Raw genomic sequence first — 62,159 nt, 5'->3', positions numbered from 1 at the left:
TAATTGCCTCGGTGTGTTCTACATCTATATCCTCATTAGGATGCCTTAAACTAGGCCTAATAATACCTAGGATGAGATGAGGATGCAAAGATGCACTTTAAAAGCATTTTCAAAAGTTTCAGAAAACAGTGGTCACGCTCAAGCATATGTTAATCCGCTCGAGCGGACATGCAGACAAAGGTTTCCACTCGAGCGTAGACTTACCCGCTCGAGCATTCTGCAAAACAGTCAAAAGTGCTGGATAGGCGAAAATCACGCTCAATTGGGCACTCGACACCCGCTCGAGCATGAGACACAATGTCCCGCTCGAGTGTCAATTATTCCGCTTGAGCGGACTTCAAAACAGAACAAAATGCTGGGAGCACGATTTCCACGCTTGAGCGCCAGTCACCCCGCTCGAGCGTGAGTCCAAATTCTGGAAATTTCAGATTTGAACCTCAAGCTCAAAACCAAGTTTTAAACCATAAATTTCGATCCTCTTGGGCCAATTTTCCAGAAAACACATCAAAACTCATACTTTAACATGATTCTAAAGCTCAATTGTAAAATCAAAGCCCAAGGGTGTTTCAACTAAATCCAATTCAAACCAATTTCATGAATATGGAGAACATGCAAATATGCATGGATTAAAACCACTTCAAAGCTTCAATTTCATGCTCTAATGAGCCAATTCTTTCAAAGACAAGGTGAAAGCATGGTCTTAACGTAGCCATGAGCATGCATGAGACAATTCTCCATGGAATCAACTCAAATTCAACAATTCAAACATGCATGGATGGAATGAGTTCCAATTCAACATTAATGAACCAATTCATGCCTTAAATCACTAAAGACTCAAGAATTATGCAAGAATAAGTCCAAATACATAATAAAAAAGGTCAATGATCTACCTTAGGTCTTGGATTATGGGTCAATGTTGCTATCAACCTTCAATTCTACCAAGATTCAAGCCAATTCACAATGAAACAAGTTGAAATCAACTCTTCTAGCTTCTCTCTCTCTCTAAAGTCGGTTGTGTGCAAGAAATGGAAGAAAAATTTTTTGTTTGAGTGTATGAGAAGATCAAAAAGGTTCAAGTAGTGGGCCACTTAAGCGGCAAAATGGTAAATAAGGCCAACTATGCAATTTAACTCATTTTAATCTAATTTAATCATACCTAACCAGTTTTCAGATAATTATACCATAAAATCACGTAAATTACGATGATCATAAAACACTAATCGGTTTCCGGTTCGGCCGCCGATAAGGCCTTCAATTTGCAATTTAAACATAAACATAAAAGCACGAACAGATAATCAAATAATCAAACAGATAGAAGTACAATTAAACAGGTATACTCAGTCAATTCAGTTTCAATTTCAGTCGGTCAATTCAGTAGTTTATTCAGTTCACTTATCAGTCATAATCAGTTCAGTTTAACGGTAATCAGTGGTTAATCAGTAAACAGTGACGAGGGTTGTTACAAACAATCTCCAGACATTTCAATTCGATGAGAAATTAAGGAGAACGAAGCGTAGAAGGAAAGAAGAAAAGGGGAAAAGGAGGCCGGTCATTACATTTTTTTAATTCTTTGAAAATAAATGTATCTATAGAGTCACCTTTAAAATGAAGGTTGTGATTGTGGATCGGTGGTTTGAGTAAAGTTTATTCAAACTTTGTTGGGCATTTGATTTACAGAAATGATTGAGGTCACTAAAAAATACACCACTAATAGCTCTAATGAGCTGGAAAATGTATAAAAAAAAAAAAAAGACAACCATCACATCAAGGGGGAGCCACTTCATTAGTGCTCCCTTTTTAGTGCTCCCAAGCATTAATCTTTGATTTAAGGTCATCATGTCCCGCGATTAGTCATGTCAAGGGTATATATATATTCCTGATATGAGTGTTCGTTGGCTAGTTAAGGTCATGCTTCTCATTTAAATATTATATTATCATAAACATTATTTTGTATTGATATTTTTACAGTTACATATAAGTGTCAGTTGTAAGAATTGATTAACTAATTTAAGAATAATGGAATGAGGTTATTTATTTTTAATTTTATATTTTCAAGATGACATAATTGTCATGTTAAAATTCTTCGTCATAAAAAAAAGATAAAAATAAGATTATGTATATAAACATTAGCTAGTGAATATATGTTTTAATAGGAGAGTTGCTATTAACACCTATCTCTTTACTTTGGTCTCCCATTTCTTTGAATCCTTACCTAGCAAAATGAATCCCTTCGTTTTTCTCCTTGACCCTACACATTAATTCCAACTATACCCCTAACCCCAAACCCTAGCCCCTACTTCCAACCACCACCTTCAACACCTTTGCCGCTGCCTTCGTCAACTAATCTGCAGCCTACTCACCAGTGACCTCCTTTTCTTCAAGTTCGACCGACATGAACATTCTTCTTCTTCTTTTTCTTCTTCCACCATTGACCCATTTCATTCTTTTTCTTCTTTTTTCCTCTTCATTCCTCCACCACTTTGCTACCATCACCACCCACCATTACCACCGTCACCCACATTTTCTTCTTCCTCCTAATCTTCTCTTCTTTGTAACTCTTTGCCAAACCCTAGTTGTGACGCCCCAAATTTAAGGACATCATAATAAGATTTAGAAACTTAAAATCAATATTGTCACCAAGATTACTAACATCCATTAATTAACAACCCATAATTTAAAGTTCTTACATCACAACTTAGTCTTAGTACATAACCGAAATGACACAAATATAAAAAGAAAACTAGAGAAAAACTATAATTTTTTGGAAATGGTTCATGGAACTTGGGCACTCTTCAAGCTAACCAAGGCTGAGTGTCGCCTTGCAAGGCCTCGATGTCTCCTTCGATTTCTTCGACACCTGGCATAAAACGCCAGGGCAACGGGAATGCCAGTAAGCGACAAGCTCAATAAGATACTACAACCCGAAAGTGCCCACCCCGATAATAATACTCACAATTCATGAATAATGTGTAATAACAGAATAACCAGTAACATTTAGTAAGCATAAAATAAATGTTATCAGTTGAAATAATAACAATAAATAATAATAAATCAAATAAAAATATAACAAACGGAAACAGTATTTCATCATGAGGAATATGTCCACATTTTTTTTAAAATTTTTTTCGTAGATTTAGTTTATCAGATAAATTTAGTAACTCCCTACGGAGCACTATTTCCATTCAACCACTAAGCAATGGTCACAGGCAATTCTGACTCCCCCTTGGTCAAATATTTAAATGTTACTTACTGTAACTACCAATGATGCCCACGTACCAGAGTTACGTACCCGAGTCGTGACATCACGATCTGCCCAAAGGGAACGATCTATGTTGTGACACCCGCACCACCAACCTTATATCGCCTACATCGATAAGAGTCAAAATACCTTCCCGTGCCATGTTAGGGTTCACAACTCACTTGCGCAAGATTCTAAATTGGGCTCACCCCATCACTTTTACATTTTAATGTATCGTTGGTTAAATTTCTTGTTTCTTTACTTATTGAGATATTCACAAAAATTCAAAATTTAATTACCAATAATGTTATACCAACTCATTAGAATCCCAACATAAAATATTACATATGTCACACAATAATAAACAATTGTACAAAATTTAAATAAACAATTTATTTAAACTATGGTATGAAATAATAATGTAGATACAAAAAAAAAAAGAGAAATAAATCATAATCACACACATGCATGGACTTTTAATCTATAAGATTAAACTAGCACAATATTAAATAAACCATAATACACCCATACATGGATTACTAATTTACAATATTTGATGAATTAGACCAACACAATAACTGATTTTTATCCAAATAAATAATTGAAATGATGATCTTAAATCTGTCCAGAAATTTTCAGGTTGTACCTTAGGTAATAAAAATTGTAAATAAATTATTTATACAGTTCTAAAATTCGTGAAAATGTACAGAATATTCAATAAATATGTTTAGGTCATTTTTCAGAAAGAATTTCCTAAAAATAAGTTATAAATAAACAATTGAAGAGATAGTTTTTGATTCCTTCTTAATCTGTCAAAATTTTCAGAATGTATATATTGCAAATACAATTATAAATAAATTACTTATACAACTCTAAAATTCATATAAATCTACAGAATACTCAATAAACATGTTATTGTCATTTTTCAAAAAGCATTTTCCAAAAATAAATTATAAATAATTCTTAAAAGGGAAAATTAGTATAGGGTCCCTCTCCCATTTTTCATAATGGAAGAGATCCACAAAATTATTTTCTGATGTCTAAGGTCCCTAAACATATATCAGAGAAATTTGTCTCTCCTCTCTCTCTCTTCTCTGCTCCTCCACCCTTCTCTCCACCATCCTCTAAGACATCTTCCTCAACACCTTCTCCTCTGACTCCTCCCTCCGCTCTACCACCGTCAGCCGGTTGAATCCGATGAGGAAGAAGAGACTTTCTTCAATTTGGAATTTGCTGTGCCAGGTTCTGACGAGAAGGAAGACAAGGACGATGGTTCGGACACTGATGAAGATTCGTACAACGATTTGGCTATAAAAAGGATGGCGTGATCGAGTCCGATTTCGTTGAATCTCCTAACGATGTGTTTTTTAAAGGAACCGAAGTTTCGTGTGTTTATGCTATTTAAGAAGCTGAAATTGAAGAAAATCGAGTCCGCCAATGCGTCGCCGGCGACTCACCAGCAGAGCAAGCATTTCGCTAAGAAATGTAAGGTTGAGGAAGTTTCGATTTTCTCACTGCTTACGAGAGTGAACAGTTCGAGAAGCAATTCACGGAAGTAGATCTCTGAGAACGGTTCGTCGAAACGTTTCGCCAAGGATGTGGTCCAGAAGTATCTGAAGCTTTTAAGGCTCCATCCTCACATGAAGAGCCAAAGGAATGACAGGTTTACAGTGGCAGTGAAAAGCTGATTTAGATGATCCATTATCAGAAATAAATGGTAAATCACGATCACCTGAACTGAATTTTCTCTGGGTTGAAACTAGAGAAATTTTCTAGTTTGAACTGAAATTTCTCTAGGTTGGTTCGGAGAAATTTTCTGGCTTAAAGTGAATTTTCTCTGGATTGGTCCAGAGAAATTCTATGATTTGAACTGAATTTTCTCTGGGTTGATCCAGAGAAATTCTCTGGTTTGGCAGAGAATTTAGTTTCTTCGACAGCTATGATTTCTGGGTATGCCCGAAGTGGATGAAAATCGGAAGCTGTTGAACTCTTGCGTGGTATGGCGAAGAAGAATTTGTTTTCTTGAACGACTTTGATATCTGGGTTGGTACAGAGTGGACAATGAATTGATGGGTTTAATCTCTTCATTGAAATGAGGAGAGCAGGGGTTGATATTGTAGACCCTTTTATTCTTTCAAGCATTGTTGGAGCCTCAACTAATTTAGCAGCATTGGAGCTTGGAAAACAGATTCATTGCTTAGTTTTATCTCTTGGTTATGAATCTAGTTTATTTGTTAGTAATGCACTTGTTGATATGTATGCTAAATGTAGTGACATACTAGCAGCAAAGACCATTTTTGATACTATGTGCCGAAGAGATATAGTTTCTTGGACTTCAATTATAGTTGGGATGGCCCAGCATGGACGAGCAAACGAATCATTGTCTCTGCATGATGAGGTGATTTCAGCTGAATTTTCTTTGGTTTTTTAACTGAATTTTCTTTAGGTTGAAATCAGAGAAATTCTTTGATTTTTAAACTAAATTTTCTCTGGGTTGGTTTAGAGAAATTCTTTGGTTTTACTGAAGTTTCTCAGGGTTGATCCAGAGAAATTCTTTGGTTTTTAAACTGAATTTTCCCAATTCAAGAATTTCAGTATTATGGAGATCCAGGTAGATTTAGGCAAATCATCACAAATCTCATGGGTAATTCAATCAAGGTAAGTATGCATCAGCTTCTCAAATTTCAGTCCAACAACCTAAAGAAAATTCAGACCAACCAAACCAGAGAAATTCTCTGGACCAACCCAGAGAAAGTCTAGAGCAAATTCAGTTCAGACCAAAAAAAATTTAGTTTAAACCAAAGAATTTCTCTGGACCATGTAAACAAACCCATGGTGGTAACGCTGCAAATTCAAACAGGTGAAGAAATTATGAAAATATTGAGGAATTTTCTCTGGACCAATTTTCTCTGAACAAATTTTCTCTGGATCAATTTTCTCTGAACAAATTTTCTCTGGATCAATTTTCTCTGGACCAAATTTCTCTGGATCAAATTTCTCTAGATCAATTTTCTTTGGACCAATTTTCTCTAGATCAACTTGAGGGACCTTAGACATTATGAAAATATTCAGTGTCCTTTATGCTGTAAAGTCTTAATACCAGGGACCTAAAAAAAAAATTCCCCTTCTTAAAAATTCCAAGAGTGTTTATGACACAAATTTATCACACTTTCTTAAATTAATTTCATACTTAAATTTATAAATCAATTCCATGATCTAAAAATTTATTATGAAACTAGACTTCTCAAATTTCATTTTTTTGCTTAGAAATTATCAGATTTGGGTTAATATAAATTTTTTAATGATTTTTCAAACGCATAATAAAATCTGCCTATAGCTCCAGATTTGGTTAAAAATATTTATAAATTTGTACAAAACTCAATAATTGTTGAAAAATTTTATGGATGAACTAGACATCATTATCAACAACTTTGTAGAAGAAATCATCTTCAAAATTTGAGTATAAAATTGTCTAAAATTTCGTACAACTTTCTGGCAGATTTAAAAGGGCAAATAACATCTTCAATAATCTTTATAATGGCATAAACTACACATGCAAGTCCAAATTCCACAATATTATCATGATTTTTAGACTACCAATTTTTAATATACCATCATAAAATTTTTATACAATTATAAATAAAATCCTATCCACAAGTTTAGACAATTTATCACATGTATATAATCTGAAAATTTCAAATATCAAACAAAATGAGAGGATTGAAAGGGTTTACTTACTTAGTAATAGGGTGACAAAATTGTTGAGAATTTTGGCTTCCTTAATCTCCTATTCTTCTTACTCTCCTATTACTAAGCTTGGTTGCTTCAGGGATTTCTCTCTTTTTTTTTTCTTTTTTTTTCACTGAATGCTTGCATGCACACCTATATATAATGAAGGCTTGCATGCATATATACATATATATATATATACAATATTTGTTGAGCACATATCTCTCTCTCTTTCTTTCTTTCTCTTCATTCTAAGTTCTCTTTCGCTCGATTCCAAGAGCATAATCAGCTCTCCTTCTCTAAACAAGCATGCAAACCAACATGTGTAAAGTCTCCACCAAATTTCTGTAAAGGTTTGATTCCTTTTTTTTTTTTTATAATATTTTAAAATATAATAAAATTAAAATAGAAATATAAAAATTAAAAATTAAACCTTAAATTATATAATATGAATTTTAAGTGCTGAATTAAATTTAAAATAAAAAAATAAAAACTGAATGAACTGGGTTTATAAGTACCTTGAGCTTCGAGGATATTTGACCCTAGTTGCTTTGCTTCATCAATATGGAAGAAGAAGAGCTAGTATGGAATAGAGAGACAGTACCTAGGGTTTTCAAGATTGTAAGCACAAAACTCCATCAGAGAGACCTCATCTCTCTCTTAATCGTCAGCCCTTGGCTTCACCGCTCTCTCATCTCCTACCCTTCCCTCTGGCTGGTACCCATTTTTTCCTTCTTCAATTGATTCATCAGAAACTTGGGTTGTTTTTGTTTATGAATTTTTGGAATTGGGTTTTCATTTCTCAGGTTCTTGATTTCCGTGAGCTGAACAATGCTGGGGATCGACTTGTTTCCGCTCTCTCACTGGTCAGTTTTTAGGGGGGAAATAAAAACGGGTTCTTCAGTGCATATAATTTGTCATTTGCATTACTACGCTGTTTAGTTTCTGAAAAATTTAGGGCCAGAAAGCAAATTTCTGTTTGGTTTTTATGTGTTTCATAGTCTAGAAAGAGAGAAACAAAAGAATTTTGGACCTGGCCCTAATTCTTTTATCTGCGTAGTGAATTGTTGGAAACAACAATAGTAAATGCAAAGACAAATTGATTATGATATGATAGTTGTGATATGCTTTTGAGTTCTTCAGTGCATTTAATTTGTGATTTGCATTACTACCCTGTTTGTGTTTTATAGTCTAGAAAAAAAAGAGAAGCAAAAGAATATCAGAACTGGTCTATCTGGGTAGTGAATTATTGGACACAACAATAACAAATGTGAAGACAAATTTGTAATGGGAGGGAACAGTTAGTGTTGATGATCTGATAGTTCTGATATTCTCTTTGTGTTTGACAGTCGAGATATAACCACGTGAAGCAGATCAACCTTGAATTTGCACAAGATATTGAAGACAAACATCTTGATATCCTTGGAAGCAAAGTAACATTTCTGGCTGTATTATGTAGTTGCATTGGTGCCTTCAATTGAAGAAATTGAAATGTGCTGACACTCTGATTGATAAAAGAAGAAGAATTTAATTGTGTTAGTTTTCATAATTATCAGATGCAACACACATTTCATTAGAGGTTCAGAATTACTATGTCCCAACTTATCTATGCTTTACTGTAATTGTTTTTGGGTTCTATTGAGGTTTCTTGTTTCTTACTCTTACATATGTTTAGAGCAAATTACCAAGTTTGGTACATGGTGATGGGTATTTTAATGGCATAACAAGTGAAGCAACAGGGGACACTGAAAGTCTGAATTCATAAGACATAGGCTTCAACTCTCAATGTGTCTACTCTTATATGTAGAGGTAATTAGTCACTGAATATTAAACCAATGGATCATAAACAAAAATGAGTTTAACTCAGATGAGAATTCTTGGACAGATGTGTGGTAAGACCAGGATAGATAAAAGTAGAAATAAATATATTTGTGAAAAGTGGCAAGATAGAATATTTTGTGTGATGTAAATAATATCTTGTAAAGGGAAAAAGAGCAAAATGACACAACTCTGATAGGGGAGGTCAGTGCAAGTTTGAAACCACAAGGGACATCCCTCTAGTTGTCAGTAACCTTAAAGGAGGTTAGTATAATTATCCCTTGAATTTTTTTTGATGCAATTTCAACTTTTGACATCTTGATTCTTAACTCTAGTGCAATGCAAGAGTTGTTTTTTTGTCATGTTTTAATGCATACATGTATATATCCTTAGTTATAACAACACAAGATTATCTATGCTGAAATTTCGAGCCCTTGTGTTTTCATGTTTTAAATATTGCATACAAAAATGAGACATATACCTCCGAACAATGCAATACTTTTGTATCTTCTTCTTCTTGTTGTTGGTGTTTGTTTTTTCTTTTTTCTTTTTTTGGATTTCTCAAGGCCTGTTAATGAAACTGCTAATATGATTTCAGTGTTCAGATTCCCTTCAAAATTTGGAGTCCTTAAACCTGAATGGCTGCCAAAAAATCTCTGATAAGGGAATTGAAGCTATTACAACAGTTTGTTTTAACCTGAAGGTCTTCTCCATTTATTGGAATGTGAGGTACTTTATGGTCACCTATCTTTATATCTACATAACTACATTATAACTATCAATTTAATCCAAAACAAATTATTCCATAGTTACTGATGAACTAACAAATGCAAATTGAGCTTCAGGGTATCAGATATTGGAATAAAGCATTTGGTGAAGAACTGCAAGCGTATAGTAAATTTGAACTTGAGTGGCTGTAAGGTATATGATCGATAACTGATATATGTTAGTGTTTGCTCTTTCTATCTCTTTTTTTACAACTTGTCTTCCTTTTCCGTTTTATCTCCATGGTTTTTAGTTTGAACTTTCCATGAATTTAATCATCTTTGATAAAACTTAGCATGCATTTGCATCTAAATGGTAGCACATACAGTTAGCCTCTGATTGAGTATTTTGTGGAGCTCAAATGGTTGGTGTAAGGTATTCAGACATACAATGTGGTAGCAATTATCAGGAGTGATCCGGAGTCTCATGAATGTGGTATTAATCATAACTCCTCGTTTGGTAACATTATTGTTTCCTATTTTCTATTTTCAATTTTAGAAATTAAAAAACAAAAACACATTTGGTTATTGTCTTTGTTTTCAAAAAATTGAAAACAATTTCCAAAATTTTCAAAACTTTTGGAAACAAAAAAATGGGTGTTTTCTTTTACTTCCAAGGCCTGAATCAGAGCAAACAACTAGTTAGTCATAACTTTTCTGACAGTCTCTTAAATGTAAGCCACCTCTTTTAGGCAAAGACCTCTAAGAAAGGAAGGTAATTATATCTCTTTGGGGAGATTAAATTAATTCAAAGCTCATCCTTTTTCTATTCTTAATTCAAAAAATGACATTCTTACCATTTGTGGCCTCCTTAACCACTAAAGGGGCACCACTCTCAGCTTTTTTAGCAAAACTTACGCCAAATGGCTTGTATGGAGTAAATATTGATGAGAATGTGATTCTCATGTCCCTCACAATGCCAACAATGCCATGGGAACTAATTGTATTAGCTCAATGATTGAGAGTTGGGAGAGTTGCCAGATCTCCTAACGTGACTTTATGTTTCAAGTATTCGTGATGAAGGGGATTTAGTGTGATGATTGAGATCCCCTTCCAATCAATTTAATGTTAAGTCTTTTTATGAGGTCTTGTTTGGTTATTAAGGGGTCTCACTTTCATTGGCGTGGGATGTGGGGTTTTAAGGCCCCTCCTAAGGTGGCACTTTTTGTTTGGTGTACGACATGTGCTAAAATTCTCACTATCGATAATTTAATTAGGAGGCATGTTCACCTAAATTGTTGTTTTATGTGTAAGCATGATGAGAAAATAATGAGCCATCTTCTTGTTCATCATGAGGTGACCCTGGAATTGTGATCTTTGAGCTTTCTCTTTGGTGTTGTCTGACGTGTAGTTGGACATTCACCTAGCAAGCATATTTAGTAATTCGAGTTAACCATAAACTATGCATAAAACTCTCATATTATGCATGAAATGCTTTATGGTACCTTGTGAACAACATTTTACCCTAGAGAATAAAAGAAGTTTATTGACCAATATGATTTCTCTGTTGTTTCCCCGTGTCTATGAACATGAGAATTAGATAAGTCACTTCAAGTTCATATAACATAGGATATGAAGTTAGGTCTAGAGGATTTGTTGGTTTTTTATTTTCAAGATTGTAATTAATGAATATTGTTGACTTGTATATCTTATTTAATAGTCAAATATAATTTGTATTTATTTCTCAGCAGTTGAGGTCAGTACTAGTTATCTTAAAGAACTGTCTTTGAATTGTGCGCTTTGATGTGGCAATTACAGAATATTACAGACAAGAGCTTGCAACTTCTTGCTGATAATTATCAATATCTGGAGTCTTTGAACCTCACTAGGTATGTAAATTTGGTTCGTGTAAGATTTCTGAGAGAGAAGCTCTCTCCTTCAGGAAAAAAGAAAAAGAAAAAATGTGATATCTGTATGTATGGAACATATCATGACTAAAAATTCAGAATGGTCTGAAAATTAGGTTATTCTCCACTAAAGATTTGTGAGTAAATGGTACATGCTAATGGAACAACAGAGTTTGGTCTGACGATGGGTTTTACTGTATACTAGTTCATGATTTACCCAAATTTTCATTTTGGAAACCTTTTGCAATCCAATACAGTAGCCAACCGCATCTGCCAACTTAACTTTCGCTCTATTGGGTGTTTTTTAGGTGCATCAAAATAACAGATGGGGGTTTGTGTCAGATATTGCTCAAATGCTCCTCTCTTCAGAGTCTAAATCTGTATGCTCTTTCGAGGTAATATATCAGAAGTTTTTTGTTGACTGAAGCTTACATTAGCTTATATTGTGATCCCTAATGTGTGCCCCTGGTGGTTTTCATTTCATGTAGTTTTACAGATGAGGCTTACAAGAAGATATCGATATTAGCCAATCTCAGATTCTTAGATCTATGTGGTTCCCAGGTACAATCACTTGCTCAGAATTAAATTCATTACACTTGATTTCCTTGGATAGACATTAATACTGACTAGTAACACTTGAATGTTAGAATCTAACCAATGAAGGACTTTACTGTATAGCCAAATGCAAGAATCTGGCCTCTCTCAATTTGACATGGTGAGTTAGCTGATTGTCTCCTATATAATTATCTGGAACAAAGCAAGTCGTTCTTTGAATTCACAAGCCACTTTCTGTTATCTCAATAGGTGTGTGCGTGTCACTGATGAGGGGGTCATAGCCATTGCACAAGGTTGCATCTCTCTTGAATTTCTTAGGTAATTCTTGATGATATATATATATATATATATTTAAGTGATAATCCATGGTATCTCCCGCCTAGCTCAGCCAATTGGGCCAAGTTACCTCATATCTGGATAGTCGAGAACTAATCCCTAGAGGCCCTGAAGTTAACAACCACAAACCTCCAGTGGCCCCTTGGGAGACTCAAACTTGAGACCTTGGATCTTATTCTTATGTCTTTACCACTCGGCCCCCTGGGGTTAAATCTTGATGAGACTAATATTATTGAATGTGAAAAATTGATGCATTTTATGTCTGGTTTGTGCCTTTAGAAGCTTTTAAGAGCATACCATGCGATTATGCCATGAAGTCAAAACTCCCTTATTATGTGAATTGGATATTGTTGCTTCAAATTGGGTATAGTGTCGGTGGTTGATGCTCTATGTTACATAAAAACACCATTTTAGCATTAGAAACAAAAACAAAAGAGCATTAAGTATATCACATTTAGCTGTGTCCCTCATTTCTTAAATTTGGAAATAGATAAATCCGATTTTAGGCACATACACACCTCTGACATCCATACCCAAGTTATTGGAACATGGCATGCAGAAAATATGAAAGCTGAACTATAATTTGGAATGAACTTAAAATGAAATCTGTAATTTATGCAGCTGTATTTATCATAATCAATTCAAGGAAATGGATCCATGTAGCTTACACTAAAGTAATTGGGATTTGGGATAAAGCCTTGTCGAGTTGAGTTGAGTTGAGTTGAGCTATGACACGATGGTCATTGTCATATTGTTCAAATTTTTTATTGATTGAATTTTATTGCAACCTTGCTGAAACAATTTTAGTGCAACATGCACATCTAGTATCAAATACAGAGTACTAGCAAGATTGATGAGCATTGGCTATTCCATACTGTTATGGTGAAATCGTATGGTCGTGCAGTCATCTTCTGGCTATTAAAAAGTTTGCTCTTGATATAACATCTGTTACTGATTTCATGGATGGAAAAACTGCAGCTTGTTTGGTATTATTGGTGTTACTGATAAGTTCCATGTAGCTTACACTAAAGTAATTGGGATTTGGGATAAAGCCTTGTTGAGTTGAGTTGAGCTATGACACGATGGTCATTGTCATATTGTTCAAATTTTTTATTGATTGAATTTTATTGCAACCTTGCTGAAACAATTTGAGTGCAACATGCACATCTAGTATCAAATACAGAGTACTAGCAATATTGATGAGCGTTGGCTATTCCATACTGTTATGGTGAAATCGTCTGGTCGTGTAGTCATCTTCTGGCTATTAAAAAGTTTCCTCTTGATATAACATCTGTTATTGATTTCATGGATGGAAAAACTGCAGCTTGTTTGGTATTATTGGTGTTACTGATAAGTCCTTGGAGGCCCTGTCAAGGTTCTGCTCAAACACACTTACAACCCTCGATGTGAATGGATGCATTGGCATCAAGGTATATCATATCACATTTTTTCTTATATACATGTACCAAGAGCATTTTTCTTTCAATCATCAGCCCTCTTCTTAGTTTGTAATATTTTGTTGAACAAATCAGCCAACCTAACTACTTTTACACCACTCAAATTCTTCTAAGTCACCATAGGAATTCCATTAGATTTGTTGTTTTTTATAGCTTTTCCTATTTTGGTTGTCAATTTGATTTGCTTGGGGTTTGCCACTTTTGACATTGGAGCAAGAGTTTAACTACGGCTTCGTGGGCTTTGTATTTTGCCCTTATTTTTTATTTATTTATTTATTTATTTTCGTGTAACACACTAGTAGATTCTCCTGCTGTTTCTTTTTTCTTTCCTTTTTTTGATGTGTATATATTTCCCTCACAGAGACGAAGTCATGAAGAACTGCTTCAATTGTTCCCACATCTGAGATGCTTCAAAGTGCACAGCTAAAGTTATATGCTTTATGAAGTCATAATCATTTCCTGCCATCGATGTGAGTTTCTCTCTGCAAATATATATATTTTCAAAATCATTAAACAAAACCACCACTAAACTACGAATAAAGAATTTATTAATGATCGTAACATCATTTATGTACACGTTATAAACCCAGATCAATGTGGCTACTTGACAGACAGAGCAGTTCATGTTTAAGAAAAACAATGTTACACTGACTAATCTTCTGAAGATTCCCAATCACAATGTTGTACTGACTAATCTTCTGAAGATTCCCAATCACTTCATTGGATTTATCTTTCTAGCTTGTTGAACAATTTCTCATTAACTTCATGGTTCATCAGCTCCTAGGAATCTTAAATGGATGGTTTGGTCATTCACAGGAATTTAGAACACATTATGATGAACTCATTCCTATGAAGTCCTTTTATGTTAAAATATATATTTTTTATTTTATGAAAGAAATATATCCATAGATTCACTAGCATCCCAGTCGGGGGCTTGTTCTTCAAAAATTTGTTGGGCAGGCATGTCCATTTCACAATCTGGTTAAGTGTGGTAACTTAATGGTCCCATTTAGTTTGGAACATCTAATCTATCATGCATAGATGCTAACGCTGGTTCACCAGGTTTCCAAGAGTTCATGGGACACAAAAGGGCCATTGAAATTCTGTGAAGTATATGGGATTGGATACATAACAGCCATTGGATGTGTTGTCTATTTCACGATATCTTGCATTTATAGCTTTCTGATCCTGGAACCTATATTTTTGTTTTTATTTTATTTTTTATTTTGCAGGTACTTTTATTTATTATTTGTTCTGGCCATAATATTTAAAATTTTCCAATCATCTCCTTGGTTGATGAGTGGTGGATATTTTGCAGGTTCATGTTGTCGTCTTGGAGAAATGTTGCCGATATGCAGTTAATTCATTAGGACAGAAAATACTCAAGATGTTCAATAAACAAACGAGATTGATACATGACATGTGATTTGATAGATGTAACCTTACTAAATGAGCCGTCCTATTTTGGGTGGGTAGTTAATTATGAGAAGCGTATATATTTTAATTATGTTCAAGTAAAAATTATAATTAAGGAAGCAGGGGAAATTAAAATATGCTCCTGTGACTATTGTGATGTTACCTATTACCGCTCTACAGTTATTTTTTAAGGCTACCACAACAGTGGTTGAAGATGTTATTTTTAGTTGACAATAGCGTGATGGTTAATACTGTTGTTGCTATATTTGATTCTGAGATTTTCCTATGGAACTGTGGGTTGAGTTAGTTTTTTCTGAATTGCAAAGAGCTAAGATGGCTTTGGGTGACACTATTGCCGGGTAATGGCAACTATTACAAGGTCAATGTACAACAATGGGAACTATTGTAATAGATTTGAAATGTTCCATTTAGGTTTCCCTGAACAACATATTTTTTGTATGTTCTTCACATCTTATCATATGAAATAAATTATTCAAATAATTGACACGAGTATAAATTAATCTCATAATACTCTAACTTAAATCTGCCAAATATGCCATACACATTGCAAACATCAAAACAGATTGAAATCAATACAATACCAAGCAGTCAAATTTTCTGTGGAAAACAGTCAAAACACATCTACTTGTATTCAGTTGTGGAAAATTGAGTATTTTAGCAGAAAAGAAAACTGTAACTAAACAAAATTTTCTGTATAAACCATCAGGGCTTTAGAGGGAACATGGCAAATGGATCATAGCTAGGATGAGAGACTGAACAAGTAGAAAGTATTTGTATTCACAAAATAAGAAAATACCCATAAAAGGTTTTGTACCAGTCAAATCCACACCGCAATGTAGACCACCCCTAGGGAACTCCTGTTGTTCAAAAAGACCATTTAAACAAAAAAAAAAAATGTATGCCTGTATTCTTCTCTCCTTTAGAAAAGACTAATTGAAAACATTCTTTTTTATTTTCAGCCAACGTCTGAAGCAACAGCACCAAAAAGAAAGACCACAACCGATACCGAGGAAAAACATCATCACATAAAGAACTGCAGGTATATTGCACTGGAAGATATTTCTGGATATATATTTCTATTGAAAAGAAAAAGGTAAAGGAAAAGGAAAAGGCAAAAAAAAGAAGGGAAGGAAATTGAACAAGACATACATAACTTTTCTATGAGACAAAGGTAGCATAATACAAAGCCACAAAGGCAGATCATAGCAAGGATCCTGCTAGGGGAAACCTAAAACGAACATATCTCAAGCATGATCTACCATTCTTACATAAACATAACCTATCTTTCTCCGGTGATTTTCTCTACTTTTTATCTCCCACTTCAGAGCTGACCTGACCTGCAGGTAAATAGATATTGGATTGTCACAATGAATTCAAACACAACACCTCATGCATCCATATCAACTTCTTTCCTTGAGGATGTGTTTGGATCATAAAATTTGAAGCTCGTGTTCATAAAAATGCAGAACTCCAGTCCTCTTCACACAATGTGCTTACAATTATAGAACCCTTCTTTCATTTTTTGGAAAGTGGATTGCTCAAATATTAAAAACCCATTAAAGTTTCATTCCTCACATGAACACTATGCAAAAAACAACAATTTAGATATTATATATATAAAAAACCATTTTTCTTTTTTCGTGGATAGATTCCAATCATTTGAAACCAACATTAGTTTTAACAACACTGCATCCCATACATTTTTTTTGGAGGGGGATGAATGAAGATCCCATACATGGTTAAATTTTAGGTTCAACAAGTAAATTCAGCAACATTTATCAGATATATGTCCACACTCAGGTTGATTCAAGTTTTTTTTATTTAATTTTATTTATTTTTTCATTTCATTCATGATCATGCCACCCCAAAAACAAAACCATACACAGTATGAAGACAAAATAATAAATAAAATATCCTTGAGTAGGATAGAAGCAAAGAGATTGGCTTACCCAGTAGCATCAGCGTCTAGTTCTAGGCTTGCAGCGAAATTCAGCTAACAGTGCTATATGATCTGAAGACCACTCGGGAGAAGGAAGTGCTGTGTCTTTCCTCAAGCTATCTTCATCCAAGAGCTCCAACAAAGATTCCACAGTTAAAGTGTCGGCTGAAATCACAGATTAATGAATCACTTAACAGTCACATTTTCCCCATGCTATGATATTTTTGAAAGGTTTGAGAAATTCACAAGAATTACAAAGATAGCTAAATGAATAGAACAAAATGCAACAGGTAAAATTTATTGAAAACATAAAATATAGACAATTATTCTCTAGTATACCTGAGTAAAATATGTAATCAAGAGTGCCAATAAAATCTCTGGTGCAGTTTGTGAATAGCGGTTCGTTTGTGGTAGGGTCCATTCTCCTCCGGTGTTGCTCTAAGCCAAGACCGACCCCCATTCTTGCAAAGGACGAGTAGGCACTCACCTGTAAAAACAATGCAGCAACCACAATAGCCATTATAGCCAAAACATGTTTCATATGACCAGCCCTCCCCAAAGAATAATGGGTAACAATAAACAATTACGACCATATAGCAAGCTCTTAAATTAATGTGTTGTCAAAAAATATGTTACCAATGGCAGCTGATGTGCTAGTTTGCTGGCAGGGCGTAAGATTCCAAGAGGGTCTACTGCTAGATCAGGATGCATAGGATCAACCTTCCCAATTGCAAGAAGTGCATGAGGGGCACTGCAATATAACATCAAATGATCAATGTGACACAATTGTACATTGAAAATTCAAACAATATTGTAACATCAAGCATTTAATCATTACAAGAACAACAAACAGACCTTCCAGGAACAGCATTAAAATCCCCACACACCAGCATGGGAATGTCTGCACTGGCAGCTATTTTTTCCAATCCTTTTAAGAGAGTATGAACCTTTAAGATAGACAAGAACGATGGAATATTTTAAATAAATTAAGCAAATAAAGGAATGCATATTAAGTTCAAAGAGAATGGCCTCTGATGAGAACCTGCCAGAGCTTGACATCCTTCAAATCCTGGTGGACATTCACATGTGTATTTGCCTGTACTCCAAAACCATCAGGAAAACATGGTCATAATATGTTCCGAAAAATGCCCAAGCAATTATTGGCTTTTTTTCAGAAGTACTTCTTTGCAACAAAATAACCAAGAAAAGGATGGAACACAAAAAGTTGGCCAACCATGCAAGACTTTATTTTGTTCTTTATTGTTGTCTCTTTTTATTCCTTTCCAAATTGCCGTGTCAGCAGCAACTCATCTGTATTGTGCTGTATCTGTGTCTAGTGTTTTTATCCGTACTTCTTAGAATCTACCCAAACAAACTATCCACCCAATATGCCCCTGGAAGGTGAGGTAGTGCACTAGTTTACCAACTCAATCAGTTAACTGAGTTACTAATTAATAGAGTTATTTTGCAAAGTAATTCTTCCAGTGTCCCACCAGATTATGGGAATTGCTTGAATCAATAGTACGCGAAAACATGAAAAAAGCATGAGCCAGGAGTCCTTAGTAGCAGTGAACAAGGGCCAGGGCATTCCATCCACCAGCCCAAAAAGTTAAAAGCCATAAATCACATTTTATGTCCATCAGACCAGCCCGAACTTCTAGCCTCTCCTTGCGGTCATACTGGACCCAGATTTAAAAACTCAACAAGAGCGACAGTAATGAGAAATTAATATTTATCCCAAGGTTGATCTACATAAGTGATTATAAAAGATAAAATATAAAAATGTGCAGAGTTTCTTTAATGTCACATTTTTTTCCCACATTAGGCTGGGAAAGTTCAAATTGAACAAAGATGTATCATGTCAAAAGGGTCACTATAGCGATTCCGATTTTAACCCGTCACTTGTAGTATTCCGGACTTGGGTTTGTACGGTTTTGAATAGAGATTCATATATTGTTTCCCTTGTCTCACCTCTGTTTTGATTATTGAATTGTAATTGTGCGTTTGGATCAGATTCGTTACTTATTTTTCCAAACCTTTGTTGCTCAGATTTTTGCTCCTCCGTTGGAGCCGCCATTCTTGGCTCGAGCGGGCTTCACAATTTTTGCTACTCCACTCGAGTGGCCATTCTTGCGCTCGAGCGAACTTTGTGAACTCTCAGTACTTTGCAGGTCTGCAAAACCACCGGGAGAGTGTTTTCTGCGCTCGAGGGGTGTTTCCTACGCTCGAGGCTCGAGCGGGTGGGCGCTGAAGCGGTCTTTCCTGCGCTCGAGCGTTGCTTTATTGTCTGCAAAATTTCTTAATGTGTGTTTTTTACGCTCGAGCGGCAAATTCTTGCACTCGAGCGGTGAGTATTCGTTGTGTCTTGGCGCTCGAGTATAACAACTTTTTCTGTGTCTGACGCTTGAGCATTAACTCTTCTACTCGAGCGGACTGTGTGTATATCAGATCGCGAAAATGACATTTTATATCATTTTTTCATTCTTTTCTATCTAAAACTTTCTAAAAACCTAGATCTTGACTCTCTCTAAAATACTGGCTCTCTACATTTTGGCTAGATCCTTTGGGTTCTCTACCCTAATGTCTTTGAGAAAAAGAGTATTCCAAGAGCTTCATTTTGATCCGATTGGAACTTAGTCTCAGCGTTGTTGAGGACTTTACTTTACTTTGCTTGGTCTTTTCTTCTTGAGGTAGGGATTTTCTACACTTCAATATGGTTTTTAACTTAGTTATTTGTCGTGTAACAATTGTGTGATTTGAAGGTAATATGAACAAACCTAAGGTTTTGGTGTAAAATGGAAAGAGAGGTTTTTGGTGAATGAGAAGAAAATGACTATGGGGTTTGAGAATGATGTTGTATGATTTCAAAATTGTTAATTTTGGGACTTGGTTGAGACTTGGGCAGAGAGGGGGTTTGCCCTAAAATGATTGTGATATTTATTTTGCATAAATAAATGAAATGGATGTTGTAAACATGAAATTTGGCGAGTATTGAAATGTATGGAAGAAATGCGTCTCATCTTTAGAAATTTTGAATAATTTATCTGTTTTGAGATTGAATATCTGTTTAGAAATAACTGTTTTGGGCTATCGGTGAAGGATGGCTTTGATTGTTGTAGAAATTACATGAGGATTAGGTGAATTAAAACTAATCCATGGTTGATTATCATTGAACATGATCATGTTGTTGTAAATACATTATATATGTATGATTGTTTGGGAGGAGAAAGGGGATGTATTCTATGTATGATTATGTATTTAAATACATTGTATATATATGATTGTTTGGAAGGAAAAAGGGAATGTACTCCATTGTTTGGGAGCAAAAAGGGGATGGACTCTATTATAATTAAGTTGACCGTAGTATCCTGGGTGAAAGTACCGAAATTTATACTTAGGTGCCGATCCCGCGGACGAAATTTCCGTAAAATGGCAGATTGAAGTGTTTATGTGTTAATGGTGTGATTATAGAACCTTTGAGTTGTAATCTCATTTGAGTTATTGAAAAATAATGAAATTGGCTCATGTATTGAAATGAATTGAATGGAAATAGATTACGATTTGGATTTGGTACCTTATGACTATATAAAATGTGAATGTTTTGTCACAAGTATTGTTTATGCATATTGTACTTATACCTTTGTTAAAATCTCATATATTGTGTTAGATTATTCCTACTGAGCTGTGGCTCACCCTATTTGAGAACAACATTTTCAGGTAATGATGGCATGCCTCCACCAAGGCAATAACATTGAAGGGATTTTGGAAAACAAGAGCTTCTTTGTCTTGTTTCACTTTTGTATAGCCTAAAGCTTAAATTGTATGAGCTAGTCTCACTTTTGTTGTAACCAAGCCAAGGCTTGGAAAGGTATAAGCTTATAGGACATTTATTTATATTAAACTCTCGTCCTATTAACTCCATGAAATGAAAGAACATTACACTTTGATTCATGTGGTTATTTATATATTTCGGTTGAATCTATAGTTATGTTTTGGGGGCATTAAAGTCACCACATGGTTTCACCATATCAATGTGATAAGAGATGGCACCCATTATACTGAAGTTGCATCATTTGAGCTGGTTCCATATTATTTCATCACACTAGCAGTTCTAGTAGTAGCAGTGGTAAAGAATAAGAAAAAGCGAAACCAGTGACTGTTTCTTACCACACAAACAAGCTGGCGTTTCCCAGGATTATCGATCCCCTGGTTATTGAATTTTGCTTCTAGAACCACAATCAGTGCGACATTATCCTATTAAAAAAATCAAATAGTCATAAGCATTGTCAGGTCAATATACAACACAAGATATGGAGATAAGCCCAAAGGAAACTTTGATGCAACTAAACCACCTTGACTAATCGACCGAGTGCAGTTTTCTTCTGAGCATTAGGAACCAACGCGTCAGTTAAAGACTGTGCAGCTTTATTAAATTCAACCTGTGCACGGGCATTTATTCATTAAAATCTTGGACACGTGTGAGAGATGATATTTATATATAGAAAACACAACCCCACAGACATCCCAACCTCATATTTTTTGACATGTGAAAATCTGTCTCTACGGAAAAATGTTGCACAGCCATCAATTATATGAATATTTCCACTGAATACCTGCAAAGCAACAATAACATGAACTAAAGACTTCAAAACTATTCAAGAGGCTACAACCATAAGGCAAAAAGTTCATTAACCAACCTCTGCTGTTTTTCTTTTAAATAGAGCTTGATAACCATGTTTGTCGAGTTCAGGGGCGAAAAATTCCTCAAAATGGTCACTTTGAACCTGAAATGAAGAAGCAACAACCACCATTAGTCAGTGTTTAAAAGCATGTGTCCAGGTTGTTAGTTGATCCATGTCGAGCTTGATAATCATTTTTTTTAGAATAAATTTTAGCGTGGCTATCTACTTAAACTTCTATTGAGGCATTGAATTACAAAAAAAAAAAAAAAAACATCTGCAATATCGAAAGCTTTATTCAAGAATCAATATTGAAGCCTTAAACCATGTCTAATAGCGCTCTAGCTGCGTTAAATGTTGAATAAGTGGAAAATGAAGTATTACATTTTTTATTTCCCTGAGCTTCCACCCAGGATCACTTTCCAAATTATCAGAAATTTTTACTTTAATCCGAGTCAATACTTAACACTTTGCTTGAAATAAAGCATAATCAATTTCACAATTTATCAAGCAATAGCTCTCAAGTTTATTTATGTACCTCTTGAAGACAAACAATGTCGGCATGATAGCCAACTATTTCTCGCAACAGATTTTGCCTGCGATAAGGCCACGAAAGAGCCCAAGAAGGGCAATAACTATATAATTCACTTGTGCCATATGCATCAGACAATATGTTGTACGAGAGCACTGTAAAAGTTCCAGTAGATGTAATGCGACTATCTGCATCCAAATGGCCCATCACATCAACTCCATTATTCACAGAGATCAAGCGACGGGGACTAGGAGATGGAGCAGGAATGACACGAGACGTTAAAATTGTGTTGGCAAGTCCCACAGGTAGTTTTGTTTCTGCGTCCACCACAACACACTCAAATTTAAGAACATGGCCAATATCATCAGCTGTTGGTGTATAAGTCTTGCAGCGTCCAACATCAAACCATGTTTCACCACCATTTCTTTGTGCAACAGCTGCCGGATATACAGGTGTGGCACCATTTGTCAAGCTAGGGCTTGATTGTGAAGCAGGTAAGCTTGTGTTGACCACACCAGATCCTGTGCTGTTGAAGCGCCCAAATAGTTCTTCCTCCTCAGCTCCATTTTCATTTACAGCAGTAGCAGCACGTTCATGCAGAACACGATGATGCTGCCATGCGTCTGAAAAACATTTAGGTGAGCAATGGTAGCTTTTGGCAACTGGTATTTTGGCCTTGACACATCCTAGGCACTGCAATGTGGCTTGCTCAGATGGATGTACACTGCAGATAGCAACTTTCTTATCACTTTGTATACGGTACCTACAAAACAAACCCGAGAGTATATGAATTGGGATTCAGGTCAACTGCTAGAAACCAAAGTCCACATTTCAAACAACTTAGTAGGTGTTTGGGGTAAACTAAAAAAGTGCACTTTTTTTAACCTACATACACTTATTTGGATCACATCAATCAACAACTATCAACATCTATCAACATCTCCTCTCAACTTTTCTAACCACTTTCTCCACTTTTCTACACATTTTTTTATAAAGTCAAAAAGTACACTTATTTAAAACATCACAAACCACCCCTTAGTAATAGATGCAGCAAAATTAGAAAATGAAGAATCATATCTCAGCCTCATCACACATGCATGAAATTTCAAATCAACAATAATTTAAGACCCCAATCTAGAACCAAGTTGCATGGCACAACCTCAAGTAGAGGGTTAAATCTATATTGAAAAACATGGAAATCCAGCACACAATTACATTTTGGTGATGAAAGGAAGGGTGCAAATTTTAACCAAGTATCAGAGGCTTTCGAGTAACAACACAAAATGCAATTATTTCGTGTGATCCAATCAGTGCATCAAGTTATTCAAAAGAAATGAAAAAATACAGTCTGTCCCTTTCTCACTCCCTCTCTCTAAAATGTAAGGAGCAGCCACTACTAATTTACTTTCTCTCATACTCTATGAAGTTTAATGCCTTTCAAATTCTAATTTAATGTCATTTGATTCCTGCCCAGGTTCAAAATCCAATTACTTCTCCTATCCAAGTAACAAATTACAATGACTCTTTTATTTTCCACACTAAACATAAGTTGTAAAAACAAGGAATGCTAACCACTTCAAAAAACTTCACATAGTCATCACTTGTAATTCAGTTGCCTTGATTCTCTCTGAGGTTCAAAATCTAATTTATTCTCCATCTAAAATTAAACCAGCTCATGCAATACTATGTGATACTGATGGGCCTCAAGAGGGCCCAGCCCCCAACTCAAGGCCCAAATACCAAAGCCCAGTATCCTTGAGAAACCAATATTGAACCAGGACCAATAGCATTTAAACACATGTCAAGCAAAAAATCAGCCACGAAAACAGACAAAGACCCTGCAAAGTTATTGCACCCACACGTCAGCCATTAATAAGGCCCTCATAGCATTAAATGCAGCAATCCCTCCACGCCGGAGGATACAAACTCACCATGAACGATATTAGCTAGACTACAGCCTTTCAGCCAACAGCACAACTTAGAATGAACAAGGAAATGATGAGCAACGAGCATAAGAAAGTCTTGGAGATACGTCGAGGTTAAGTTCTTCATCCCTCTCTTCTCTCTATACACAACCAATCTACTCCATCCTAACTCGATTATCGAAGTGTCCGCCGGGGGATTACCTCCCCTCTTGGACCTTTTTGCAGGCACGCTCCGTGGACGTCAAGACCAACAAACCCGTTAGAAGTGTGGATCAGCCCGACCCATCCCCCGTTGGAACTGTTGCACTATCAGTTGACTGATACTAATGGGCCTCAAGGGGGCCTAGCCCCCAACTCAAGGCCCGGATACCAAAGCCCAGTATCCTTGAGAAACCAATATTAAACCAGGACCAATAGCATTTAAACACGTGTCAGGCAGAAAATCAACCATGAAAACAGACAAATATCCTGCAAAGTTATTGCACCCACACATAAGCCATTAATAAGGCCCTCATAGCATTAAATGCAACAATCCCTCCACGCCGGAGGATACAAACTCTCCATGAACGATGTTAGCTAGACTATAGACTTTCGGCCAATAGAGCAGCTTGGAATGGATAAGGAAATGATGAGCAACGGATATAAGAAAGTCTTGGAGATAAGTCAAGGTTAAGTTTTTCATCCCCCTCTTCTCTCTCTACACAACCAATCTACTCTATCCTAATTCGATCGTTAGAGTGTCTGCCGGGGGATTACCTCCCCCATTGGACCTTTTTGCAGGCACACTCCGTAAACGTCAAGGCCAGCAGACCCGTTAGAAGTGTGAATCAACCTGACCCATCCTCCGTTGGAACTATTGCACTATCACTATGCAACACAAATTTACTATCTCAAAGTTAGTATGGGTAACCACGTCCCTATTAAATATCCATCCAGTTGATCCAAAAATCAGTACATAGTTATAGTCATTCCTATGATACACGAACATGGACATGCGACATGATGCAAACATACGAACACGCAAATTTTCAAAAAATAGGAGACACGACATGCTGGGAACACGCTCAATATATATAATTTTATTTATTTATTGTATGTAAAATTAGAAAAATATAAATATTATTTATTTATTTTAATATCAAATATAATTCACAAATTAAAATTTTCCTATAAATAAAAATAATTTATTTAAGCAAATAATAATACCTAAAAAATAGGAAAAAGGAAAAGAGAGGAAAAAAAGTTTTTGTTCAAATACATATATATACATATATATTAGTATATTAGTATATCTATATATATTATTAGAAAAAAAAAATTAACAGAATAGAAAAGAGATAGCAAGAGTCAAACGCTAGGAGCGAGAGAGAGCTGAAACACCATAGAGAGAGAGAGAGAGGGGCAGAAGAAACGAAGAAAGAAGAAGAAAAATGAAGAAAATAGAAGAAGAGAAGAAGATCGAAGAAAAGATTTGAAGAAACGAAGAACATACTTGATCTAGGGCTCTCTCTCTCTCTCTCTCTCCATAACGTGTCCAAGAGAGTGTCCGGCTAAAAAAATTCAAAAAAAAAAAAAAAAAAAAGACACCTTTAGTAGAGTGTCGGACAAGTGTTCACTGCGTGTCCGACACCCATATATTGCCTTCGGAGAGATGTCCGTACTTCATAAAGTCATTCCATAATAGCATGAAGCGGCGACCGCAAAGCAAAGGCACATAGAAAAGTAAAGGTTGGGAGCACCTAAGAACACGTTTATGTATTTCACATATAATTGTATGAATGTTATGCCGTTGTAATATTATATCTTGGAGGGGAAGAAATAAACTAACATGGGATTCAATAGTTAAAAAGGATAAATTTATTAGCATAGAGCTCTTGACAGAGTATAATAGTTAAAAATGATTAACGTAGCCGACCCCACTTAAGTGGAAAACAATGCTTAGTTTGGTTTGGTTAGTTATAATATATATAAATGTCTACATTATACTAGCACTTAAACGGTTAAACACAAACATGGTAAATTCTATTTACAAAAGTAACCATTCATCACCAATAACATGTGTCTTTACTCCTCAATCTTCAAAAACCCAATTTTAAAGATCTATAAAAATTCATTCTTTAATTCCTATGAGTAAGCCAAAATCTAGGGTAAATATATGTTTTCTACAAATTTTCTTTTGCTTGATAGTTTATATTTTATTTCTTTGAGATTAATATGTTTGACTAGTTCCATCCTAGTTGGAATAGCAATTCTTAGTCGGATGAGTTTCGACAAGATTCTTACACTAAACCACAGAATCGTGGTTCTAAAATCAAAACATCATCTCAAATAAGAGTTTCCTTCAACTATTGCATTGTGCATTAACTAGGGTATCAATTTCAATAAATTAGAGGTATTTGAACATAAATACATTTATTAAAATAACTCTCATGTTACTGAACAATATTAAGTAGCAGCCACCACAATAATAATGGCGGCAATGTTGCAGTATCGGATGTAGTAAGTGTAACGGAAACAAGAGCATTGAAATTGAATGTTTCTCCTGCATAAACTTAGCAAATCTTATAAATATGTATACTTTTCCCAAAATCACATTTATTTAATTTTGTTTAATTGATAAAAATGAGCAAATATATGTACTAACTTTTATACTATTTTAAAGTCGGCACGAACAGAGTTTTACAGATTTTCTTTTAATTAATGGTGGCAACTATCATAAATTCATAAAGCATTTAAAACAAAATAATAATAATAATAATAATAATAATAATAATTGACTATACTAAATATAATCCATTAAAAAAAATTTAAATGGCATATTTGCACCATTTTACTATCACTTATATTTCATACTAGTAGTAAACCACATATACTAATCAACACAAACATTGTGACGTACTATAATTTTATTAATATTACATATAATAATGAAAAAAAAAAACCTTAATATTACCCATTTGGTTGATTTCGAAAATGAGGGCCTACAAAAGAGTAAATGAGTGTAGAATCCAACCTTTCTTCAATAAATCAATTGACACCCTCATTAATTTGAATTCCCCCACATTCACCAACCAATCCAACATTCAAAATGACAATATTTGATACATAGTCCAAGGATTATCAGCACTAATTAGATGAAATGAATGCTCTGCTTGACATTGAGAACATGAGAGAAATGGCAGAAGCATAAAATCTGAATATGCCAGGATGTCTGTGATATATGGATGTTTATTCCCATCTTAGATTTGCTAAAGCTTGATAAACATAAAACATGTAACGATTGCTAGTTGTTAACCTACTGTAATATTAGTGGGAAAATAATCCTTCTCATCAGGGTTATAGATTGCTTTAGGCTAGAAATTGACATTTTTTGCACGTAATTGCCAGCTTATTACAGAAACTTAAAGAAACTTAATAAATTCTCCAACCGGCTTCTTAAAATCCAGGATGTAATTGAAGCAACACAACAAGACACAATAGATATAATGGATGGTGAACCAGAGCCATATGGAAAAATAATAAATCTCAAAACTCTACTACTATTAAACTATTTAAGAGCATAGCAAAATGAAGGTATCGACAATAAGGCCAAATTCTAGGAGGCTCCATTTCTTCTTCTTTTATCCTTTACATGTCACAAAGTTACAGACAAAATGACCTAAACTAAGCCACTTACTCCTAGAAAACAAATGATAATAATTAGATGGCCTAGACTTTTGGACACGTAATAACAACACGGATAGTATGACAATCAGAGTGCTGACTGCATGTAAAATCAAAGGCACAGAGTAATTGGAGTTGGGCCAACAATCTTTAAGAGCCTAAACTTTTTGACACGTAATAACAACATGGATTGTATGACAACAAGAGTGTTTACTGGACACAAAATCAAAGGTATGCCAACAATCTTTAAGAGCCTAAACTTTTTGACACGTGATAACAACACGGATTATTACAGATATAACGACAACAATAGTGCTCATTGGACATAAAATCAAAGGTAAAGAATAATTTGAGCTGTGCCAACAATCTTTCAGAGCCCACAATTTTTGGCACGTAATAACAACACGTATATACAACAAAAAGAGTACTGACTGGATGTAAAATCAAAGGTACAGAATAATCTGAGTTTTGCCAACAACTATTAAGACTCTTGCGTGTCTTGATTGGTGGTCAGGAGATCCCAACAAAGAGGCCCTCTCTACAATTCAAATCCTATTTATATCTGAATTTCGACTTCATCGACCCTTTTCCACGTTTCCACGGAATGTTGTACAATATTTGTCGGGCTCCACATCTTGCAGGGTTTACCAGTATTACAAATAAAAACAAACCCCTAGAAAAATTCAGTACATAACTGCAATATATCAAACCATAAACATCAAATTTATCCGTTTCAGAGCACTCATAAGCTCAAAATCCAATTTTTACCAAAACCCAGATAATTAAACATTAAAAACCATCCAAATCAATCAAAATAAACCAATAAACTAGTAAATTTTCAAAGAAATCAAAACAAACACAAATAAAAGCAAAACAACTGACCACTTGTATCTCAAGAAGTGGCCATCAAGAGGGGCGGATTCGGGGACATCCTCGGTGGTAACGGTCTTGTCAGGGCGGCGTAAGAGCACATAAGGCGTGAGCTCGCAGCCTACAATGGGAATATCGGACGGAAGGTGCACTCGCAGCACGCTCAGCATTCTTCCAAGTCTCTCACTTGAAACTCTACAGAAACACAAGTATGAAACCCTAACCCTAGAATTGAACCGAGTTTTACAGTAAAAATTTGAAGCCTTTGGCGGACACCTGGCGGATCCGCCATCACCAAACCTCGACACTCGCCAGCCTTGCACGACCCTCACAAAAACCCTACCAATTTAAAAAAAAACTACACAAAATGTCGAATCACACCAACCGAAAATACGGGAAGTCTGGACAAAGACAGAGAATGAATGGATTCGAATGACAAGTGGAGTGATTACAGAGAAATCGATCGATTAGGAAGATCGGGAAACAGAGAAACAGATAAAGGTTGAATTTAGAGAAAGAGAGTTGGGATTGTAGAGAGAGGAGAGAGATAGACACAGAGGGGGGTATCGATTGGTGGAGTTAGGGTTTTACACAAGGATGAAGTGGAGTCGCTCCTCTTTTGCGTTGTTGGGTCGTCTCGTCTGAATAGGAGTACCATAATTATAGAGAGAGATATAAATATGTATATAATATTAATTTTAGAGAGAGATAATTATAGAGTGAGATATAAATACGTATATAATATTAATTTTAGAGAGAGATATAAATATGTAAATAATATTAATTTTTTATTTTACATGTATTTATCTTTTTAAAATTTAAAATGAGAAGGGGAAGTTGAATTTAGAAACTATTTAATCTTGATTGTAATAATACTTGGGGTTACTTGGAATTTGTTTATTTAATGTACGTCTTTATTTTTTATAAAAATGAGAAGGGAAAGTTGAATTTGGAAATATTTAACATTAATTGTAACAATACTTGGGGTTGTTAAAAATTTGTTTATTTAATGTACGTCTTTATTTTTTATAAAAGTAAGAAGGAGAAGTTGAATTTGGAAACTATTTAACGTTAATTGTAATAATACTTGGAGTTGTTTGGAATTTACTTATTTAATGTACGTCTTTATTTTTTTATAAAAGTGAGAAGGAGAAGTTGAATTTAAAAACTATTTAACCTTGATTGTAATAAAATAAAAGTGAGAAGGAGAAGTTGAATTTAAAAACTATTTAACCTTAATTATAATAATACTTGGGGTTGTTCGGAATTTGTTTATTTAATGTACATCTTTATTTTTTATAAAAGTGAAAAGGGGAAGTTGAATTTGGAAACTATTTAACCTTGATTGTAATAATACTTGGAGTTGTTAGGAATTTGTTTATTTAATGTACGTCTTTATTTTTTATAAAAAGTAAAAAAAAAAATTATATGACTCAAATAAGAAACATTTATTTAATGCATTCTCAAATAATTCCCTAGATATTATTTAACAAGAAAATAGCACTATAAATTTTAAATGATTTTCTGACTTGAGTGTTTTTAAAATTTTACATTTAATTTTTTTTGACAAATTGATGAAGGTTAAAATTGGTGTAAATTTAAAAATTATTAGTAATCATATATATATATATATATGTGTGTGTGTGTGTGTGTATAAGTAGTGTTTTTCCTTTTTTATGTGGCATATTATAATATCTTATTTTTCTCGAAAAAAGTCGCATAAGTATGCATTTTTGTTTGGAAAGTGAGTTAGTTTTTTGACTTTTTAGCTTTTGCCTAGGTTAAAAAGTTCGTTTGGTTGAACTTTTTGTTTCTTTTTTTTACTTTTATGAGAGAAAAAGTGAAATAATTATGGTTTAGATGTAACATTTTATTTTATTGACTTTTTTAACCTATTTTTAGTTGTTTTGAAAAGTTTGTTAAAAGTTGATTTTTTGACATTTTTTTAGTCTTTTTTGAAAAATTGTGTAAAAAATTAAAAAGCTGATGTGATTAAAAATAGGTTAAAAATCAAAATTTAGCTTTAAGCCATTTTTCCAAAAGAGCCCTCTTTTTGTTGCTTGGCGACTACATATTTTAGTCAAAAAATTAAAAAGTCACTATAAGTTATTACATCACTCTCTCTACTTTTTTCACATCTTTTCATAAGAAATAAAAAAATTACTAAAATAGTCGATTCCCAAACGAAACCAATTTAGACAAAAAGCCAAATTAGCCTACATGCCCAAGGAAGGCTTCTACACAAACCCAAACTCAATTTAAATTATACTTGGATTTTATTTGAGAAATACTTCTTTTCTATATATTTTTCATTATAAATTCGGATAACACAAACCCAGTACTAATTTTATATGGACTCCATTTGAAAAATATTCATTCACAAACCAAATTTGAGTTTTACATGAAATCTAACTACAAATTCTATATGGATTATACTTTAATTATACAAAATCTTTCCTACGTTATTTTATATAATCATAATTCACAAGAAAAAAACTTGCACAACAATATACTCTCAAAGAATTTATAAAGTTTTGATTTACTACTTGAGTTGCTTTTTTAATTACTGAACAGTAAGTCTTCTATGTTTTGACATCATATTACAGATGATTAATTACTTCACACTTTGAGATATATCTATCGTTTGAATGCTTTAATTTATTTTTTTCTTTTTGAGTTTAAATGTTGTTGTGAGATTCTTACTTGGATAGTTGGTGTTGAATTTATTTTATATAATAAGAGTATTTATTTTACAATCTCATAATTTAATATATATCATATAAAATCATTATATGATAATCCAACAATAATATATTTATATTTAACCTTTTCAATAAATTTTATATAGTTTATATTTCTACATATTTTTATTTTCCAAATAAATATGAAAGAAAATCAAATAGTTAGAATTACTTTTAATTTTCTGGTACTTATTATTCTTCTAATTTAACCATTATTTTTAATATCGAAATGAGTATTTATTTTACTATCTTATAATTTAATATATATATATATATCATATAAAATTATTATATGATAATTATACTTTTATAATATAGTAGAATTAAAATTATCAAAATACACAAATAATTTAACTAAAATTAATATATATAAATATTTAAGCAATACTTTTATAGAACGATAGTGCAAATATTATCAAAATAAATAATTAAAATCATATTTTAATTTTACTATCAAATATTTTTTGAAAAAAAATAATACGTGTATTGTACAAATTAATTGCTAGTTATTTATATAAGTTAATTAAAATATGGGCATTGTTGGAGGAATGGCGGGAAAATGCCGAATCTTTAAATTCACTTTAAATTGTAGGCTTCATTTAATAAAACAGATGATATAAATACGTCTTGTTATGCTAAACACTTGAGTCATTTGTCTAGCATTTATTTTGTCCTTTAATTCTTAATTTTGTATTCATATACATGTTTTTTTTATGTATAGTTATTTAATGTAAAGTGTAACACTCTGTTTGGAAAGAGGAATTTGGTGAAAAAAGAAAAAAATAATAATGAGAATAGAAAACCCTTCATTTATTTAGATGGTTAAGTATAGTGAGAAATTATGAGAGATGGTGAGAATCATTTTCCTTAAAAAATTATGTTTTGTTTCTCACAAAAAGTTGTTAGATTTGGTGAGAAAATAATTAGGTTTAATTAAAGTTTTTTAAAATATCAAAATTATCCTAATGAAAAATATAGCTTGTTAATATAAAAAGTTATTTAGATAAAATAAAATACAACACTTTATTTTATTTTCTCTTATTTACTTTATCCAAACAAGATAGATGGAAAATCACATTCTCTTATCTTTTATTTATTCAAACATAATAGTGAGGAATCATAATCTTTTTTTTCTTTTCTTGCATCACCTCACAATCTAAACTGAGTGTAAGTAGGGGTAACTAATTTTGCCATATCATATGCTTATTATTAAGGATTTTAGTTTTAAAAGATGGTAGTTTAGATTTAATTGAGGAATAAAATGCCATGTTAACATAATTATCGACAAATCCTACCATTCATTTTCCTTAACAAATCCTAAAATCTAAAAACAAAAATATGAACAAAATGAATAGATATTTCTGCAGATTAATTTTCTGTTTAGTTATTCACAACAAATTGAACAAGTACGAGGAATTTATTTATTTATTTGTGGTCCTTTTATTCAACAAACCATATATCAAAAAATATCATTAAGAAACTTCCTAAAATTTTAAAGAGGGATTTGAATTTTAATTATATTAAGGACTTTATGAATTTAATTCAATTTTCCAAATTGTGCAATGCACACATACATAGATTGCTTTATGATAGATTGCAAAGCACACATACATGGATTTCAGACACAAACTATTGAAATGATTTGTAATCCGCATTGCTCATGACAGACAAGTTATGAATGGTCTCTTATTAGGGGTGAGATTGATTGGGCAGGCCCAAGTTTACATTGGGCTGGAATAGAAAGAAGAAAATGTGCCATATCTAAATCCAACCCGGCTCATTAGCGGGCTTATCAATATTATCGGATGCTCAATCCTAAAATGATTTTACAATATCACACTCACCCACAAAAATCATATATATTATATGAAAATATCAATTCTATTAAACCAAATATCAATAAATTTGTAATATCTATTTTACATTGTAAATTAAAGTCTTGGAGGGTCATTTTATTTCTTAATTGTATTTATTTATTTAAATATACAACTAAGAAAATTGTATATGTACTATACATACTAATTAGGGGTGATTGCGGATCGGGTTGGATCAGTTGGCATTTTATTTGCTATCCGTCTAAAATTAAGCAGATTGAAAAAAATCAATCTACATCTGTCCACTGGTTTGGCGAATGCAGATTGAGCCGGCCGTGTAGGTTAGCGAATGGATGCAATCAAATTGACAGTTTGGACTTTACAAATTTTGGACATTTTTTTGAATTATAATCCATTACTTTTACAATCTCCAATAACTAATAATCTGAAGAAAAAAAAGTATTATTTGTCTATAATAGGCTATAGCACCACGCACGCATATTTTTAAGGTAATGTTTTCTATTTTCACAAGAAAATATATATTTTATTATTTCCAATTCATGTTGTTAGTTGTTAGTAGTTTTTTATTTTTATTTTTTAAACTTCATCTACGAGTGAATTGAGTTCATGTGAGTGTGTGATGGTTGATTTGTCATCCGAAAATTTTGAAATATTTCATTCTCATTTGTTTGCCGAAAGACATGCATTCGTCCAAAATTAGTCAGATTAGGTTAGGTTGGGCGGATTGGATAGATCTATGATCACCCTTAATATTAATATATATATATATATATATATATATATATGTATATAATATTTGTAATTCATATAATAGTAATTGGGTGGAATCGAGTTGAATTTAAATGACTATTTTAAAGTCTCAGCCATTTAGTTTATTTTATTTATTTTTGGTAAATGATAAGATGTTAGTGATTAGCAAGTTAGATTACAATAAAAAAATCACAATCGTTTCATTTGCTCAAACCCTAAACGTCTACCATTCTCATTGTCCAGCTATATAAACCACTAGGCCAATGGCCTTGGTCCCAAGTCTCACCCATTCAATAAAAGGAGGCTAAAAAACCTCAATCCAACTTTAACTTATGGCATAAAATATAAGTCTACCCTTAAAAGAGAGGTGATTCTATTTGTATCTAAATAGTAACTCAGTATGTCTAGCTAAAATTTTGGGTGATTCTACTTACGCCACTACTTTATCTCTTTACACTCTTCATATGAGTTTTTTTCTTTTCCCAATTTTATCCATGTGCGAAATTACCTTTTAAGGACAAAACACTAAAATTAAATATATTTTGTTATCTCTTTACACTCCTAGGTCTTCAATCCCTGCTCTTCTTTTTTCTTTCTTAATTTTTCTTTTCTTTTACACATCTCTTTTCGAAAAGTGAAAATCATAGTATTTTGATTATTAAAGAAAGTAATGGATGGAGAAACGATGATGAAGAATCATAAAAAAAGTGAAATGGTGAGTTTATTTATTTATTTGGTAGGCTTTTGTTTTGTTTTTCTAGACTGGTGTTCGACTTTCGTTCGGTGGTTCGAAATCAAACAAAATAAAATAGCCCGGTATCACATTCTCGAACAAAAAATATAAGTCTGGCAACCAACTACCGAATAAAAGATACATTTTCGATAACCCCAAACTGAATTTTTTAAATTTGTTCGGCTTCTCATTACCATGTATTTTCAGTTTCATTTTTTTACAGTTTTTATTTTTTTGCCTGTAAGGATTCTACTTATACTCATTGTAACAACGCAAGTACTGCAATATTAGTGGACTCTAGTCATGAATTTATTACAGATGAGGTTTGTTAAGTTTTTTTTATGAATACGATTTTTTCTTATTTTAAATTTGTATTGAGTTTTATTAATAATTTGACATATAAATGTATTTATTATCTTTAGATTTTTAGTAGTCATGAGGCATTAATTAAATGGGCTTTTGACGTTGGGAAAAAGATTGGATTTGTCATTATTATAAAGGCATCAGATGTGACGCCCCCAAAATCGGGAACATCAGATAATATATTAACAATTAAATACAGGGTTTATCTAAGGGTACAAGAGTAGGAAACATCACTAATGAGTCATTTGGCTAGTAACCAAGTAAGATCCGAGGAAGGTCGGAGGAGTCAAAATAGCCTCCCTTCTAAGTCCAACCACCTTAAATAGCAAAGTTACATTTTTGACAGATCTTGGCAAGGTATTAATACAAGACCTACATGAGTTGACAGAGTATAATGGTAGGTTACAAATATTATATATAAAAATTACAAAATCATGTCTTTAAATACAACAAGTGATTAATCACTTAAAATCTCATAATCGTGTTTACAAAACTAGTTCCTAACTCTCATAGGATAGCTATACGTCTTCAAATACTTCAACTTTGCCTTCAACCAGTCTAATAGTCCTCAATGCCTGGCATGAAACGCCACGAGCTTTGAATACCCAGTAAATGCACACACACCCGGTCCTTTTTTCCCAATTCAATACACCGACGTATTTATAACAAGTAAGTAGTGATGTACGATATTCAAGTCAATAACAGCAATTTCAATAACAGAGGAAAGGAACATGACATTCAAATAGATAGCAAAGGCCACAATGTTAGTGGTTAGTATTCTAGAAATCCCTCAAAGAGATTTTATCCCCCCAACCACAAGAATTGGACTCGAATTATTCGGTATGCACCCTTTTTTGCTGCTTTGCAAACCTTACCCCAGATGCCTACCAACAGTTATATACTGCGTAGCGCTAACCGAGGACCTTAAAAGAGACGATAAAATAAGGGCCTTGCCCATAACCTCCTCCAACCTTATCCATCATAAGCACCTAGGGTTTGAATACAACTGATTCATTTAAGGGTTCTGATACAACCACTTGCGCAAGACTTTCCTTTAATTAGGGAACACATCCCATCAATCCATAAATAACACATTATCATCTCTTCATTATTCAAGTGATCGAAAACCCAATACCAACCCAATTAAGTTTCTCGTTGAGTTAAAAGTTTTAAATTATAGTTAAAACAACTTAACAAGGTAGTAATATCCACATAAGCATGAGTACCATCAAATGAAGAAGATAAGGAACATAACTATAATACATTCAATATCATACCAAGACATTTTTATATACTAATAAGCATATTCATAAAGTCAAGAGTACAAAACATCAATGTAAACAGAACTTCCAGATTCAAAGTCACTTAAAGATCAAGATTAAAATAACTATTTCAGATTTTTTCCAAATCCGTCCTTCCTATGGTTCGTGGAGAATTTTATCTAGTTTTTAGAAAAAATTTCGGAAATGGAATAGCTTTTCCAGATAATTAGTTATTTCAGAAATACTCTAGCTTTATCCAGATTCGTCGACCTTTACGAAAATCTGATTTTCTCACAAACGACTCACTATTTTTCAATAAAACCAATTTTCCTTGAAAAATAACTCCTTAAAGAAGATTTTGACATAAAATTTAGGTTCAGAAGCTTTTTCTACATTTTTTTATAATTTTTTTGAAAGTTGGCTGCAAAACAGATTTCTCTGGCACAATTCTTAAAAAAGAGAGTTGGTGAGAAAAGAGGTCAACTAGGGGAAATTTTTCACTTTTCTTGTGATAAAAACATGTTAAATAATATGTATTAAACTCAAAAATTTGAGGTGAAGGTGTACCTCTGGAAATTTTGAGAGATTGATATGGAAAAAGGTAGCCTTATACCGATTAAGAGAAATACAAGAAGGGTAGAATCAAGGCTCAACTCTTTTCATTTTTAACACAAGAATGTCATCAAAACACATCTGAAATGAATTTTTAAAACTTTTAAGAGCATGTATTTGAAAAGAAAAATAAAAGAAAGTTGTGTTGTGGCTTACTTGAGGGTTGTTGGAATTGCTAGCAAATTTTTTCTTCCTCTCCTCTCTTTTAACAAGCTCACCCTCCTTCCTCTCTTCTCTCTCAACTGAATATATTGTGTATGTGTGTGTTCTTGGATGTAAAATGCTATGGGAAGGGTTGTTTTTATAATGAATTTGGTGCAAAAGGTCATAAATGCCCATTGGTTGGAATTGGATTAGATAGTTTGGATTTAGTTTGAATTCAATGGAATAGTGGAGGATTAGAGGCTTTAATTATGTTCCTAAACATGATCTAGTTAGGATTTTCCTCCTAATCAAACCAACTTAATTGCATATATACATATACATATATATATATATATATATATATATAAGTTTGTACCAAGTCAAAGATATTTTTCTTAAATCATGCAAAATTGTCTCAAAGTACATTCATAGTATCTATATAGGTTATGACTGGCCATAAATGGTGGTTTAAGGGACTTATTTTATTATTTTTTTGGGTACAAATGTTGGAAATTGTAAAATATAATGTTTAAAAAAGGTTTTAGGGTATAAGTGTATATATAAATATATAATGGTACTTATTTGGGGTCAAAATGTGATTCAATAAAAGTGTGAGGGCTTAGGGTTTAATTTATGAATTGGAACATTTATTTTAGTATAGAATTAAACTAAATTAGGATTAGGGAATCTAATTCGGTTTGAATTTCTTGTTTCGACTAAAAAGCCGATCAACCGACAAACGCGATAAAAATAAGAAAAACATAGGGTTTTCAAGTGGTAATTCCATATTTAGAGAGTCAATTAATCAGTATTAGAATAGCAGAAAATGATTCCTAAGTTACTGAAATCGATTAGGGTTTACGAGTTTTCAGTTGGCGCATATATTTTGATCATAGAGTTAAAATTGCAATTAATTAAGAAACTAAGGGACTTCAAGGAAGTAATTTAAAAGTAAGGGACTTTTAAGAAAGTAAAATTTTCAAGGGCCTTACATTAGATGCGAGAGGCAATGGCAAAAAACCAAGACTTACACTTGCTTGTAAAAGAAGTGGTTAGTATAGAGACAACAGGAAGATCAAGATGGAACGATTGAGGTTGACATATTCTAAAAAGTGTGGATGTCTATTTCTATTAAGGGAGAAAAATTACTTGCAAATTACCAAAATGAATTGTGATAACATGTTTGATTGCTGGATGCAAACAATGACAGATTTTATGGATATTTTATGAATATTCATACCCTTGATGTTTTTATGAATAATTTTACGGATACTTTTTATGTATGATTTCATGGATGTGTGCTTGATTTTTGAATTTTTTTATAGATTCTTCGAGGAAAAAGTAAATCTTTCAATGTACAGTGATGAAGGCCTAAACAATTCTATTGTAGCTTGGCAACATGACACTAGAGTAATCTCATTTGTATAATAATGTATCACTAAACATGCACTTCACAAGTGGCCCAAATTAATTTATTGTTATCATCTAATTGGACGGCAACATAATGCTAGGATAAAAAATATTGTCTAGTAACATAGCACTAGAGTAATTCAAATTAATTAGCGTTGTATTACTAAATAGACCCACCACAAATTAAAAAATCATTGTTTGAAAGAAAGCGTCTCTGTAAATGTATAGTAATAAAATGCTGGAGAGATCTATTTTTTTCGGCAACATAACACCGGAATAATGTAAATTGTTTAGCACCATGTTATCAAAATTAGTGGTGTAAAGAGATGAAATAGTTAATTTAAGGTTAATTATGGTAATATATTGGGGGTGTAATGAGAATTACATTTTTTTTAGTGGTTTAATGAGATGAAGGGTGTAAAGAGATTAAATAGTGGTGTAAGTCGAATCACTTTAAATTTTTTTATTATACCTTAATGTAAACTTACTAATAAAGACAATACATATTAAATCTTAAAATAAAATATTATATTTTTTTATGATACACACTAATCACTTATACGTATTAATTATTTCATTTTCATCTTCTTTTTCACTCCAAAATTCCAATTCAACCCACCAAGACTCACCATTATAATTAACATTAGTGCTTCTTATTGTATTATTATTTGTAAATAGAAAAAGGTTTGAATAAAATTAATTAGGAATAACCCACATGAATTTATGAAGTGAGACAGTATAAAACACTCGATTTTGGCCTCTTTTGACGAGAGGTTAAAAGTAGTTTTTTGACTTTTAACTTCTTTTGAATCACATCATCTCTCTATTGTTGTACACATTTTCTTAACAAATTAAAAAAAATAAAAAAATTAACTTTTAATCTAGTTCCCAAAACAACCCTTCATTATTGGTTGGTGATGTTGATGTTTTCACTACAATAAATTACACTTTTGGCGACTAAATTTTTAGTCGTCAAAAGCCACACTTTAGTTGCCAAAAACTTTTATCGACTAAAATGTTTGGTCGCCAGATTGGTCGTTGAATAATTGTTGAGAAAGGTAATTGGCGACTAAAAATGGTTTAGTCGCCGAAATCCTCCATTAGCGACTAATTTTTTAGTCGCCAAAAGCTTTCAATAATTTAATATTGCATTTTCAGCGACTAAATTTTTTTATTGCAAAAAACTTCAATTATTTAGCTATTAAAAATTTTAGTCGTCAAACTATTTTTTTGGTTCATCTTATTTCTTTTTAGCTACTAATTTTTTAAGTTGCTTAAAGTCTAATTTTTTTAGTTACTAAATATTTTAGTCGCCAAAACTTTTTTTCGCTACCAAAAGTTTTAGTTGCCTAAAGTCTAATTTTGTTTTTTAGCTACTAAACTTTTAGTGGCCTAAAGTCTATTTTTTTTTTTAGCTACTAAATATATAGTCACCAACTTTTTTTATTTTGTTTTATTATTATTTTAGCCACTAAAATGTTAGTCGTCTAAAGTTACAAGTTCTGATAGCTACTAAATATTTAGTCACCAAAAGATTTTTTTTCATTTTAATTTTTTTAGCTATCAATTGTTTGGTCGCAAAACACATCATTTTATGTTTTTCTTTAATTAATTTGTTCATAACCTGTATGTTTTCCATACAGCCTATACCATGTATGTAAACAAAACAATACATTTATTATCAATCATTCGACAATCTACATCCATTTCACTTCCATCCATCCAAAAATGAATAAATTTTAATGTCAAATTCCATACAACCCAAATATATTCCAACCTACAATAATAATTCCATACAAAACAGAGAATCATACGAAAACCATGTCCTCTGTACATAAAAAGATATATTCACTACCATGCCAAATAGCCATTTGGCATGATACAAATTACCATGGTAATCTGTACCACGATAAACGGTAATCTATATATAGCACGCCAAAAGTATTATATACCAAGTCAAAAATAATCTATACGATTAATACTAATCCACACAAAAGCAAAGGACAACAAAATAGGCTAATTACACAAAAGTATAAATTGTCTTCTGTACACAAAAATGGAATATCCATAAATTCACGCCAAAAGCCATCTACAAAAATATAAAATAAAAATTGCACCATTAGTACTAGAAATGCATGTACAACTTGATACTCTAAGGCAAAAACATTAAAGGTTATGGCGAGTAAATTAAACTATTCATCTTCTTCATGCTAAAATGAAGATTTATTTTATATTATTTATTTATTTTTTTTAATTGAACATATTTTTTTTTATAGAAAACACATTGAAATTGTTTTTAAAATATTAAAAAAAATCACAGAAAATAAAAATGATATAAAAAGTTTAAGTGTTTCTGAACTTGAGTGTACATGGTTAAATGGGGGGTGTAAACAATTGTTTTTTAGGTGTCAATAGAAGCACCCTACACATAATAAAAACAAAGCAGATAATAAAAATTCTAAAGAGATGAGAATAGTAAGGTCTGGTCTCATAATACCTGCACAATTTTGTTAGACTTTAGCTTGACATTTAAAGCATGCCCATCTCTGCAAGAAACACTGAACTTAGTCATTGTGTTGATTAGATTAAGTAGTTGAGAAAACAACAAGCTAACCCTTAAAGATGCTATTCCAAGAGATAAGATCACATAGATCTTATTTAATATGAGGCCAATTTATTTATTTATTTTTAAGTTTAGTATAACTTAATTGTAGCTAGGGCTATCAATGTCATATCTTCACCAATACATGCGAAGAAGCTTCATCGGAATGTTTTACAACTTTGGTGGATCTCAAATGTAGTAGAGCAGAAGAAGAGATGAGTTATCACTGAGTGTCGCATCTTCCCAACCCGAATGATGTAGTGTTTACTGTTATGCCATGGCACTTATAACAACACCTATTTCTTTTTTCTTTTTATTTTTTTAAAAATTTTTGTGAGGCTATCTCAAACTTTAACTAAACAATGAAACTATGGATCAATCATACAGATGAAATGTAGATTCAATAAAAAAGAGAACTATCAACAAAGACAAATCTTAATCTATGAAGTGCCATCATCTAATACATTTCTAAATACAATATTTAAACAGAAGATTTCTTCAAAATTAAAACCCCATTAAAATGTGCCATAATTTTTTTTTATTGTCAACCACCTCAATGCTTTCAAACAATTGATTAGGGCTTTGAATACATACACAATCAAAGAGTAACCATACATGCAAATATATACACAATCAATGGATTAGGGTTTTGAAACTAATGAAAGAGAAAGGGAAAAGAGGGGGAAATGTATCAAACGACTAAAATCAAACCCATATTTAGGACATCAAACCCATAGAACTTTAGAAATCAAACCACAACAACCAAACCCATTTCACAAATCAACACGAAATTAAACTGAATCAAGCATATAAAACCCTAGAGTAACAGTTGGAAAGGGAGAAATAGAGGGAAATGGAGAAATAGAGGGAAAGAGAGAGAGAGAGAAAGTGAGAGAGAGGCAGGCATACAGATAGATCCAGAACGAGAGAGCAAACACTAGAGAGAGAGAGAGAGAGAACCTGTGATCTGCGGTGGTGGCGGTGTGTGACGTATGGTTAGTAACGGTGGGCTGCGGTGAGGTGAGATGGGGTGAGCTTTGGTGGTGAAAGAGAATTTGTGCGAGGAGAGAGAGAACAATCTGTTTGGTCTAAATAGAGAGCGCCAATATCAAATAATTTCCCTCTAAAATTTTCACACTTTTGGCGATGAAATTGATTTTTTGTCGGGAAATGTTAATAATTGGAGACTAAAACTTTTTGTAGCCAAAGCTTAATCAACGGTGACTAAAATATTAGTCGCCAAAAGTATTAATTTGGCCACTAACTTTTTTTTTTGGTTGGAACAAATGAATATACCACAACTAATATTTTTTAGTCACTAAAACTTAATATTTGTCGATGAAATTGTTTGGTCGCCAAAGAGTAACCATAAAATATGACTGTTATTTGGCGACTAAATTTCCTTTTGTCGGCAAAAAATATTATACGAAGACTAAAAATAAATTTAGTAGTCTAAAATCTGCTCTAACGGCAACTAATATTTATTTTAGTCGCCTATTATAGAATATTTAGCGACTAAATTTTTTTTTAGTCAACAAAAAATGTCACTTTTAACAACTAAATTCGTTCTAGTCGCTAAATTTGATCGCTAAAAGTGTAAATTGTTTGAAAATCTCTCAAGCTTCCAAATATAGCCAGTCTTTAATAATCTTATTAAAATGACTATTGTAGTAGCTAGTTAGTTAGAGTTGGTAGAATATTGTGATCCTAGCTATAATAGCCAACAAATATATTTTAAAGAGCTCTTAGACCATATCCAATGGTTACGCAAAACTGTCATCAAATTTGAATTTGATGAAAAACAACTTCAAAACCTATTATAACAGTTTCATCAAATACGTATCAATTTCAGGATTTCACTTTTTTTTCATTAAACTGAGGACCAATTTGATTTTCATCAAATTACTGTTCATTGCCTTGGATTTTCACTATCAGATGTCCCCTCAGATGTTCTCCCGGATAACCACTTTAAGGCAAAGATTACACTGGTCGATCGACTGGCCTATCGTCGGCCTGATTGATTGATGGTTTGATGAAATTACAAAATTCTTTGTTAGAGCACTTGATATGAATGGTAACTTTTACTCTAATTTTAAAGCAAATTTGATAAAAAAAAATTGATGCACAGTTAGGAATGCTCTTAGAGATGCTTTCATAAGAGTCAAAATAATACATGTTTTTATACTAGTTATAAGTAATAGAATCGTGATGAAAATAATATGAGAGAATGGTAGATGCACAGTAGATAGAATGAAAATGGCAATTCTCTAGCATAATTTGTATAAGGAATTTCCATTAAGATGATATAATGGGGATATTTTTATAATTTAATTAATAAAGGAAAATAATACTCTTGAATAATTTGTATATGAAAGTTTCAGTAAAATTGTATAATGGTGATATTTTTCTAATTAAATATAATTTTAATAGACACTCTTTAAAATGACGTGTCCCAATGTGACTATATTATTTTATATGTATTTTTTCCATTTATATATCATACTTATTTAATAGTATTTGTTATTTCATAAAAAAATACATATTTAATGGAATGCTTTGGCAAGAGGTGTTTTGGCTTTTTTTATGGTTACAATTTGTATATGGAATTTCCATTAAGATGATATAATGGGGATATTTTTATAATTTAATATAATTTAATTAATAAAGGAAAATAATACTCTTGAATAATTTGTATATGAAATTTTCAGTAAAATTGTATAATGGTGATATTTTTCTAATTAATATAATTTTAATAGACACTCTTTAAAATGACGTGTCCCAATGTGACTACATTATTTTATATGTATTTTTTCCATTTATATATCATACTTATTTAATAATATTTGCTATTTCATAAAAAAATTCATATTTAATGGAATGCTTTGGCAAGAGGTGTTTTGGCTTTTTTTTTTTTTTTTTGTTAAAATTCATAAAAAGATAAAATAAGCTAAAATAGTTAGGCATGGTTTTGGAAGTGGATTGGCTTTTTGACTATTTTAGCCTGAGGCTAAAAAGTCTTGTTTGGGAAGGACTTTTGGTTTTTTTGACTTTTTTGTGAGAGAAAGAATACAATGATTATGGGTTAGATGTGATATTTTATCTTATTGGGCTAAAAAGCCTATTTTATTTTTTGTGGCTATTTTAGCCAAAAAAGCCCCCAAACTCTCTTCCCAAATCATGCCTTAATAAGATAATGTCATATTAAACCTATAATCATTTCATTTTTTCTCTCATAAACATTACATCCAATTGTAACAAAATCTAATCATTTTTTTAAATACAAAAATTTTAACCTACTAAAATAGCCAAAAATTAAAATAGCCTTCTAAAATAACCAACTTCTCAAATAAGGCCATAGATAAAGAGATAGAGAGATAATGCTATTTAACATCATAGAAAGAGAGAAAAATTAAGGGCTTTTTATTGATAAATCCCATTTAGAAGTGTTCTAACCCAAGAAGTTCATGAAGGAATTTTTTAACCCACTTAGTCCCATATATTTATACTTTTATTTCATAAAGTTATTTTTCTTGATTTACATTATTTTCGTAGACTCTTATGCCCTTATATTTAATATTGATATTTAATGTTGAGGGAGGAGAGAGAAGGGAAAGGATCAAGGCATATGAAATTTCATGCACAAATTAAATAATATTTGAGAGGGTAATTTATACTTATAAATTGGGCCGAGCTTGGTAATAGGCTGTTATGGGCCACGTTGCGAAGGACTGAGAAAAAAGGCTATGAAGTTACTCCGGCCCAAGAGAGGTGTAAAGTTACTCCGGCCCAAAAGGGGTATAAAGTTACTCCGGTCTGAAAGAATCTTGAGGTTACTCCGGTCTAAAGGAAGCTTTGAACATAGCCCGATTGCCGTACTCAAAGTTAGTCCGGTCTTGGCTTATCGAGGTTATCTCGGCCAGAACCTTGCTGTTTGATAGCTCGGTCTGATCACACCATGGTTGGCGCTAGGAGAAACCTGGGTAAGAGCAATGAATGGAAGAGCCGAACTAAAGTTAGCTCGGTCTAGTCTGTGGCTTAGCATAAGCCATGCTTACCTCGGCCATAGTGGAATCCAACCATGGTAAAACCATCTCACTTGGTTTAAGCAGTGAGGGGGGTGTTGAAGGATAAGCATTATCTTTCAGGAGTATGAATCCTAGGAGGATTCCACATGGAGTAGGAGTCCTACTTGGCTTGTGCCACACGGAACCTATAAAAGTTCACAAACATCACCTATGGAGAGGTACCACATAACTTTGGTTCTTTGATACACAGAGCTTTTTGCCTACTTGTCTATTTTGCTGACTTAGGCATCGGAGGGGTTTCCGGCACACACCCGCCGGTTAGCTCACGTTTGTGTTTTCAGGGAATAGAGCGACGACGTTTAGAGGAACGCAGACTTGATCAATAGGATTATACGAGACGGTTTATTTCTTTCCCGTACAATTGGCGCCGTCTGTGGGAAAAACAGACAGGACAAAACCTCTTGATCAAGCTTTACCTCTTTAGGAACAATGGCACACAATGAAGATTTACCACAGTCCGCCATCGACGGGCAAACACCAGATGGGGGTGCAAGGCGTGAAGGACTACCTTCTATCCCTCCCATGGCGGACTTGGAGCCCCAACGACATAGCTCCAGGAGGGATACTAAGGGGAGGTGGACTAACAGCCCCCGTTACTCTCATTCACAAAGTCCTGACAGGCAAAAGTGGAGGATTGATCCTCAAGTTCTGGAGGACCGCGTGAAGGAGCAAGACGAATTAATAAGGAAGATGGCGGCGGACATGGAGGCCTTGAAGCGCCAGATGAAGGGAAAATGAGTGGCGACAAGAGAGGGGCGCAAAAACAAGACGCCCTCTCGCCACTCAGAAGGCCATGGAAGGCATTCCACACCATCACAAGCAGAGAGTAGAAGCCTCAGGACAGGCGATACTCAGTCTAAAACCTCCAGAACTCGTTACTCCAGGTCTGAGAGAACGAGATCATTGAGGTCTTACACAGACGGAAGTACCTACCGACCCTCACACTCGCACCAAACATCATCCAAACAGACGGAGTTGCCCAGATCATCCGATTTGCGGATCATGCTGGAAAAAAAGGCACAATGGAAGGAGGACACCAGGGCGCGCGACCCTCGCAGAGTTTCTGCCCTTCAACGATTGGCTCCTCGATCGCATGGAAGCGTCGAGGTTGGAATGCCATTACCACGCCCTACCTACGAACCGACGGATAAAGCATTAGTAAGGCTACAGACCTCGCCGTTCGTTTTGGCAATTGAAAACGCGCCCCTACTTACAGGCTTCCTTCAGCCCAAATTCACTACGTACGAGGGGAAAACGAACCCCTACATTCACCTAAGCCACTTTCGCCAGGTTATGGCGGTATATCGGTGAAACGAGGCTCTAATGTGCATCCTCTTCCCATCAAGCCTTGGCGATCTAGGCTTGACTTGATTTGAAAAACTTCCAGAAGGCAGCATAGCCTCTTGGGCGCAATTGGCGGAGGTGTTTGTCACAAGGTTCAGAACAAACACCAAAAACCCGGTGGAGATTGACCAGCCTCCATCAACATAGGCGAAAAAAAGACATTAAGGTCCTACAATAGTCGCTACTGGGAGACATTCAACCAGATTGGGGACTGCCCCACCAATCTCGCCATTGCACAGTACAAAAGAGGCCTTCCAGTCGGGAATAGACTAAGGGACTCAATTACCATGACACCACCCCTCACTATGGAAGCCTTGATGGAAAGAGTGCATCAGCACATCAGGGTAGAAGAGGATGGCGTACGTGCCAAAACAAAATCTGGCACGACCACAGTACCAGAGAAGAAGGCCTCAGCAAAGGTCAATGCGGTAGACCGTCCAAGTAGAAACGGACGAGGCAGGCGAGACAATGGAGAGGACCAGGATAAAAAATGGTTGAGAGCTCGCACTGCCATAACCACGGTCTTCAAGAAACCGATCTACCAAATTCTAAGTGAAATACGGGATGAGCCTTTCGTCAGATGGCCAACTAAGCTTGGGGAAGCTCAGAAGGACTATGACGAAAGATTACGGTGCACCTTCCACAAAGAAAAGGGGCACCGCACTGAAAATTGCACGCCATTGAGACAGCACCTGGAGAAGTTGGTGGCAGCAGGTCACCTGGATAAATACATTGAAGGAGGGGCCCAACCAGCCCCCCAGGACCATAACAACCCCAACGGAATGCCAATCGACGCCCCACCTCAAGGCGTTATCAATGTGATACATGGAGTTTTCGAACCTGAGCGTGTATGCGAGCTCAAAGGATCAATCAAAAAGGCTTAGCATTTAAGAGAGGTACAAAGTGCCCAACCTGCCATCAAGAAGGGGAAGACAGAGGCCACGAACGTCATGTCTTTTTCGGATAAGGACTTGGCAAGGATATATTGCCCTTACAATGATGCCTTGGTAATCACTCTCCGAGTCAAGGATTTTGATGTCAAGCAGATTTTGATAGACCAAGGCAGTTCATGTGAAATAATGTATTACGACACCTTTAAACAGTTGAAGTTACAAGATAAAGGCTTGGCACTTGCCGTATCTCCCCTGATTGGATTCAACTCCATGCCAGAATGGCCCGTTGGCAAAATAATCCTCCCAGTCAAGGCAGGAAGCGTGACGAAACAAGTGGAGTTCTGGGTATTAAAGGTCCCCTCCACTTATAACATCATCTTGGGCAGAACATGGCTGCATGCCATGCGATCGATGGCGTCATCCTATCACCAAGTAATGCGGTTCCCCAACGATATCGGTGTAATTGAAGAGGTCTATGGAGATCAGATTATGTTTAAGCAATGCTTTATCACGGTGAATGGCAGCCGCGTTGCCAAAGGATACGTTCATTCGGTGGAAGAACCTAAGAGCAATGAACTGTTCGCAGATGTAGGCAAAACAGCTAATCAGAAAGCGGTGGAAGACTTTGTAGAAGTAAGAATAGATGAAAAGAACCCGGATAAGTTCTTTTTGCTCGGTTCATCGTTGTTCAGCACTGAGAGATTAGAAGTCTTGGAATTTTTAACCTCTAATATCGAAGTGTTTGCCTAGACACCATACGACATGCCAGGCATTGATCCCAACTTCATCTATCACCAACTCAATGTCCACCCATCCGCCAGACCAATCATTCAACGCACCCGTAGATCGGCACTCTACCATGCCGAGATAGTGGCGGAAGAAGTAGGAAACTTGCTGGAGGCAGGAGCAATCAGAGAGGTGCACTACCTAAGATGGATCTCCAACACAGTTGTGGGGCCAAAGAAGAATGGCAAGTGGCGTGTCTGTGTCGACTACAAAACAGTCAACAAGGCATGTCCGAAAGACAGCTTTCCTCTACCACGGATAGATCAACTGGTCGACCTAACGGCGGGGCATAACCGACTTAGTTTTCTGGATGCATACAGAGGCTACCATCAAATCACCATGCATGAACCAGACCAGGAGGTCACATCCTTTACAACTCCAAGAGGACTATACTATTACAAGGTCATGCCCTTTGGCCTAAAGAACGCAGGGGCAACATTCCAACGGATGGTCACCAAGATGTTTGAACCATTGTTAGGCAGAATAATGGAGGCTTACATTGATGACATGGTGGTCAAGAGCAAGGATGAGAATGACCATCTCAAGGACCTAGGTGAGATGTTTGAGATCCTGAAAAAGCACAAGTTGTGCCTCAATGCGTCCAAGTGTGCATTCGGAGTAGGATCTGGAAAATTCCTGGGCTTCTTTGTGACCAACCAGGGTATAGAAGCAGACCCCTCTCAGATCAAAGCAATCTAGGATTTGGAGAGACCAAACTCAGTAAAAGAAGTGCAGCATCTCACCGGCATGGCAGCTGCGCTTAATCGATTCATAAGCCGGTCATCGGACAGACTACGACCATTCTTCCATGCCCTAAAAGCCAAGTTTGAGTGGGACGAAGAATATGACCGCGCTCTGGAAAGCTTAAAGGAATATATGTCTTCTCCACGGCTGCTGGTGACCCCAATTCCTGGAGAAGAACTCTTCCTGTACCTGGCAGTCTCTCAGCACGCAATTAGCGCAGTGTTGGTCTGTGCGGAAGGAATCCAACATCTGCCCATCTATTATGTCAGCAAGACATTGCTGGGTGCCGAAACAAGGTACTTGCCACTGGAAAAACTGGCATTGGCCTTGATGATGGCCTCAAGAAATTTATCACACTACTTTCACGCCCACACTATAGTCGTCCTCACAGCTTTCCCATTAAAAGCTTTGTTTGAAAGGGCAAACTTTTCTGGGCGAATCTTAAAGTGGGCAGTAGAGTTGGGACAATTTGACATCAAATTCCAACCCAGAACAGCGATAAAAGCCCAGGCTTTGGCAGACTTTATCGCAGAATTCACTCCAGGAAGTCGTCATATCTGCCCAGTCTACCTGACTGATACAACCAAACCAGGGATAGAAGTTGATGCCGGAATAGCGCAACCCCTGGTGCAGGATACTCAATCAGATCCTATGGCAAACCAGACTAAAGACAATAAGGAAGAAGCAAACCAAGCTACACCGAACCAAGACTCACCAAAAAATAAAGACTTGGTATAATCAGATAGCGAGGGGCAGACAGCAAGCATGGACCTTGAAGAAAATACCAGCAACATTCTTGACCCCACGACATCGTCTGACCCCTCCACTTGCTGGAAGTTGTTCGTTGGAGAGATGTGGAAGCTCTTTGTGGATGGAGCATCCAACCGGCATGGTGCAGGACTTGGCATAGTCCTCATCTCACCAGACGGCCTGGTTGTGGAGCAAGCAATCAACCTTGGCTTCCCAGCATCAAACAATGAAGCGGAGTATGAAGCACTTCTTGCAGGACTCAAAACAGCATTCTACATGAAGGCCACCGAACTAATGGTCTACAGCGACTCACAGCTAATGGTAAACCAAATTTCTGGCGACTATGAAGCGAAGGATGATAGAATGGCCAAGTACTAAGAATTGGTTAAAATAGAGATCAAGAAATTTGAAGTAGTGAGGATAGAACAGATTGGCAAGGAGAAAAACAACAGAGCAGACAAACTAGCAGGCTTCGCTTCAATGGCAGATACATCCATCCCTCACCCACTACTAATTGATTACCTACCAAGGCCAAGCATTGAAGACCCCGAAGCAGAAGAGGTATGTTGCACCGAGCTAGGCCCCTCATGGATGGATCCTATTATACTGTTATTAAAAGACGGCATCTTACCGAAAGACAAGAAAGAAGCCAACAAAATTCGAGCGAAGTCGCAGCGATTTTAGCTCTCCCCATCCATGGCGTTATATAAAAAGTCATTCTCAAGACCTTATCTAAAGTGTGTCCACCCCAGCAAAGTAGAAGCATTCTTGTTTGAAATACACGAAGGGGTGTGCGGAAGCCACCAAGGAGGAAGATCAATAGCTTACAGAGCCATTTCGCAAGGATACTGGTGGCCATACACGCAAGCAGACTCAGAGAAGTATGTGAAAAAGTGCGAGAAATGTCAAAAGTTCGCACATCAAATACATCAGCCGGCCAGAGAACTCCTACCATTGACCAGCCCATGGCCCTTTGCAATGTGGGGCTTAGACATAGTAGGACCACTTCCAACAGCGCCCGGAAACAGGAAGTTCTTTCTCGCAGCAACAGACTACTTCACAAAGTGGGTGGAAGCAGAAGCATTGGCATCAATCAAGGAAAAAGATGTGAAGAAGTTCGTCTGGCAAAATATCATTACTCAATTCGGCATACCTAAAGCCCTCATATCAGACAACGGCACCCAGTTTGTTGGCAAAATCTTTAGAAGCTTTTGCGAAGAATACAAGATAGAGTTCTACAATTCTACACCAGCATATCCTCAAGCAAATGGCCAAGCAGAAGCATCAAACAAGGTTGTCTTGGATGGACTGAAGAAAAGGTTAGAGAAGGCAAAAAGCAAGTGGGCGGAGGAACTTCCTCATGTTTTATGGGCTTACCACACTACACCTCGACGATCAACAGGAGAAATACCATTCTCCTTAGCCTACGGCATGAAAGCAGTAATCCCACTGGAAGTTGGCCTCCCCATAATTCGAAGCGAAAATTTTGATCCCGACTTGAATGGAGAAGCCATAGCATTGGAGCTCGACCTCGCCGAAGAAAGAAGAGAAAGAGCACTAGTCCACATTGCCTCATATCAACAAGAGTTATCCAGGAAATACAACAAAACAGTACATCCAAGGCAATTCAAGATCGGAGATTGGGTGCTGCACAAAGTGATGGGAAACACCCTGGTGCTAGGAGATAGCAAGCTAGGGCCTAATTGGGAAGGTCCTTACAAAGTGGTTAGGTTAGCAGGCAAAGGGGCATACCACCTAGAAGACAAGGACGACAAAGCAATCCTTAGGCCATAGAACACCGCCAATCTCAAGATATTTTATTTTTAGCTTTCCTCTTTCAAACATGTGTAATTTTTTCTTTCCTCAATAAAACAAGTCGATTCTTTTCAGCATAGTTGTTTTCTGTAAAAGTTAGTTTTAGTGAAGTTAGGAATATTACAAACATTTTATTCTAAGCTGGCTGGAAAAACCAACTTAGAGGTTGGCTGGATTAAACCAACACCCTTCCTAAGCCCAGGATAAGGATCCAGGCTGCAGGACGTTTGGTCGGAATAACCAAACACTTTACTTTAGGTTGGCTGGAAAAACCAATCTAAAGGTTGGCTGGATTAAACCAACACCCTTCCTCAGCCCAGGATAAGGATCCAGGCTGCAGGACGTTTGGTTGGAACAACCAAACACTTTACTTTAGGTTGGCTGGAAAAACCAACACCCTTCCTAAGCCCAGGATAAGGATCCAGGCTGCAGGACGTTTGGTCGAAATAACCAAACACTTTACTTTAGGTTGGCTGAAAAAACCAATCTAGTGGTTGGCTGGATTAAACCAACTCTTAGTACTCTTCAGCCGAAGTAAAGACATCGGCTAAAGAGTGGTTGGCTGGATTAAACCAACTCTTAGTAGTCTTTAGCCAAAGTAAGGACATCGGCTACAAAGTGGTTGGCTGGATTAAACCAACTCTTAATACTCTTTAGCCGAAGTAAGGACATCGGCTAAAAAGTGGTTGGCTGGATTAAACCAACTCTTAGCACTCTTTAGCTGAAGTAAGGACATCGGCTAAAAGAGTGGTTGGCTGGATTAAACCAACTCTTAGTACTCTTTAGCCGAAGTAAGGACATTGGCTAAAAGAGTGGTTGGCTGGATTAAACCAACTCTTAGTACTCTTTAGCCGAAGTAAGGACATCAGCTAAAAGAGTGGTTGACTGGATTAAACTCTTATTACTCTTCAGCCGAAGTAAGGGTATAGGCTAAAGAAAGGTTGACTGGATTAAACCACTCTTGGTACTCTTCAGTCGAAGTACGTATATCGGCTAAAGAGTGGTTGGCTAGTAAGCTCAGTCAGATTGCTCAGGTACAAGCATACAGATCAAACCGGAACAACAGTTAGCACAAAAGAAGATGATTCTCATTAATCAAGTTCAAAGCGATTACAAAGGGGGGGCCATAGCCCGGTTACAAGTCGAAGCAAAAAGAAGAAAAAGAAAAAATACAGAATTAATTAAAAAGGTCTTCAAGATCGGCTTCAATATCAACCTGAACACTGGTTGCAGATGGAAGATCAGTCTCAGTAGCAACTGGTAGCACGGTGTCAGTCGGCGGCTCAACAGTTAGGTCTTCAAACGTTGGCTCCAACCGAGCTAATTGATCGTTGCCTTGCTCGTTGACTACCGGAGTAACAGTTGGCTCATGTTCTTCATCTTCATCATCTGAACCCTGCAAAAATTGTTGTTGGACAGAAGCAGCATACTCCGCTAGTGAGGCCGGAATGAAATACTGAGGAGCATTGTAGACCTCGGTTTCGGACCCACAGCTGAGCTGTTCCACAGCACTTCTCCAGCCGCACTTAAAAAATAAATCCTTCGCTCCCTCACATTGTGGAATGTAGAGGCCCTCTGCCTCTTTGAAACCTTCGGCGTTGGCATCACCCACCTTCTTCTTCAATCCAGCGATTTAGGCGTCCTTTTTCCCTTCGAGCTTGACTAGCTCACGAAGGTACTTGTCTTTCATCACGGTCAACGCCTTCTGTTTGTCAGCTTCAGCCGAGGTAACTAGTCCGGTTAGACGAGCTACCTCAGCCACTAGCTCAGTCGTTTTTTGTTTTGATTCCTTCAGTTCGGTTGTTCTTTCTTCCACCTTTGTCATGGCCTGCCTAGCCGTTTTCCTGAGCTCCAATACCTTTTGATGGGCAATTTGGCTTTTCTGAAGAGACTGAAATGAATGGAAAGAAATCAATGACAAAACTGAACTAAAAGTTTGAAAAATTTGAGAGACGAGGGGCATCTTACCAGGATCATGGATTTGGTGGCCGATCGATGGCCCTTAACTCGGTCAGGTTCTGGTGGTGTTCCATGTTTGCTGGAAGCCAAACACTCTTGGCAAGGTTGAATGCCATCAAGTGATCCTTCTCAGCAACCACCGAATCGGTATCTTGGATATGACGGTTCTGAAATTTCAGCTTCGGTGCCCACTTGGAAGAGCCAGCTCGGTCAGAAGGCTCCGGTTGCGGAAACGGTGGGTGGCTCGGTGGAGGGGTGGTTTTGTCCTTATCCACTAGACGCTGCTCGGTTGGGGTAGACCGGGCGCGCTTGGATGGGCGTGATGAAGAAGGCTGTTGAGAAGGAAGGGCCACAACGGCCTGTTGCATTTGGCTTGGTGGCGGTACTTCGGGTCTGCTGGTTTCGGTCAAGAGGGCCCTGACTCTATTTCTCTTGGCTATCTCTTCTTCAGCGGTCAGTGGGATTAGTCTAATTTGAGGTAAGGTTGGGTCTGGTTCGAGGGCGTCCTCCAACAGAAAGTCAGTTACTCTGGCTTTTCAGCGACCGTTGTAACGGTATGCCGGCTCAAAATTAAGAAGTTTGGCCCAACTTCTTTCTGGAAAACGTAGTGTGGCACGAAGCGTGTTCAGGTTGGGGTAACTATACAAAGATTGAAGATGGGCTGAATCTGCATAAAGAAGACAAACTGTTAGTTCGGTTCAGGAGCAGGTAACCGAAATAAAGCAAAGCATGTCAAAAACCAAAGTAATTATACCAGGTTCTCCTTTATTCCAGTTTATACTTCGGCCAGGGATCTGGGCTTGCTGGTCTTCAAAATTTCCAGACACCCAGGAAAAGTCATCATCATTTAAGTCCTATTCCGGCGTATCTTTTATTATTTTTTCTCTGCGACGGCGTATCCTAAGGTAGTAGACCCAGCCGTCATCTTTGGAGCCAATGGAGTATTGGTGGAGTATTTCGGCTAGACCGAGGTTAAGACCGGCTCGGCGGTTTAGTTCGGCTATTCCCATTATTATACGGTAAGAATTGGTGGAAAATTGAGTTGGGCATATTCTGGTTTGTCTTAGGAATTCGCAAATCAAGGGTTGAACGGGGAATCTTAGTCCGGTTTCTATTATTGATAGGAGGGTGAAAGGTACATAGCCCTCTTTTTCCCATGGAAGGGTATCTTGTTCGGCCAGAATAAGTTGGACGTCGTCAGGGATGTTGTAATCCCTTCGGAATTCGGCCAGGCCACCAGGGGTTTCTACCAAAAACCTATACTTCCCCATTTATTTTTTAAGTTATGGATAATTTAGTTCGGTCGTAAAATTGTGCTCAGTAGCTCGGTTGAGCGCGCAGTGGAGTACCTGGGCAACCTAAGTCTGCAAAGTGGAAAACAAAGGGGTTAAGCACAGATCATTGGACCGTGCTACAAAATAAAAGCAAGAATAGGAGTCCTACTTCGGCTATGTGGATGCTACAGGTTCTATCTCGGTTTCAACAAGGTGCTTGGTAGCTTGGATGGATTAGTAGGTAGCGTTAGACTGGTTGAGCGCCTAGGGGCAGCTTTCTGAGTTCGGTCTAAAAACTAAGAAAGCTGGTTTAGCCCCAAAGACCTAGATCGGTCGAAATTAAGGTTTCCCAGTATGCTAAGTTCAGACTTAGTTCGGTTCGTTTACATCGGCTAAGGTCTATCAAGAAGTGGTTTGACTTATTGAAACTACTGGTACCAACATGGAGTGCTAGTTCGGTTAAGTAGTCTGATAGAATGACATTGACTACAAACTGCTTTTTAGTTCGGTTATATGGTAATTGTGGATCAAACTAAGTGTTCTGCAGACAGCTTCATGAAGTTTATGGGGTTCTTATGAAGTTTTTTCCTAGAAAACGCAAGGTAGAGCAAGAAAATATGTTTTGGAAAAACAGTAACAGTGTGCCAAGAATGAAAGAAAGCAAAACAGGTTTGAAAAACTTACCAGGTGAAGAGAAGGAAATGGAAGTAGAAAATAGCAGCGAACATGAGCTTCACAGTTGCAAAGGATGGAGAACAATGGAAGCAAAAAGAGAGAGAAGAGCTTGAAACAGTAAAATGATCGATGAAGGTGATTCAAAGGACGAAAGTATTGTTTTGGGATATAGGAAGGACGAAAACGCACGGGACTGTTCAAATTTTGTAGAGTACGAGGGTGGCGCGACAGCTGCAGTAAGCCAATACCAACATGCCACGTGTCATAGGGATGAGTATCGATTCAGTTTCTGTGATTGAAGGGACGTTGTGACCGGACAAGCACAACTCGGCTTAAGTGTAGCTCGGCTGGGAAGGTTAAAAGTATATAGCTCGGCTTTAAAGGCTTCAGAGTTTTGGTTCGGCTGGAAAGGCTAAAGGGTTTTTTTAGCTCGACTGAAAAGATAAAACTTTAGCCCAGTTTATAGACAGGTAATCCCTATCATGCTACGCAGATGGAATTAAGGGGCAATTGAGAGGGTAATTTATACTTATAAATTGGGCTGAGCTGGGTAATAGGCCGTTATGGGCCACGTTGCGAAGGACTGAGTAAAAAGGCCATGAAGTTACTCCGACCCAAGAGAGGTATAAAGTTACTCCGGCCCAAAAGGGGTATAAAGTTACTCCGGTCCGAAAGAATCTTAAGGTTACTTCGGTCTAAAGGAAGCTTTGAACATAGCCCGGTTGTCGTACTCAAAGTTAGTCCGGTCTTGGCTTATCGAGGTTATCTCGGCCAAAACCTTGCTGTTTGATAGCTCGGTCTGATCACACCATGGTTGGCGATCTAGGAGAAACCTAGGTAAGAGCAATGAATGGAAAAGCCGAACTAAAGTTAGCTCGGTCTAGTCTGTGGCTTAGCATAAGCCATGCTTACCTCGGTCATAGTGGAATCCAACCATGGTAAAACCATCTCACTTGGTTTAAGCAGTGAGGGGGTGTTGAAGGATAAGCATTATCTTTCAGGAGTATGAATCCTAGGAGGACTCTACATGGAGGAGTAAGAGTCCTACTTGGATTGTGCCACACGGAACCTATAAAAGTTCACAAACATCACCTATGGAGAGGTACCACATAACTTTGGTTCTTTGATACACAGAGCTTTTTGCCTACTTGTCTATTTTGCTGACTTAGGCATCAGAGGGGTTTCCGGCACACACCCGCCGGTCAGCTCACGTTTGTGTTTTCAGGGAATAGAGCGACGACGTTTAGAGGAGTGCAAACTTGATCAACAGGATTATACGAGAATGTTTATTTCTTTCCCGTACAATATTGATGTTATTATTTTATATTATTATGTAATGTGAATATATTTTTAATTGACAATACATTAAAATAATGTAAATATTTTCTCTTATATGATGTGAATATATTTTTAATTGACAACATATTAAAAATAATGTGAACATTCTCTTTTATCTGATGTGAACGTTCACAACACCTTTTCAAATAATTCTCTCTCATTTAATGTAGTGATGTGAACGTTCACAACATATAAACCTTCTTATTTTTAATTGAAAACATATTAAAATAACATTCATTATATTTTTAATTGACAACACATTCTAATTCACAACATGTAGTGATGTGAACATTCTCTCTCATCTAACATAGTGATGTGAATGTTCACATTCGTATATTTTAATATAAATATTCACATTATGTAATTAACAAAACAATGGCAAAAATTCATTTTAAATTAATGCGAATATTCATTTCAATTACATGATGTAAATATTCACATCATGTAATTGACAACACAATGACAAAAATTCATCTCAAATTAATATGAATATAATGATAGTCAACATCTTAATGCATGGGAATTACCAAAACATAATGACAATCAACATTAAATATCAACATTAATAGGGGGTAGGAGAGATTAATGGTGTTTTGGTCACCTCAAATTGAACCTAATGAAATAGTCAAAAAGAATATGAGTTGGATGGAATAAAACTTTTAGAAAGAGAATTTATTAAAAAAAGCTCCCAAAAATTAAATATGAAATAAACATCGTGGAAGAGGAGGAAAAATTATATGGCAAATAAGAAAAATAGAAAAGCAAAAAACATAGGACTCATTAATAATTTTTTCAAAAAATAAATGACAATAAATGATGTTTAGGTACTATTTGGCATTCTTTACAAAAGTGTACTCTTTTTTTTTAATCTTTTTTAGATTATATTATTTTTTTATTTTTTTTCACCTCTTTTCATAAAAAGTTAATATAAATTTGGAAGAGAAATATTTAATAAGGATGATTTCAATAACAAATGCATGAGAGTTTTTTTATAACTCCTAGCAACCTAGAGGAAGAGGACTTTTGTATATCTATGTCTATATTATATGCACTACAATATATAAGAGTTTTAGAGATTAAATGTTTTGGTCTTTAAAAGTGAAAATTTTGTTGCAAAAGATATTTAGGGACCAATTTCTATCGTCATGAAGATAGTCGTTAAAAGGTTGTCCCAAAAAGTCAAAAATAAGGCATTTAGAGACAAAATTTTGAAATGTCACTAATAAATAGACTTTTAGGGACAAAATAATTTGGTCTCAAAATGATTTATTTTTTGAGACAAAATTTGGTCCCAAAATGATAATAATTCATCACTAATGTTCAATTTTTATTGCTAAAAATATAATAACAACACTTTTCTCAACAAAATTATTTGGTCCTTAAAAAATAATTTTGTCCATAAATTTTGGTCTTTAAAACCTTAATTTTTTTGTAGTAATGAGTGGTGATACATCTACTTAATATATTACTTTTATTTTGATTTCTAATAAAGTGAAAGAGAGAGAATAAAGAGAGATAGAGAGAGGAGTGTGAACCCTTTCCTTCACATGGTTCATTCCATATCATTATGGGTGAATTGGGAGTGTTTAAGTAGAGCTTCCAAATATTTTTCATGTTTTATCTATCAACAATGTTAAGAATAATAGATCAAACACAAAATAAGATACAAATGTCTCACAAAGAGTGGGTCCTACATATGGATCCCACATTATATGGGGTCCATCTCTTGTGAGACATATGTATCCCATTTTACGTTCGACTTATGTGCAATTACAATTATTGTATATCCACTCTATAAATAGTACCCTAGCTAGGATTGAAGTATTCCAATTTCCAAACGAACAAACATTTAGTAATTTCTTTTCTTAATCAGGAGATGGTGAAGTTTTCTTGTGGCTATTTCTTGCTCTTTGTTCTTATTTTATCAAGTTTGTGCATTAGTCTTGACAAACTTTTATGCAATTTTTGTGCTTTGATAATGTGTTAGTTTCAAAATTTCAAGCTAGCTAGACCACACTATATGAGATTTTTTTAGACATATCAAATACATAAAATAAGAATATCAAAATAAATTCTCTTTATTCCCTCTATACTATACGATGAGATGAGAGTCATTGCATTGCATCATATAGAGAGGGAGTTCAATATTGGAAGGAGAAATTTCAAAAAAGATTTGGTATCCATAAAAAATTCGTACCTCGTGCATGAAACTTCTGCTTACAATATGGTTTAAGAGAAGCAGTAGGTATGTATTCTTTTCTACTTTTTGTGGAGAGACATGTTCAGATGACTCCAACTAGTTATGAAAAGAAAAAAAATATCAAATTAGGTTAATGTTACAAACCAAAAGCAAGCAACAAAATTTAAAGGTTGAAAAAAAAAAATATACGAACCGGCAATGAATTTACAAGAGGCATGCAAATCAATTATTTATCATATTTCATGTAATAATATAAAACACGAGCACACTTGAGTCTTTTTTTTTTCTCCCTCCAAATTTCTCGACTAGAATGACATAGAAGTGTCATTTTGATTAGTAGTTGATTTCAAAATGTCAAGTCCCGATGCAATTTTGTAAATAAATGTTTATATTTTTTGGGTTTTTCTTTTCTTGAGGAAAATATTATCTCCTTAAAGAATTATATACCAAGAGATGTGATAATTACCTTTTTGTAATTTTAATTGACACTTTGTTTTAAAATAACAATTCTCATTGCATCCACCTCATTCTACATACAAATTATGTATATTTTTTTGACTTTTGTAAATTGTTTATCTTTCCATCTTTTGCAGTTGGATGGACAATGGCTCAGACAGATGATAAGACTTGCAATGAACTGTTAAGCCTTCATGGATGCATTAAAGAAACTTGTAATCAACAGTGCACCAAATTGCACCCTACTGGTAAAGGATTTTGCTCTCGCCATCCTACTGGTGATGGTGCTTCTTGTGTTTGTTCTTACAAATGTACATAATCAAACTCTCTCTTTCTCAAAATGTCATATCACTACAAGAATTTACACATTTGCCGACCACTTTTGCCGACCAAAAAAATTTTCGTCGCAAAAAAATGACATTTGGCGACCAAATATTAATTAGTCGCGAATGATCAATATTTTTGGCGACCAAATATGAGTTGGTCGTAGAAGGTCACATTTTGGCGACCAAAAATGAGTTAGTCGCAGAAATTGGTATGCTTTTGGCGACCAACTACAAATTTGGTCGCGGAAAGTTACATTTTGGCGACCAAAAAAAATTAGTTGCCAAATTAGTACTTTTAGCGACCAATATTTTAGTCGTCGTTGATTGAGATTTGGCAACTAAAAAAGTTTGTTGGCGAAGGTACCTTTTCTGCGACTAATATAGTGTTTTGGTCACCAAAAGTTTGGGAGGGAAATTTGAAACATGGAGGGGGGAAATGAATTTTTTTGGCGACAAAAAAAATTTGGTCGCCAATCAAAAAACGACGTCGTTTTGTACCTGGAAAACAGAAAAAAAATAAAAATAAAAAAGGCCCTGATCTCCTCTGTCTCCAACTCGCTCTCTGTGTATGTTCATCCGCTCTCTCCCTGTCTCTGTGTTCTCTCTCTCAATCGGTGCCCACTCTCTCGCTCACCGAAGTCCCTCACCACCGTTGCTCACGTCCGTCGCACATCGCCACCGCCGTAAATCGCCATCGCCAACTGTCTTTCTCTCACACAGATCCTTAGACCACACTCGACCGACGACCACACTGATCTCTCGTTGATCCTCATATCCTCAGACCACACTCGCCATCTCCCTCTGTCTCTCTCTCTCTCTCTCTCTCTCTCTCTCTCTCTCTTTGTTCGGTCTCTTCTATGTGTCTCTATCTTCTTGTCTCCCTCTGTGATTTGGGTTCAGGTGAGTGTTTGTCGCCTCTAAATCTGCAGAGGCAGAATGGTATCTGCAGAGGCAGCTCTTTGGCCCCTAAATCTCGCAAGGGCTTTCCGTCTCCCATCTCTCTGACAAAGAAAAATGAGTCAGTTGTGCAGGCCCCCTTCGATCCTGGTACTCTCTCTCTATAATCTATCTATCTATATATGTAATTGATTAGATCATATCTTTGTGTGAGTTAAATTACTCTTCCTCTGCCCCTTGTGTGTTGTGTTCATGTAATTCAGATTTAAAATCAAATTTGAAGAACTCTAATGGAAATTGTGTGTAGTGGGTATTTTGATTTGAAGCAATAGAACTCCAATTGAGTTACAAATTGAAAAGAATTCGATGGAAATTTGATATTCCCATAACTAAATTAACTAGGATGGGGCTCTTCCAAAAAAATTATCAATATAGTCTTGAGCATTTTCATTTTCTGAGGCATCCAACCACAAAAATCCCCTATTTGGGGAGCTACAGCCTATATGGATCTGTTTAAATCAATTTATTCAATACTTCTCTGATGGCCAATGGTTTCTGATATATTTCTTCTTCCGTTTTTTTTAAAAAAAAATTTAATGAGTATACTTTTGGGTTTTGGTAACTTGACTGTTTGTTTCCAGTTGGCTTTTTTTTTTTTTGGAGTTTGTTTCCAGTTGTCATACTGATATATTTCTAGTTTGTTTTCAGTTGACTGATATATATCAAAGTGAGGGTTTCCTAATAAATTTCCAATTTTGCATATAAAAAGTGAGGGTTCAATGTGAACTATGCAAAGACTTTGAAATGTAGCATTTTATGTGACTACAGATTTTAATGCAACATGTTTAGATTTTCTGATCAACTGCAGTGCCAACGAAATTTTCTGGTCCAGTGAAATAGTAGAATCTGTGAGAGAAGAATCATTTGAGTTTTGTGACAAAGATAAAGATAGTGAAGAAAGGGATAGAGTCGAAATGCTTTTGTGGAGGCTAATCGGGTAAACTTTCTTTAGGTGTTTGGATAATAATCCATTGTTTGTCTTTTCTTTTTCTCTAGGACTTATGTTCTTCTCAAGAACATGTCTTCTTACATTTTCTTTCGACAGTCTTGAGAAGGAAAAGAAAATAAAGTCCTCTTCTTTGCCTCAATTGAGTAGATGTGAAGTTGGTTTGAAATTTATAAAGGATTTGTTTTTCAATTTGGTTGGTGAAATGTGAATTTTCACTACAGAGAACTCTTTCTCCTTGGGTTTTAAGCGAAACTGATAAGAAGTAGATTGGATTTCAATATATGTGTATATATACATATACACATATTCTGAAAACGATACTTGGGAATATGTAGGTGATTGAATTAGACTTCCTAGAGCTAAAAAT

At 35.3% G+C, this 62,159-nt stretch overlaps 2 protein-coding genes and 1 long non-coding RNA gene across 9 annotated transcripts; 2 read left to right on the top strand and 1 right to left on the bottom strand.

Moving 5' to 3' along the window:
* Positions 1-7,157: 7,157 nt before the first annotated feature.
* LOC114260470 (RNI-like superfamily protein) lies at positions 7,158-15,447 on the top strand. Of its 7 annotated transcripts, none has more exons than XM_028200609.2 (13): positions 7,158-7,684; positions 7,774-7,833; positions 8,317-8,400; positions 9,384-9,514; positions 9,631-9,706; positions 11,308-11,378; positions 11,705-11,791; positions 11,885-11,957; positions 12,044-12,111; positions 12,201-12,269; positions 13,612-13,717; positions 14,106-14,214; positions 15,063-15,447. In XM_028200609.2, the coding sequence occupies exons 1-12, from the start codon at positions 7,532-7,534 to the stop codon at positions 14,169-14,171; spliced, it is 1,044 nt and encodes a 347-aa protein (XP_028056410.2). In that variant the 5' UTR covers positions 7,158-7,531; the 3' UTR covers positions 14,172-14,214; positions 15,063-15,447. The 7 variants fall into 7 exon arrangements, with proteins under 7 accessions (XP_028056410.2, XP_028056411.2, XP_028056412.2 ...); XM_028200610.2 differs by having other exon boundaries at positions 7,188-7,684; positions 14,977-15,447; XM_028200611.2 differs by lacking the exon at positions 12,201-12,269 and having other exon boundaries at positions 7,188-7,684.
* Positions 15,448-16,134: 687 nt separating this feature from the next.
* Positions 16,135-21,100, top strand: LOC145800942 (uncharacterized). The gene is made up of 2 exons (XR_014341551.1): positions 16,135-16,220; positions 20,838-21,100. It is a non-coding gene; the product is annotated as an uncharacterized LOC145800942 (long non-coding RNA).
* On the bottom strand, positions 16,208-29,489 carry LOC114260508 (carbon catabolite repressor protein 4 homolog 1). Its single transcript, XM_082890750.1, has 12 exons — positions 28,802-29,489; positions 22,338-23,094; positions 21,818-21,904; positions 21,650-21,733; positions 21,473-21,559; positions 21,288-21,374; positions 18,163-18,216; positions 17,976-18,067; positions 17,757-17,871; positions 17,460-17,607; positions 17,131-17,285; positions 16,208-16,518 (listed from the first exon to the last, which is right to left on the bottom strand). The coding sequence occupies exons 1-11, from the start codon at positions 28,957-28,959 to the stop codon at positions 17,140-17,142; spliced, it is 1,815 nt and encodes a 604-aa protein (XP_082746876.1). The 5' UTR covers positions 28,960-29,489; the 3' UTR covers positions 16,208-16,518; positions 17,131-17,139.
* Between the last annotated feature and the right edge of the window lie 32,670 nt (positions 29,490-62,159).

This window comes from Camellia sinensis, chromosome 10 (assembly GCF_055761805.1).
Source record: "Camellia sinensis isolate YWXY chromosome 10, ASM5576180v1, whole genome shotgun sequence".
Lineage (NCBI taxonomy): Eukaryota > Viridiplantae > Streptophyta > Magnoliopsida > Ericales > Theaceae > Camellia > Camellia sinensis.
Note: the sequence above shows the minus strand (reverse complement) of the source record. Positions and strands in the feature narration are given on the sequence as shown.

What these genes read in the sequence shown, in the direction of transcription:
- LOC114260470 (XM_028200609.2), top strand. Translation starts at nt 7,532, where the DNA reads ATGGAAGAAGAAGAGCTAGTATGGAATAGAGAGACAGTACCTAGGGTT. An exon ending in CCTACCCTTCCCTCTGGCTG is followed by an intron (nt 7,685 to 7,773) that starts GTACCCATTTTT and finishes TTCATTTCTCAG; the next exon opens with GTTCTTGATTTCCGTGAGCT. An exon ending in TCCATTTATTGGAATGTGAG is followed by an intron (nt 9,515 to 9,630) that starts GTACTTTATGGT and finishes ATTGAGCTTCAG; the next exon opens with GGTATCAGATATTGGAATAA.
- LOC114260508 (XM_082890750.1), bottom strand. Translation starts at nt 28,959, where the DNA reads ATGCTGAGCGTGCTGCGAGTGCACCTTCCGTCCGATATTCCCATTGTA. An exon ending in TTTAATGCTGTTCCTGGAAG is followed by an intron (nt 17,872 to 17,975) that starts GTCTGTTTGTTG and finishes GTTATATTGCAG; the next exon opens with TGCCCCTCATGCACTTCTTG. An exon ending in TGATTACATATTTTACTCAG is followed by an intron (nt 17,286 to 17,459) that starts GTATACTAGAGA and finishes CTGTGATTTCAG; the next exon opens with CCGACACTTTAACTGTGGAA.